Consider the following 72,089-nt stretch of genomic DNA (forward strand, 5'->3'; position numbering starts at 1 on the left):
GAGGTACTGTATTAAGTTTTTGAAGTAAAATATTCCACCTAAATAAATAAGGACCACCCTAATATATATATATATATATATATATATATATATACAGGGAGTGGACAAAATAATATGAACACCTGATATATACGCAATTTATTATATTTATATATTGATTTATAAGTAAGGTGTTGGGCCATCGTTTGCTTTTAAAGTAGCTTCAATCCTTCGCGGAACAGATTCATAAAGAACATGAATAGTTTCCAACGGAATTTTATCCCATTCTTTTAGCAAAATATCCGCCGATTGCTTCAGTGATGTTGGAGATATAGTACAAATAATTTGTAATTATATTGCATGGTGTTCATATTATTTTGTTCGCCCTCTGTGTATATATAATGGAGGTAAGATAACCACCCCAAATAATTGGGAGAAAGGCGAAAGAGTAGTAGAGAAAAAGAAGACGATTTGTTAAAATAAATGTATATTAAATAAAAATGTAAATAATAATATTTTTTACCTCTATTTAAATCGAATTATTTATTTTTTCCTCTGGATTATTTGAACACGCTATAAATCTCGAATTTTTAGCTCAGTCCCTTGAATTTCAAATTGTCTTATGACCAGGGACGGCATGAGGGGGTGGCCAATAGGGACAGTTGCCCAAGGCCCCGCGGTTCTGATTTAACTAACTTAAAATATTTTATTAATATGAATTATAAGACTCAACATTTATTTTTCCCATGGCCTCGCAAATTCTTGCACCGTCACTGCTTGTAACTACTGTATTATTATTTCGCTAATGTTCTTTATTTATTATTATTTTTTACAATATAAACAAAACATTTCAGTAAATGAAAAATCATTTTCTAGTTAGTATCCGTTAGGAATAATAATACTTCGATTTTTGACTTAATCTGCATGATTTAAACGTTACTCTAACAATAATGTAGATTGATAAACATTCTAAATATTCTAAAGTTCTGAGATTTATATTTTAAATTATATTATTTTACAGAACGGTTTGGCACAATGTTTGGAACCTTTGAAAAATGTTGAGTCAAATTTGATGTTTCCGAGGTGTCATTACATTCGATGTCTTGCGGACTATAATGAATTTCTTGAAGACTACATAATAACAGCATTGGTGGGTACACTGAAAATCATCGTACAATCGATTGAAGAAAACAGAAGAATATTCTCTGAAAGAGGCAATGTATGTAATTACTTATATTATAATAGTTATGAGAAAAATATTTGTTCTCCAGATACCATATGAAATAATCAAATTTGCACATCGCTGTGTGCTCAAATTTCTGGACTCACGACAAAGTGGATCAACGGAATCAGATATGTGGAAATTCAATAGTCAAAAAGACATATGGGACGAGTTCTTTAATCACTATACACAACTGATTAATAATGATAACGCTACAATTCATATCGAATATAGCTACCACTTAGAAGTAACTCAATCGATATAATATATACTAATTATTTATTTATCTAACGGATCATTTTCAACGTGAAATTCAATTAAAGAAACTGTGATAAATTAAATAAAAATATCGTAATGAACATAAAATTTAATTTAAAAAAAATTAAAATTAAAACAATTTATATAAATATATTAATTATACAGATGAATGTTCATTATTCATCGAGTTTCTAACTTTCCAACTGATAATAAATTAATAAGTGACCTTGTGTATTATATGTAATTCCTGTTTATACAATTGAAGCATATTCTTATGTTATAATTTTTTAATTTGTATATGATAGAAATGCTGTCTCATAAAATTTTGATCACCTGGTATATATTTTGTAATTAATTGTAATATTAAATTCGTATAATTGTAGAAAAATGTATACGCGAAATGTAAATATCTATTGGAAAACGTGAAAGTCTACTGTCCACAACACTTCATTGACGGGAATACAAACACGTGGATAATAAAACCAACGTCCAACTGTTCGGGGCATGGAATTATAATGTCTAGAGACATAAACACGATAAAAGAAAAAATCTTTGTATCAGAAGGACTTAGAAGCAATTATATTTTACAGAAATATATAGGTTCATAAAACTTATAACATTTAATACCAGATGATAATTTTAAAACAATGTTTATTTGTAGAAAAACCTCTTTTGGTTTATACTTGCAAAATCGACTTGCGACAATGGTTTCTAGTAACTAATATGACTCCGATTGTTGTATGGATGTACAAGTCAGTATGCAACTTATCTATACTCAGGCTGTATATAGCTGTGTTGACGGGAAAATGTTTCTTATCGAACCACACATTTGAAAACTATGTGAAATATTATTTATCTTAAAATATTGCATTATTTTAACATTTTATCTTATGTTATCTGTCTATTAAATAAAAGTAATAAATATCAACGAATTAACGATCCCAGTCTACGGCTTTGTATCGTTTGGTTTTATGATATCAAATTATGAAAAATATAATTTAATTAAATTAAACATTTAATCAATTTCCAAATATTTTTAATTGGTTAGAACACCACGAGATACTTATACAAAAGAAAGTTATTAGCAAAATAATAAAATTTCATTTGACGACCAAATTGTGTTACAGGGAAGGTTATGTGAGATTTTGTGCAAACAGTTTTTCCATGAAACATATGCACGAGTCCATTCATCTCAGCAACGTCAGATTGCAAATGAGATATAGAAATGTTCGAAAAATGAACGTACCAGAGGAATGTATGTGGGACTATGAAGAATTGCGAAATTATTTAACGTAAGATGTAGTATTAGGTCTTTGTAGGGCTGTTTTAATTAGAAATTGGAACCTTAATGAATTTTACGATTCTAGTTCCGATTAAATTTTTAGAAAAAAAAATTGGTTTCGGTTTCGGCATCGGTTCTTAAAAAAAACTAAAATTTCAGTTTTGGTTTCTTTTCGATTTAAAAAAAAAAATATTAGGTTTCTGTTTCAAGTAATGGTTTAACATTTGTGTAAGAAAATATTTATTCTAGTTCGGTTCTTTAAATAATTTAATAAAATATTTGTAGTGTTAAATGGTGTCAGTTATGGCGGTTAATGCCAATTTTCGACTAGATATTCTTCTAATAGTCTAAGACTAAATAAATAAAAAAAATTACTCATTACTGTTGCTTAATGCAAAACCCTGTTTCAAATAACTTTTTTTGGCTTTTAATAGTTTATTCATTGATTGTTTATTGTTTATAATTTTCGAATCACCACTTTTTAGGTACATCAGTATTCTGTATTTAATTACTTAAAATATACGTTAATTTATTTTTTTATTACGGTATACTATATTTGTTTAAGAATATACTTGCGTTCAAGAGTTTCAATAGATAGTACATAGGAAAGTTTGTTCAACTTTCACAGAACTTTATACCAATCACTTTACCTCATAGGTATATAATAGTTATAAATATGTGCTTTACCTTAAAAAAATCTGTGATATATGAATATTAAAACATTTTAGAATACTTAACAATAGTGCAAACTGTTAAAAATCTCTTAATATTTATTGATGACTTATTCGAGAAATCAATATAATTAAAAAAATATTTATAATTAAATAATAATTACTAAATAATAATATACCGACTGCTATGGGAATTACGTTTTAGTGTTCTATTCGTTTCAGTGCTATTGGTCAAGAACACGCATGGGACGAGTTGATATTCCCAGGGATGAGTGAGAGCGTATACGCCGTGATGCAGGCTGCTCGGGACACGATGAGTTACCGAGAAAACACTTTCCAACTTTTCGGAGCCGATTTCGTGATAACCGAAAACTTCGTTCCTTATCTGATCGAGATTAACTCCATTCCAGGTCTCAATCCGTCGACATGCGTTATAGCCAACCTGGCACCTATGCTTCTCGGAGATATACTGAAAGGTAAGCACAAAGTTTGATGATACTAGTGTTAAAAATAATTATAAATTTGTTATCAACTTAAAACGAATATATCAGAATTTATTGTGTATATTATAGCATTAAAAAAGGAAATACTTAATAATTTTACATGTGAAACATGTTCATTTTGTCGAAAAAATAAATGTTTACAATATTATTTTCTATCATTTCCAACTGCAGATACGTACACTTCTTGGATAAAATATTGTATCTATCAAAACATTTTCATAACAAATCTAACCGCGTCAACTGATAATATTATGAAACGCATTTATGAAATTTTTAAATGTTAAGTGCGTTCGATCAGACCAACCATAAAGGTCTTCGCTATGAGACTATAATAATTAGTGTGTCCCCAGTACGTGTCAGTGACACCACGCAGATACAAAAAAACTTCCAGGATCAATAACTATCACTTATAACCAAACCCAGTTTAGAATATTCTTCTCAGATGAAAAAATCATTTGTTTCGTATGCAAATTAATAGGACACACATCATCATCAAGCAAAAACAAAAATCCTGACAACTCAACAAGCACCCAACATGATACAGTCAGCCACACCCACAGCTCAAATGAGGAAATTGCTGATATATTATTAGAAAACGTACAACCTCCCTTCAACCCTCTCGAAGACAAAACCTTACATACAGGCAACAATGACTGGCATGAAGAATATGTAAACCACTCAAACGATAATACACATATAGCTAAACAAATACAAAAAAATACACCTACACCAACTACCCCCACTGCACAAACAAAAATACCTGACGCATCTACCCCCAAAGTGCTCACGACACCTACCTCTTCAAACGACGAAACCTCCTTCCACAGCCAGATAAAAAGAAAATCAAATTTCAACTCAGGACCAACTCAGTAAACAGCACAGAGGACAACAAAACAGATAACGCCCTAAAGCCGGCCGAAGATATTTTCTCCGACAGTAAATCATCTCCAGAAAACTTCGGGAACCGATCAATTAATATATATATATACTATGCAACAAAATAAATTCAGACATACCCAGTATAATAAATTTATTTGAGAAAGTCCGCCCAAATATCTCAGATCGATGGATGAAAACCAAGCTTACAAAAATGGCGAATCGCTTATTCCAAATGATTCCTCCACAGGATCATAAACCTCCAAACTAATCCAAAAGCCCACCAAGACCCCTACTTCAATTAAGTCAAATCATACCCTTCATACTCCAATCCTTACAAGAAAACCACTATCAACACTATTAGTACTCATATAATCTTAACATCATGAATAAAATTATAAAATGGAATATAGATAGCTTTTATAAGCGAAGCATAGACATGCAACGCATCCTTTATGACTTTCAACCACAAATACTATGCTTCCAAGAATCCAACTTTAAAATAGAACCAAACAGTCATCTCAAAAACTACTCCGGATAATTATAAAACCGTATAAATCCTGCAAGAGCCAGCGAAGATGTAGCAACGTTTATAAAAAATAACATCCAAAGCCACCAAGTAAATTTACATACATACTTAGAAGCTATTGCAATAATAGTTAACTTTCAAACTCAAATATGCGTATGCATCATTTACCTCCCTGATAGCCACAACTTCACCTTACAAGATCTCACCGACATTTTATCCCAACTTCCCAAACCTTTCATAATAGTTGGTGACTTTAACAGCCGAAATCCACAATGGGGATCTGCATATACAGATAGAAAAGGCAAAATAGTAAAAACATTTTTAAAAAATTCAAAATTAATGCTCTTAAATGATAGTAGTCCTACTAGATACAATCCAGTCAACGGAAACCTATCTGCCATTAACCTATCCTTAGCAAACTCAGTAATTTCCTCTCAAATTGAATGGAACACCCTTCCCGAATACAACAGCAGTGATAATTGGCTTATTATGATTCAATTATTTCACCAATCACTCATTAAAGAACCGATAAATAAATGAAAGCTAAATTCCCCAAATTGGAATACATTCTCCAACCTCATTGGCTAATACCTAATGGAGAACCAGTTAGACAATCTTAATTTCATACCACAAATCCCTAATCAATCATGCATTGATGAAATTATTAAAAATTTCACAAATCTTATTATAGAAGCAGCCAAACTCACAATAAGAAAATTCAATCGTTCCAAAAATAAAAAAAACCGTCCCATGGTAGAATGACGACTGCAAATATTTAATTAGAAAATATAAAATAGCTCTTAATCGCTTCAAAAAAATCAAACTACTATCTGACCACATACTGACCACATATTACTTAAAAAACATAGAGCAGAATCCAGATATATCATAAAAAAAAGTAAAACTGAATATTGGCATAACTATACGTCAACAATCAACAGCAATGTTCAATCTACAACTCTCTGAAATAAAATCAGAGCACCAAAGGATCCAAATATCAATCTATATCCAATAATATGTCATATAATAATGACAATCTAGTATCAGACCAAGAAATTGCTCAAGCCTTTGCTAAAACCTTTCAAGCTAACAGCAACAACACTAATTATGATGATAACTTCCTCATATACAAAAATTAAATAGAAAACAACTTGTCAGAAGAAGTCAACACAAATACCCAAACAGATAATCATGAATACAACCTCCCTTTCAATCTAAACGAACTTAAAGCAACATTAAGAAACTGCAAAAGCAAAAGCCCGGGACCTGATGATATACCTTACATATTCATAAAGAAACTCTCAGAAAAAGCCCTTAATACACTACTTAACATCTGAAACTTAATATGGAATAACGGAATTTTTCCCAGTCAATGGAGACAAGCAGTTGTGGTACCGATCCTAAAACCAGATAAAGACAAATTCAATATAAATAGTTACCGACCCATCTCCCTTATTAGCAACCTCAGCAAACTATTAGAAAAAATGATCAACAAACACCTAACTTGGTATTTGGTATTTAGAAATAACAAAGAAAATAACAAAATATCGATGTGGATTCCACCAAAACCACTCAACCCTAGATGTCCTCGTCACCTTACATACAGATATAACTGACGCCATTACTAAAAATCAACATCTAATCTTGATAGCCCTGGACATTGAAAAGGACTATGACATGGTATGGAGAAAAAACGTCCTATCCACGCTCATTAAATATAAAATATCCGGAAATATGCTCACTTTCATACACAACTTCCTTCAGAACCGTAAAATCCAAGTAAAATAGGAAACACTCTCTCAAATCACTTAAACACCGAAAACGGGTTACCTCAGGGCTCATCAATAAGTGTAACCGTATTTCTCATAGCCATAAACGATATTTTTAACAACCTTAAAAATCCCATAAAATACTCACTGTTTGCCGATGACTGCAACATTTATTGCAGCGGAGCAAATATTAAAACTACTATAGAACTCCTACAGACGGCAATAGATTCTTTATTAAATTGGTCATCATTAACAGGCTTCAAATTATCACCCAAAAAAACCCAATGCATAATATTCAATAAGAAAAAAACGACTCACTACATCATATATACCTAAATAATAATATTAAAGTTAACTACACTAACAATATACGTATACTTGGAATCATTTCGATAACAATTTTACCTGGGCCACACACATCAAAAAACTTAAGGTAGAATGCAAAAACAGAATGAAAATAATAAAAACGCGCTCCCACCACTTTTGGGGAGCAAATAAAAACCGTCCTTAACCTTATACAAATCACTTATATTATGCAAAATAAATTACGGATCCATAATGTACAATTTAGCCAAGTCCAATGTCACCAAAATTATTGATCCGATACACAATAAAGGATTTAGACTCTCCATCGACGCATTTCGCACCAACCCAGTTAATAGCACTCTCTGTATAGCAGGCAAACCCTCTTTACAAGTCAGAAGGAACAAGGAAATCCTCAAATACATACAACATCACATCACATTCAGAATACTTACATCTGACACTAGACCCAACAAACCAAGCCAACATAAAAAAATCATTGATACATATAAAATACTAAGCGATAACTTCACATTCTATATCGAACCTTTGTCTCCTTTTATTATAGTTCCCTCTTGGAAAAGACACCTCAATATAAACACTCAACTTCTGCTATTTAATAAGAACAGCAAAATTCAGCGAAATTGTAAATACAGAATATCCAGTTTATACCCAAATATACACCGACGCGTCCGAAAATTCCAATGACGTGGGATTCGCCTTCACAACAAGTACATCATTCAAACTATATAAACTTCCTCCCGAAGCTAGCATATTCACTGCAGAATCTCAAGCCATCAGAGAGGCCCTGACGTACCCAAATACAATTACTACCAACAAAATACTACTAATTAACGATTCCCTCAGTGCCCTCATAGCTCTAAAATCACCAAACTCCTCAAATGAAATCATACAACAAATACACAACATTTTAGCTAAATCAAAGAAAACCATCCAATTCATGTGATTACCGTCTCACACAGGCATTATGGGAAACTAAACAGTCGATATATTAGTAAATGAGGCAATCACATCAACCACAGCAACAATTATAAACACACTTACCTACCAAGACATTCTAAAAAAAATAAATACATATTCAATTGAAACATGGTAAATAATTTGGGACTCAGTTCCACATTCAAACAAATTAAAAAATTCGTTGGTAAGTGGCATACCCCCTCTAATTTATCCCGCCGAGAAGACATCACAACCACCAGAGTAAGAATCGGACACACCAGCCTCTCGCACATTCATTTAATCAAGCACGAAGAAATACCCAAGTGTACCCCCCAATGCACTGAACAACTTACAATTAAACATATCATACTTCACTGCCCAAAATTCTCACAGTCAAGATACATCCTAAATCGTCCAACCTCAATGGAAGAAGCTCTCTGGGAACACAACTCAAATCAAATCCATCTCTTCTTTAAAGCCATCGGATATATCTCTAAAATTTAAAATAACGTTATCATTAATTTTATAAGTAATTTTTAATCAATTAAACATTGTTAAATAATGTAACATTGTAAACACAGGCTAATGACCCAGTAGTTGAAGCTTTATTCTCGAATAAAAAAAAAAAATAGTGTGTCGTATATAGTGAGATATTTTATCAGCATATTGTTTAAAATAATGTTTTTCTTTTTTTCCGTAAGTGATGATAGACCACCAACAAAACCCAAACGCTGACACGGGATTGTTCGTGAAAGTCATACCGGAAAAATTGAAACCGATCGATCAGCTGACCTCGAAGTATCGTACATTTGCCCCTCCGAAAATGACGCCCAGCCAACGTCATCAACAACGGATGGACGATCTGAAAAACAGACTGATGGCAATACAGTTCCAGGTGAAACCCGAGGAAAAGTTTTCCGAGCGATACTTGGGAATCAACCGCGACAACCTTTTGTTGACCACCATCATGTCGCCAGACCCGAAAATCAATTCCACGAAAACCGTGGCAACCGCCAGCGAGACCATAATGAACGACTTGCAATCGTCGGCCGCCGAAAAGATCACGAAGCTCAAGAACTTGTACAATCTCAAATCAAACAACTGCGGTCCAGGCACAGGTTCGTCGGCACAGCCAGACTGCGATCGGCAGAGAGGACGGTGATGGACGCATCTGATTTAGACACTTTTGGTCACTTGTTAAATTATACTCCGTCTCGTGGAAACATTCGACTGTATCCCCTGTAAGGTTACTGAATATGCAACGTAAAACGAAAATATAAACGACCTTTGTTTCAAATTTATAAGATTGTACTTTCACTGTGTTCCAAAACAACTGACACCTGTAATAATGGGTAATATGCGCACAATTCGAAAAACGAATTCATAACATGATCCGTGGAAATTTATTTTGTTTTCATAGTTTATGCGCTATTAAAAAAATCATAATATTTTGATTTATCAGATATTTAAGCGTAAACGATGGTTGACTTAGTGACCGGGTGCACACTAGATCTCAGAAACACTCAGTCTACGGTTTAATTATTAACAAAATAAATAAAAACACATCTAATTTTTATTTTATTGAATTAAACATATAACAACAAAATAAAATGTAAAAATTTATTTATTTTTTTATTTATTTATTTAATTTGTGTTTTTGTGTATTTTTAAAATGAATAAATAAAAATTTGTAAATTCTTGTTATTGCAGACCCTTCGTATAATATTGTAATACATAAAAAAATATAAATTAAAAATATATTCCATATATTGATTTTTAAATTGAATGAAGCATTGAAGCATTGAATGAAGAACGTATAAAAAAAGTATTGACTTAAAATGTAATCATTAACAGGTATATCTAATAAATCAAATTAAATAACATACCTTAGTTATAGTCGATAGGTTACATAGAATTTAAAAAAAACATAAGTACTCTTATATATTTTCGCTACAGGGCTATTGACCAAATGGATAGTGGTGCCTTTGACGAAAGGAGTACAACAGTGAATAAATATAAATTGGTAGTGGGCTGTATAATAAAGTAAAAAAAAAAATAATAATAATTGTTGCCAATTAGGTACACTAAAAAAGAAATAATATAAATGTTGCTGGTTGCCTGGTTGGCACAATAACTAAAATGATAAAATGCTATCCCTTTAATAGCGTAGGTACAAAGTTACAATAATTAATAAATAACACTATGTGACCCTACAGCGACACAACTACAAAATTATAATAATTAATAACTTGCCTTTGATGACTAGGCTCATCAGCCCTTACACTAATAAACGAATATGGTCGACCAATACTCACAAAATGTGACTGCATCAAAGGGCGGGTTTCATCCTACACAACCACAACGAGGAATGTGCTTATGGAATAAACTAAATAATACAAAGTTATAAAGCGCAGCCCTTATTGCGTGCGACCACCCAAGAACAGTCACAGACGAACACGTGTCTGCAATTAAAACTTAACACAAAACAACGTGGTTTTCACAATAAATCGACTGCAGACGAGGACAAACCGAAACCTGATGTGCATACTTAGAAGACACAACGACGAGAGCGAAATGGTGCCGACAACATTCATCAAGAACGCTATGGCCGCCGGACACCACAAAAAGAATAAAAATGTCTCAGTACCACCTCACTAAAACTAAAACAAGAGGACTTAATGAAACTTTGTGGCACTGAGAGCATAAATAAACAATAAATGAAAAACATAACCGACAACTATTCGAAAACGTGGAATAACGATTATTTACGCACGATGATAACAATGCGATTACCATAGACCATCGTTTCTCAACCTTTTTAGTGTCGCGACCCCCAAAATAGGTATAAAATATAGTCAATAACTTCGCGACCCCCCTCCATCTAGGTTAGGTAAAAATTTAAACAGTAAAAATATCCTATCATTAACCAAATGAAATATAACATTTTAAATACCAATTTATAAATACCATATCTAGTAACTTTAGCTTATTAAGTTTGAAAGTTATGTATTGGTCGTTGGGAATTTCCATTAGTGGAGTAGTGCCCGTTTTATTGATAAGATATCTACATTTAATCGACTGCTTATTATTGTTATTTTTAATATTATTTTTATGTGTTATGAAACGATTACAGTCGCGCGTCGTTCGTGTTATAAAACTCATGTGATATTGCGTTTATTAAGTTGGTTTTTAGTGAGTCTTTTTAGTTTTGTGTAATTTGAATTAATGATTATGGATAAATATATAACAAAACGTAATGCTCCGTCTACTGATGAACCAGCGAAAAAAAATTCAGGCCATATAACAATGAGTATTTGAAATATGGGTTTATTTCACTTGATAATAAGCCGCAATGTGTTGTTTGCTTTCAAGTTCTATCTCAAGAAAGTATGAAACCTTCAAAATTAATTCGACAACTGGAAACAAATCACCCACTTTTAGTAAAAAAACCAATTGATTTTTTTGAGCGTAAATCCCTTTTTTTAAAAAATCAACAAACGTGTATTCTTAAATCAAGTCAGAATAACACCGCAATACTTGAAGCATCATATTTAGTAGCACTTAGAGTAGCTAGGGAATCAAAGCCGCACACGATTGCTGAGAACCTCATTCTACCCGCTGCTATTGATATGGTCAATATTATGATAGGTGCAAAAGAAGCAAACAAATTAAAAACTATTCCACTTTCAAATGACACAATATCAAGACGAATTAATGAAATGTCAACTGATGTGCACAATCAAATAGTACAAAATCTAAAATCAAGAGTATTTTTCTATTCAGTTTGACGAATCAACAGACGTAACAAACTTGGCACAATTTTTATGTTTTGTTCGCTACGAATGTGACGGGACAATTAAAGAAAATATACTTTTTTGCAAATCAATACTAGGTCATGCTACTGGACAAGGTCTTTTTGAATTATTTATTGAAACAACAAAAAATGAAAATTTGGACTGGAACAAATGAATTTCAGTGTGTTCTGATGGCGCAAGAGCAATAATAGGGAAAAATAGTGGTTTAATAGTAAAATTAAAAGAATTAATGCCACATATTGAATGGACACATTTTTTTCTTCACAGGCATGCACTTGCCGCAAAAAAAAGGCCAGATAATTTAAAAAATGTGTTGTTTGAAGCTATAAAAATAGTAAATTATATTAAAAGTCAACCGCTGCAGTGCAGATTGTTTTCCGCACTATGTGAAGAAATGGGCTCCAAGCGCAAGTCACTGCTTTTCTATATCAAAGTTAGGTGGTTCTTACGAGGAAAAGTGTTAACACGGATTTTTGAGTTGCGAAATAAATAATATAATAATAATAATAATATTAATAATATTTTTTAAAAATCGAAATAGCACATTTTTAACTTTTTTCCAAGATAATGAGACATTACTATTTTTGGCTTATTTGAGTGATATATTTTCACATTTGAATGACTTGAATATAAGCTTACAAGGCCGTGAAAAGAACATTCTAATAATGTCAGATAAATTTAATGCTTTTATCAAAAAACTTGGAATTTGGATCATTCGTCTCGAAAAACGAAATTTTGATGCATTTGATTTAACATCAAATTACATTGAAAAAAATGTAAACTTAAAAAGTCCTATTCTTGATCGTGTTTTTGATACTATGAAAACACATTTAAGAGAATTGAAAATTCAATTACTCGAATATTTCTCGTGTAACGACAATGACTTCTCAAATAGATGGGTTCTTAATCCATTTGATGAATATATTGTTGCAGTTGCCAAATTACCAGTTAAGACTCACAACCAACTGATAAGAAATTACAGCTACAATTTGGATTTCAAGATTTAAATAAGGTTTGGATTGCCCGGAAAAATGAATATGGAAGTTTGGTAATAGATGCATTGAAAATTTTGATTCCGTTCGCTACTTCTTATTTATGCGAAAAAGGATTCTCATCCATGGTGGCAATAAAAACAAAGTACAGAATTCGTTTGTTATCACTAGAAAATAACTTACTTTTGTGTTTCAGATGTTGAACCACAAATTAAGCAACTTTTAAATGTAAAACAAATTCAAAGATCACACTAATTATTTGTTTAAAATTATTTAAAAAATCTTAAATATTTAAATAAAAAGGTGCATTTTGTAAATCAGCATTTTATTATTTTTGACCTGCGCGACCCCGAGTCAAGGTGTTCGCGACCCCCTGGTTGAGAAACGCTACCATAGACATATTAAGATCTTATATGTCTATGGCGATTACGTACTCGGCCGGTCGCACACGGAGACTTATCGCTGCCACCGATAATAGCCACGGATACGCAACTCATTGCTATGCATCGCACGAAAATGATAACATGAAACACATCATAGACGTGTTTAGCGCGAACAATATATTTTATTCATTTTTTTTTTTTTTTTTAGTTTTATCTTAATATTATATAAAGAGACAGTTATTCACAGACAAGTGTTCGCAAAAATCTTTAAAACTACTGGACGGATTTCAAAAATTTTTTCACCATTAGAATGCTATATTATCCCTGACAGGGCTTATTCTAAAGCGCAGTTAGGCTTATTTTGCGTATTTGGAAAAGGTAGATACGCACTTGATAGTAAACTTTTGCGTCATTGATTTTTAATTCAATGTTGTTTAGTATTATTTTATACATTACATTATGATTTATAAACAAAGTAAAAAGGAAATTTTTTAAAAAATATTAAAAAAAATACTTTGAACACTAATGTAAATTGTTTTATATCTTTTAAATACATTACATTTTAAATTACTTCACATAGAAGCTACACATTTTATCATTTTTAACTATAATTTGACGGTATATTTTGAGATCATAGTTCTATTTTGATAGGCTTGTTTAAACAAAATGCGTAGTTGATAAAAATCCTTAGAATAATTCCTGATCCCTGAGTAACATAATTTATTATTAGAAAAAATTAGAAATTCCTTCTAAAACTTCAATAATAAAAGTAGAAATTTGATAAATATGATTATAGATTCCAGTGTCTCAAATTCGAACCAAGATCGTGGTGGCCTAACTTTTTATATTCTTTTTACATTTTTTTTGTCTTCTTTTTACTTACCTACAACTTTTATAATTGATCGCGTTTCGAGGAAGGTTGTAATAATACGCATTGGAAAATTGATTGGATATCCGTAAATCAGCGTTTCTTAAACTGTGTTCCGTGGAACCCCGGGGTTCCGCGAAGATCACTTCAGGGTTCCGCGAAGCTTAAGTAATTTTTTTCAACATCTTCAAGAAAATTACTTATATTAAATAATAATGTATATGTCATATGGAATAGTCTATCACTATACTCTAACAGTCTAACCTCTATACTTCTATAATATATTGTGTTCTTATACTGCTTATACAGTTATACAGTTTATATACAGAAATAATATTTGAACGTCGTTGATAAAAATACTAATTGGTTATGACCGTCCGCGATAGCGTGAACTTAAGAGAAACGACCGTCGATAACGATAAGCATATGAGTAACATAGGTACTAGTACTATTCATAAATAATATTTGTGTGTCGTTAATAAAAATACTGATTGGTCACGGCCGTCCGCGATAGCTTGAATTTCTGAAAAACAGATAAACGAATAAAATAACGTTTCAACGTTTCAATACAACGCGACAGTCCACCGCGTGTCTTGTGACCTGTGCGTTATATTCGAATGTGTTGTGTTATAATTTTATTGTTTATCTCAAAGTTGGTTTTGTTATTTTATTTGCAATATGGAGAGATGGTTTAAAAAAGGAACTCTAAAACGTTCCTCTCAAGAACCTGAATATTTTGCGGTGAACTCAAGTCATATTGATAACCATAGTAATAATGAGAATGATACAAATGAAATCACCCCAAAAAAAAAATGTAGAAAGTATGATGAAAGTTACATATCATTAGGATTTATGAATAATAATGATAATCCTCAGTGCGTTATTTGCAGCAAAGTTCTCCCAAATAGCTCTATGGCTCCAGCTAAAATGCGTCGTCATTTAGAATCTGTTCACGATGAACTTAAAGAAAAAAATGTAGAATTCTTTATTCGAAAGCGTGACGAACTATTAAAATCAATAAACTGTATGGTTCAAACCACAAAAACTGTGAATGAAAAAACAACCGAAGCTTCTTATTTAGTTAGCTATCAGATAGCTCAACGCGGTGAAGCTTACACAATTGCCGAAAGTCTTATAAAACCTTGTGCTATGGAGATGGTAAAATGTATGTTAGATGAAAAATCTGCAAAAGAAATATCTAAAATCCAACTATCGAATGACACGGTAGCTAATCGTATCAATGATTTAGCAGCCGATATACAGAATGAACTTATTTTTCGTCTCAAATCGTGCAAATTTGCATTAAAAATGGATGAATATCCTCAATTGTCACAAAAGGCCGTGTTGGCACTTTTACCATTTGCAACCACGTATATGTGTGAAACGGGGTTCTCTACCTACGTATCGACCAAAACAAAATACCGCAACAGACTTGATGCCGAACCTAATATGTTATTAAAACTTTCATCAATAAAGCCCAATATTAAGAATATTTGTAATAATAAAAAGCAATTTCACGCATCTTATTAAGTAATTATTGTTAAAGTAAAATTATATACAATTTTTATTATTTTTATTATTTTTTTTAACATATTTTTTAATTAAGTACCTTTAACACAATATAAGTATATGAAATAATTATATTTTTTTTTTGCAAATAATCCTAACAAAAAGCTTAAAAGCTAGAAAACAAAGTAAGGGTTCCACGATAAAAGTGGACGACAAAAAGGGTTCCACGGATAAAAAAGTTTAAGAAACGCTGCCGTAAATAATAATAATAGACAATTTGTATTTTCGTTACGCTGTCGTCGAACACGTTACAGTAACGATGGGAGTACAGCGGAGGAGAAATTGCCTTAATACCCCGTGTACTTATGAATCCTACTGATTTACCTTTACAGTTTAAAATATTTGAATTCCCCATTAAAGTTTCTTTCGCTATTACAATTAATAAGGCTCAAGGTCAAACATTTCAATATGTTGTTATTGATTTTCGCTCCGATTGTTTCTCACTTGGACAGTTATATGTGAGATTATCAAGAACAGGTAAACCAAAAATCAGATTATTATATTAACAGTTGGTTTTCTAAACAAAAAAATGTTATTTACTCTGAAGAATTTCATTGAATTAAATAAACAAATAAATTTAAATAGTATTTAATTTCATTTAAGAAAATATTTAAAAAATTACATATTGCATGCACATTACATGATACATAAAGTAGGTAATTATTACCTAATGAGATTACTATATTATTTAAAAAAATGTATAAAATAAAAAAAATAATTAAAACAGAAGAATCTAGTGCAACGATTTTTAAGTGCTACGATGTGCATGGGGGGGGGGGCAGCTATATATATGTTATGGGCAAAGTATACAATTTGGGCATTTTATACATTGTTCGGACAGTATATAAAATGCCCTTCGTATATTGGGCAGTATAGATAACGAATGATATGATTTAATGAAATATGATAAATCGTAAAACATAGTTAAAATAAAGTCAAATTATTATCTGTAACTAATTTATTTGTTCTTATCGTATTTTTACAATGGGGATGTCCGCTTGTCCACATATATACGCGTGTACGTGACATAATATATTATTACCATGTTTACTGATTTATAAGTATATTATATGAAATTGTAGTGATTATCGTGCAGTTGGCTTTTTACCTATTCTCAAAAATGAACTATTTAGTAATCGTAAATCGTTTGTAGAAGGCAAGTTAATTCATTCAGTGCGTACCTTATTACTTATTCGAATATGGAAAAATTTAATGAAGATTTAAACAATTTGTTAAAAAAAAAAAGTTCAAATAATTCATTTTTTACCAAGTTAAAATTTGATCAATTATTTTTACATGAAAATCAATTAATTAATCAATTGATACCAATATTTGTTGTGATTTTTTATCGTTGTTCCTTTTAGTCTCGCATGGTGCGAACTACTTGGATTTGTATTTATGAATTGAATAATTATAATATATTTGTTTGCGCCGAGAGCATAAATAATATTACGCGCGCCCGGACGCTGAATTGTCGTGTACGCCGCCCTTTACGTACAATCGCGGCCGTACACCGTGTGTATGGTGTATACGTGTGTATAGACCGGATAGTAGTGGTTGGGATCACCGCGCAAGCACCGTCCGACTATGTGGTGTGGTGGTGTGTGTAAGGTGTGTATACTTGTGTGTGTGTAACTTAAATTCTAAGATAAAAAATAAAAGGAACTAAAACAAATGAAATAAATGGTACACAAGGATGGTAACTACTGCTGCTGTTTATTATAAAATAAAAATAATAATAAGAATCGGCCTTCTGGCCCAACAATAATAATATAAATAATAATAATAATCAATAAATGTGGCCCTTTTGGCACGACATCAAATATTAATAATTAATATTAAATAATAGCCCATATGGCACACAGTAAATAAATAAGTAATTTTAATGATTAATAATAAATAAATAAATGATAATTTTAAAACTCACAATTTATCGATGTACAGCTGGCCAGCTGCAACTACCTAAAATCTGTAATTTAATTCACAATAATAATAACAAAATAGTGGCGATTAGCGCACGTATAAATAACAATAAATATAACGAATAATTGGCGATTTGCGCCTACAATAAAGTAATAATATATGAGGCAATTTGTGCGCACGTTTTTAAATAACTAAAAAATCACAATTTGCGGCGATTAGCGCCTATAACAATAATAATAAAAAACTTGCGAAGAACTTCTCGCACACGTATTCAATATGGCGGTTGAAAACAGACAGCCGGACGGGTAGAATATTATAATTCACACACGACAATTTTAAATAATTTTACAATATAATTCACGATAACAGATAGTGTGTGTGTTATGTAATGTGTGCGTGTGGCCGACCGCGGTGATACGCTCGGGTCGTCGACTGGCCGCTATGTTACAGCGGCAATAATATTGTTTTACGCCATTGTGGCTATTAATTACTACAATATTTCTATATTACACCATTGCGGCTAATACTTGTTAAATTGATATTTTTATTCTCATGTCATTGCGGCTCTTTTTTGTCAACTAAATTATTGCTGCAAGGTTTTGATTATAAATTTATTTACTATTATTTATTGTTAATCGGCTCTAATAGTCAATATTTAAATTTAGTCTTGTATTGTTTATTTTTTAGGATTATTATTATTATTTAATTTAGCTCAGGTAGCAGCTGGCCAGCGGTGCTCCACAAAATTGTGAGTTTTTCATATATATTATTATTTTATTTATTTATTGTTGATAGTTCTATTTTAAATTATTATATTTGTGTGCCACCGGCGATTTATTATACAAATTTAGTTATTTATTTTATTTATTTTTTTTTTTTAATATATATATCATCTACCAAATCTCACCATCAGTTACCACATTCTTCTCAACTATTATTTATTTTATGTTGTTGTGAGTTTTAAATCTCCGTTTACTATAGTTAACCCGAAACACCAGAGATATGATTATGCTATACTTTAATAGTTGCGAATCATGTAAAAGAAAAGGAAGCACAGCCAAGAAAGGATTGGTGGTGCAATCAATTATATCTACTGAGATGAATTAATCAATAATATAAATACATGGTCATTATTCATTGATTTATCATATTTCATTAAATCATATCATCTGTTATCTATATTGCCCAATATACGAAGGGCATTTTATATACTGACCGGACAATGTATAAAATGCCCGAATTGTATACTTTGCCCGTAACATATAAAAGAAGGATAAATTATAGTTGATACAAGATTCACCAGGTCAAATAAACCTCTGAAAAATTTAGCCATAGCAAATTGTTGCCGGGGCAGCTATATAATAAACAATTAATAAAATAAATCCTAAACACTCAGTACTAAGAACCATACAAGATAATGACAAGTTAAAATGTTTGACGCCCAACTAGGCTCCGGTCAGCTTATTAAAATATAGTAAGATAATTTACAGAAATCTAAAATGCTTTATTATACAACAATAAACATTCATGATTTCAGAACAAAAACAAAATTAAATTCTGATGACATTTAAATTACATCATTAAAATACGAATATTATAAATTTAATTTTAATCCTTAAAATTTGTTTCTATTAAAATTGATTTCTAACAATATGTTTTGTTTTTCGTGAATTGAATGTAATAAACATAGAATTTATATAATGTATTATATTTCTGTATTGTAGCAATATTATCATAAACACAAATAGGGGGAAGTTAGGTGGCTTAGTAACCTCCCTTAAATGATTTATAAGTCCCCTTCCAAAAAAAAAAAAAAAACAAATTAATTATACTCTTTAGCTGTAAAAATAAAAAATTTAAAACCAACACAATGAAAATAAATTATATTCACACCAATAGTACAAGGTTTTCCATATTACAAAAAAAAAAATTAATTTTGAGTTTAAAACTTAAAACGATATGGTTAAATACTTATATATATCTATATATATTTATTTATATTTTAACTTAAATTCGGGGCAAAACTATTAATCATAATAAATATAAAATATACTATAATAGTAATTATATTGTATTATATTATAATAACTATATACTATAATATTTAAAATAATAAATATAAATATGTTTTTATTTTTTATTCGTTATTTTGATTTATTTTTACCCAATTCTAACTGCAATGAAAACAATATGAGTTTTTATGAGTTAATTTTAAAATTAAATGCTGTACATGATTTGGTAAAATATATAATTATAAATCTCTATGTGTATATGTGTTTAAAAAAATTGATTATAATTTTTAAAAGCAAGTTCCACAGTTACACTATATTTTAAATTTTATTTTATTTTTAACTGTATTTATAAACTATAATCTGTTTTAAACAGTACAATATATCAATTCCAGGCATTTTCATATAATACTTACTACTTGCCTAATGCCGTACTACATGGATACATTTAATTGTTCAATGATTATGGTCTTAGTATTAGTTACTTATTTTTCTTTTCATTGAGATATATATATATATATTACTGCAATGTTACTCAATTATTTAAATTATTACAGTACTGAGAAATTCCAATCACTTAATTCTATTGGACGAGTGAACTCGGATTTAGTAATTAAACCCATAAGTTATTAATATTACTCTCAAAAAAATATAATTACCCGAGTGACAGTTGCTTCATAAATTATGTGTTTTATTATAATTTTTTTAACTAACTTAAACGTAATATTAATTATAATTATTACATGTTTTATCAAGATGTAGTTATAATTTTAGGTAACTATACGAAAATATTTATATTTATATAAATTTATATTATAATTTCTTATATATTTATATGAAAGGGTTAATCGTGTGTTTAATTATAGATTAAACTATACAATTATTGTGTACAAATGACACTCGGATGAAATCAATTTATTTGATTAATAAATTATAACACATCGAGTTAATGCTGAATGTAGATGGGTTTAGAAAATTAAAGAAGTTGAGTGTGCAAAGTCATATGAACTACTGTAACTTAGCAACTTATTAACGTTATATTACATCATATTCGTTTTTAATTAGTTTAAAAGGTTTTTTGTAACGAAAAATAATATTTTTCCAAGGTCCAATTTCATGATTAAAAAGTATGTTGCACGACAATTCTCGGTGCAGACATTTCACTACCGATCCAAAAATTCGATGAATGGAAAATCGCTAAAAAGTTTTCCTTATTGAAATACGTGCACATATGCTGAATTGGCGGATCGAGTAACTATCCCTTGCGTTCAATCTCACCCCTGCTCGTGTACCCGTACAACTGTATATTATCATATCAATATACGCTACAGTATTTCTTCAAAAGATTGATCTCAACGTAAGACATTCAGTGCAGCAATGTACAACCTCTAAATGTAACTATACCGTGTGTATTTGATTTTTTTCTAGTTTAACCATCACTATAGCACTATAATACTTGGCTAGAACAAAAAAATAATTCTATATATATAACACGTGCAAAATTGTGGTTGACTACAGGACGGAACGATACCGAATTCGATAAAGTTTTTCGCAACATCAGCCAGATACACAAAGAGGAAACGGCCGACATGCTGGTGTTCATTTTGTTCATAAACTTTTCGCCCGTGAAACCGACTGACGTCACCGACAACGGTACAAACACATGAATATTGCAAACGCTAAAGACGTATCATAGTATACTCAGTACTAAATATCTGCTAGTATCTGACTAGAACTGACCGGCAACGGAAGCCTAGCCTAACCGATATTTGTTTAAAATTCAAAGTTGTAACTTGTAATGTTTAAGAAAAAAAAATCGTTTCTTAATGACACATTTCAACGGTAGGTACTTAGCATGTACAATTATTGCGTGCACATTTCATAGTCCTTTAGTGAGTTCGCATCTGTAGCCGTAATTCATTTTAACTTAAGACTCGGTTGCTTTGGCGCCTTTCAAAAAGTGCAGTGGTAACACGGGCATCCTAGGCTGCCGCCGTAGACACGCCCATGTGTAGCCACGGACTAGTGTTGGGCACTACGCTCGGGAGCGTTTTGTACCATACTGTATACGCAGGGGCGTATTTACTTACTTCTAGGGGGAGGGAATTCAAATTTTTTTCTTTAATTCAGGCTTAAATTTAAAAGTAAAATGTTTGGTAATATTTAAATCTGGTGAATCCTTAATATTTTTGGTTATTTTTTAATCTAGTGCCAGATCTACTTAGAATCGACATTTGTGTAGTTATTTTTTAACACCTGTCTGTGTTTTGAAAGTTACGCTTGTATTTTATTTGATTTTGCACCAAATATGGACCCGACAAAAAGCCCAATTCAGTATTCATAGCCACGCGTAATTTGATTTCATTATAAAATGATTCACTTTAAATAAATTTGAAATGTGTATCTCACATATAATCGATTCCTTAAATATGGATTCAAGGAGGGGGCGATCGCTATTTCGCCCCCCCTAAAATACGCCCTTGTATATACGCGTGTTAGTTGCCTAAATTGCGTGTTGTTGTTTGTCGGCCTCACAGGTACGCACCGGACGAAAGACCGAAACGTGTGCATCGAATCCGTGTTCCCCGATTTCGAGCCACGAGCCAACTGCAGTAGTTCCAGATACCGGTCCGCGGCGTATGGTATAGTCGCGATGTTGCCATGCGCGTTTTAACGTCTGTAAATAGGTATCCGTTCGTTTCAGTCGTCAGCGGCAGACAGGAGTCGGACAGCTACTCGTCGGACGATCCAATGGACAACGAGAAACAGGACAATTATCCGTGGCTGGAACATGCTAACACGTGCCAGGACGAGCATAAGGACAAGAAGCTGATGTACAGGAGTCCGGAATATCTTTGGGGTAATTTTTTATTAATGGAAACAAAATGTAGTCGAGGCGGCACGCTATACCTACCTAATCGATTGCAATCAACGAATTCAAACGTTACACGCATTGCATCGATCGCGTAACGAGTACTTATACATGACTTGTGGGGACATGCATAAAAATTTTGCTCGAAAATCGATTTTTAGCATCTAACGAGTTTTTCTAAATTCATTATTTTTCCTCGGTATTGTTCCATACCATAGGCGATACTAGACCCTCTTGGCAGGGGGGAGGGCAAGAAATACTAAGTGGATGTCACTGGTTTCCGCCAAAAATTAGCTTTCCGTTTTCCGCCAATACTGTTTTCCACCAAATTAAAAAAAAACGTCATTCCTTTATCCGCCAATTATAAATTATAGAATTTTAAAATTTAGGAATCCCTTAAAGTAAGTATTTAATGATACTCTTTTACCAATTAAAAAAATAACCAATACTAATATATTATATTATTATGATTTTATGAATTAGCAATCTCACAAATATTTTTACAACATCAATTTGCATTAGTTAATAACATCGCATATCCTCAATACATATATATATATATATATATATTAGGGTGATTCTTAGTTATAGAGGTTAAAAAAAAAATTGAAAAATTTATACTCATGGGCTCGAAATTTTGTTTGGTATATTGACAAGATAATTTTGGTAAAATTTGAATTTGATAAGTCAACCCCTTCACGTTCCTCAAAGGGATTGAAGTTGTATGATAAGGGGGTGAATTATACATTTTCACCTGTAATATCTTACATTCTAAATTTAGACCATACACGTATAGGACTATTTTTATAGTAATGAATATTTACTACAAAAAAGGTATCTTGTAAATTTTTTTTAAAATTAATACCTTTTCGTAAAATTAAGGAAAACCAGTCAAAGTCAATATTTTTGGAAAATGGTTCGTTTTTTAGTTATTTATCTGTATTTCCTTAAATTTTATAGCTACACAAAAATTGTAAATTAGCAATATTATTCCACACAATATTATCTATAAAAAAGAAGTTTTCATTTTTTTTGGTACATTAACTCTTTTGTAAATAATCAAGAAAAACCTTAAGAATATAGGTTTTTACAACTTTTTATTTATTAAAATATGTTAATTTTTTTAAATATTGTATTCATGTTACACAATATATTAATTAAATTTAATTTTAAGTTTATTCATTAAATATTAAAAAATAATATTAATGATGTATTATTAATAGGCATAAGTTTTCTTTAAAATCTCACGGCTAAACCCTGGATATTGTTGGCGATATTCTTGAACAACCTAAAAAAGTTACATGTATTTATATTATTTGATATAGGTAAAATATCACAAGATTATATAAATATTTCATACTTGTAAAATAAATTGTTTTTGATCTTCATTTTTAGTGAATTTTTCATTATATTCCTCCATCAATTTTACTCCACGTTCAGCTGTATCGTTAACGACTTTTAGTGCAGATAATATTTCTTTAGCTTGTATATACTCATCCAAGGCTTCCATGTGCTTGGATCTTCTCGTAAAAAGTTAAAAGATATTTTAAATCATTGAAATAATTTCCATGATTTATTATTAAGCAGGGCAAATGGAAGATCTTGATTAACAAAATTTGATACGAGTACATCGTCAAATTGTACGTTAATTTTTTTATTTGAACCTTCATTTTCTTCTTCGTTTATATTTTATTCGTATCCTTGCAAAATTTTATTTTCCATTCGATGTTTAGTATTGTAGTCAACTCGGTCATCAAATAATGAAAACACAGCACATTCTTCATTCAAATACCACAAGTGGTTTATAAATTTTATATATTATACATATATATATATATAGAATGTTCATAGTAGGTACTACATTTTGCACAGTGGGTATAATTTTATCGTCACACTTAGTTTTCTTACTGATAATAGTATTTTATATTATAGTACGTTTTTACCCACATCTTTATATCTACATTGATAATATCTAACCTTATAGGTACTGCAATTTGTTCGATTGTCGGTAATAATATAATATTAAATAGTGACCACCGATTAGTGTGTGATGTGCGTTAACCAAGACAAGTTACAGTCATGTCCATAAAAATAATTATTAGTAAACGTGACAATCCACAAATTATAATTAATAACTTTAAATTTCACAAAGCATACAAAGGAGTAAATAAAGTACGTTGGAGGTGTATTAATAAATCATGTAAGGTAAAAGTATTCACAAAAAAAAATGTTTATACTGAAATATTGAACACGAAAAATTAACACAATCATAAAGCTGTAAATAAAAATACCATAAATCGGCTAATTTTTAATACTTCATGCAAAAGAAAAGCACTAGAAGATGTAAGTGTACGACCAAAAAAAATAATTTTACAATAATTAATACATAATGAGTATGCTAAAGAAATAACTGTAAATGATATTAATAGAATTAGGAAAAATATGTATGAAAACAAACGCAAAATCCTCCCAGCAAATCTAAAATCCATTGCTGAAGTACACCAAGCTTTGAATTCTATGAATATTGAAACAAAAAAAAAAGAAAATTTCTTACTATTAAATAATGAAAATGAAAATATAATTATTTTTTCGTGTAACACAAATTTAAAATTTTTGTCATCGGTAGATACTATTTATATGGATGCAACATTTGATTATTATACACGCTTTTTTATGCAAATGTTTACCATTCATGGATTCCAAAATGGCCACTATGTTCCACTCGTATTTTGTTTATTACCAAATAAACTAAAATATTCCTATGTTTTTGCTCTTCAATCTATTTTTCAAAAATGCAGATATTAATTTGATTATTTCCCCGGCAAATGTGACTATTGATTACGAAAAAGCTATTATAAATGCAGTTAATGAAATTTGGCCGGAAAGTGACATAATTGGTTGTAGATTTCATTTGACTAATTCATGGTGGAGGAAAATACAATCTCTTGGTTTATCAAACGAATATAAAGATACAAATTCCGAAATTGACAAATGGTTACGACATACTTTTGGTCTTTTGTTTCTTAATGCGCAGGAAGTATCAGATTATTTTTCATATATGATTTGATGAGTGATTGTCCTGATAATGACTTATTAAATAAATACTCTGACTTGGTAGATAATTACATAGGAAATGATTGTAAGTATCCTCCATCACTATGGGTTGCATTATCAGCAAGTTTGACTCGGACAACGAACGCGTGTGAATCTTTTCATTCTTTATTCAAAGACAATTTTTATACACGAACACCACATATAATACCATGGATAACTGTACTTATTATATATTATTAATGAATGTAAAACACCGAGAAAAAATATTATTGATAATCGTAAACGAATTGAAGAATTAATTTTAAAATACCATAAAGATGAAATAAGTAGATACGAGTTCGTAAAACTGATATCAAACCATTATGCTAAATGAAGTTTAAATTAAAAATGCTGGCAATGAATCAAAGTACAATGACATGTTGTTATTAAAACAATGCAAATATATGTTTTATATTCATTATTTATTATATTTAGTAATTAATATTGAGTAATATAAATTTTTCTACAATAAACTCATTTTGTGGTATTCTTTCATAAGTTTATAATAATATATTTGTATTGGCTATTTTTTGAATTGGTAAAAGAATATATATACTTACTTTAAGGGGTTCCCAAAATTTAAAATTCTATAATTTATAATTGGCAGAAAAAGGAAAAACGTTTTTTTTTAATTTGATGAAAACGGTATTGGCGGAAAACGGAAAGCTAATTTTTGGTGGAAGCCGGTGACACCCCTTAAGTAAAATATTAATACTATTTTGTCTAAATCTTTAGACTAGCAATACTATAAAAAAAATATTTTATTAATAACTATTTTAACTTATTTCAAATAAGATTATTTTGTAAAATGAATAATACACTTACGAATACCTACATTTATATTATTTTATCTTATAAAATTTTAATATAATAACATACCATAATTTACCTGTGATGGTTCTCATAGGCAGACCCAGAGTGATACATTTAAGTGTGTCCTGTCATTTTTTGGTTATTTTTTCAAAATATAAAGGGAAGACTATAAACGCGTACGTGTAGACCGTGTTATGATTTAAATTCTAAAAATAAAGGCTTCGTTAATAAAATTATGTAAAATAACAATTAGTAAAATATACCTACACGTAATTATTATTTCAGACTTATTTTAAACACTTGCAATATTACTTACAAAAAACTAAAATTTAATTAATATGTATGCACATATATTCTCAATTGTAATTATTCAATTTTTTTATTCGTATTATTCACATTAGGGTGTCCCAAGGCATACCCGGTAGCATATTAACATACTATGCATTGCTATACGACCAGTCATAATATTGTAGTAATATTATAGTCACAGTTATTATCACAACAGTTATAATAATAGGAATATTATATTTATATTATAATTGTAAATATTTTTTATTTAATTAACATTTATATTAATTACAGTACTTACATTATACTCTTTTTATTTTTTTAAAAACATGTAAAATAATTAGGTTAACCTACCTCGGTACCCCTATATAAATATATATATATATAAATAAAAATATATTTTAAATGTATTAATGACCACACCCATGGGATTTGCATTTGGTTAGTTAGCATTTACATTAGTGCCAAGATTTTTTTTTTCCTTTTTCTCAAACTAGATGCACATTTAGCTGGTCGACCTGATGGTAATCTTTTACTTCCTCTTGTGATATTTGGTGACCGCCTAGCAATAGAAGTCGGTTGGACAGACATTTTTGTACCAGATATCTTTCGTAATGAATAATATAAATAAATTTCCAGCTGTATGCAAAAATGTTTCCCATTGTCCTTCACTCGTAATTTTTTTTTAATCGTGCTTCAAGTTTTTGTATTCCAGTAGAAGATGAACCATACTTTTTGTCATTAAATTGCATTAAATTTAGTATAAACCCTACCAACATTCATTGTATAACACTTATATATACACTTATGTGTACTAATAAATATTAACAAAATGTTTAGTTTGGAAATATAGCATAATAATATATTAGTTTTTAAAATATTTTTATATTGAAACTAGAAAACATTTACGTTATATTTAATATAATGCTTTTATACTTTTTATAGATACTTAAAATAAATAATTTAATATACATTTTAATACTATGTCATAATAATAAATACTTGTACCACTGATTATAAATACATAAAATAGTATTTATAATCAATGCTTGTAGTGATAAATTTATAGGTAAGTACTAACAAACAAGTAATTTTTTTCCATTTGGTGTAGATGATCGTGAGTTCCATTTTAAATGGTTAATTTTTCCAAATTCAGCAACCCTTATACTAGTATAAGGTCTATGTATAAATATAATATTCCTATTATAATAGCGCGTTATTTGAAATGAGCCAATCAGAAACGACCGGTCGTGTAGCAATGTATGGAATGTTAATATGCAACCCGGCACACCTCGTAGAGCCGCCTATGATGGTTCTTGTATGAAAAAGTCGTATAAAGTTTTTATTTTTTTACTTAGGTTTGTGTTCATAATTTTTATTATAATTAATTTATCCAAAAAACTCAAGAATACTAAATAAAATACACACTTCAAATCAAAGTATAAAAACATACAAAACGTTTGTGATACAAATAATAATAAAGTAATAATATTGGTTCATGATTTGTCAATGATAAAAATAAATTATAATAATATTGAATATGTTGACATAAAAAATCTTATCAGTATATTTACATGAATGGCTCCCACGGTTGTAGATAATAATATTATTACTTACAACCATGCAGACTCTAAATAAGCATGTTATATGAGGGGTTACCAACCAATATTTGAAATGTATTGGGAGAATAAGAACTCGCAGAGGGGGCAGCCGCCTACCATGCCCTTCCAACAGTACCGCCTATGTTCCATACTGTTTTTTATGATTATAAATGATAGTAATCGTTATGGCACACTTTGAAAGAATTTTAAGAAGGACGTCTACCTTAGATATGTATCTAATTGTAAGACATGCTCAAACGGAAAAGTATTGATGGAAATCAGTTGGAACCCAAAATGTTCTACTTTTTAAGGAAAGTTGGTATTACTTGCTGCGAAATAAGAGCGTTCAAAGTACACGTTTGACATTTCTTCCCTCCTACCAAACAACATAAGAATTAAAAAGATTAAGAAAAAATTGTCAACAGATCGGTATATTAAAATGCAATGGGTACAGTGTCCTTTATTCCTATGATCAATAACCATAAATGATAAGTCCAAAAATCCACTACAAATATAAGTAAAACTAATACTGGCTGTAGTGCATTTGCTTGTCATTACCAAACGGTAAACTCGGTCAACGACAATTGTTCTGAAACTCTTTTAGAAAAATTTGGTTTTAACGATTGGTCCCGAGTCCTAAGTCAAACTAGTTAATAATAGTTATTATAGTTATTCATTAGTCGCCAAAGATCGTACCTACATAGTTTGCGCAACGAATTAGCATTGGTAAAACGTAACTATATGTAATGTACAACAAACGTTTCAAATTCAATCAGGCAAAGATTTCAATAATTCCATTGGCAAAACTGTGTGCGAAGCTTGTGTTTCTGCGCGGGGCAATAAGATAGAAGCGATCCGGTTCTCGAGAAGGGGCCTGAACACGTGTTCGAAAGTGTGCAACAAGCAAGATCAGAATATATTGCGCGTGGCACCTTCGACGGTCGTGCTGAAGGATTTTTATTGCACGAAGAGAAGACTGGTGACAGCAAGTTGTGTGTGTGTTTTCAAAGTAACATGCCGAGAGAACAGACACTTCGTATTTATTCAGTTTATTCCCAATCGAAATGGCGATGTGGCCATGTTGTATTTCGAAGCCGGACATCCGATGTAAAACCCGTCGTAATGTAGATAATAGTGCATGACATATCCCGATTAAGAACGGTGATAAATTACACCATGGCAATAGCTATTACTTGTAAATATCATTCGAAAACCTCCTAACATTGACTGTGCCTACCTACCGGTTGTTTGTTTGTATCATATTTTAGCCTTTAGCTGTGTGTCACGTAGACAGTATCGCTACAATTGAAATATTTACTTTTTTATAGCACCTATAGATTTTCTGTAATGAACCAAATTAAAAATTGTAACACTGCAGTTATGCATTTTCTATAACTGATAATTGTGTTCAAGGTTGTTCATAATTAACGTGTTATCTTATCTTATTACTATAGTACCAAAATAAATGTGCTGGAGTTTAAGTGGCAACTTTGTATTTTATAGAATTATCAATATAACATATAGATTGTCTTTAATACATCGTTATTGTATGTTTATGCTTTATTCGGGGTGACATTGATATTTGTACCAATACTTTAATTTTATACTTAACTGTGATAAAATAATATAGGTACCTAACTAGAACATTAACGAATTATATTAACATTAAAAATTAACAAAAAAAAATAAAAATATTAACGAAGTGATTGGTGACGATTTCATTACATTATTTTTAATAATTTCCTTGTTATTAATTTTTACATATGCTTTTAAATTAATTTGCTTTTGTTAAATTATTTAGTATTATTTTGTGAATAAAATTATAATTGTAAGTACAAATATCAATATTTAAATAAAAACTTTATAAATATTTAAAAATATTTAGTTTTGTGACTAGTGAAGAGGGGTATTAAATAAAAAAACTTAAAATGTTACTCTATTTATTGAACAATTTTAATATAATAAACTAATATGTTTAGATAATGCATTATAAGATATTTAAATAGACTTTTGAAAATTAATTTGAAATATAAAACAATCAAATCAATATATATTTTTTTCAAAGTAATTCTTAAAATATAAAAGATAAGTAGTAGGTACATTATTGTTGTAGAAAGCTACATATTTGGTAATATGATGTGATCAATCACAAACTTATTTTTAATAATCATACACTAGTATATGTTTTGAAATGTAGTGATAAATTATTTTTCGAAAAATAATATGATATATTAATAGAACAGTATTATTAGGATTATAATTTTTTAATAATACTAAAATTGTAAATACTGAACAAAAAGAAATACATTTAGATTTTAAAGATACGAGTAAAACATAAACCGCAAATATATAATTTTGAACAGAAAAGGTTGACTAGGTACACTACAATAATTAATATACATAATATAAAAAACTCAGTAGATTACAATTTAACGTTGTTATTTAATCATCAAGTTGTCGTATGCATATTTTTAAAAATAAAATCAGTTCGTGTTTGGCGTTCGTAGCTTACACACTAAATTGTTGCGCTCTATCATTCAGTATATAACCTTACCTTATTTTCTATATATACATTTGCGCCCAAATGGTTTCAAATTAATGCCCAAAATAATGTTAAAATACCAGCATTGATTATAGATAGTTAGCTATTTCAGTTAGCTGTTTCCAATACCATCACATCGTAATCGTAATCAATCGTAATATATTTTGTATTATAATTTATTTAGTTTAATAGAAATAAGTAATTATAGTATTTATAAAGTATATGCTCGGTACTTACCTCCGTCTTTTTGTAATACTTATTATTCTTTGTTATATTTAATTTAATTGATTACTGATAATTACAGTTTTTAAAGTGAATTTTTTTTGTATTATCGTATTCTAAAATCACTTATTAGTCAGTTTAAGAACATATTTTTTCGTAAATTTGAATTTCATATAATTTTACACCTGGTGTACATAAGTAAATGTGATCTAAATAAAAACAAATTAAGCATGACTTCAATTAACTTATTGTTATACAAAAATTATTGATTTACGATTTTTAAAATATTTTAGAAAATAATTATATTATTAAATCAATGTAGAAAATCAAAACATACAATATTGGTAATTTTAACATAGTTAGATATTTATTTACTGATGTTAAAATATTCTTAATTTTGGTATTCTTTTAGTTTTAGTCGAGATTTCGGGTCATTTGGATTATTATATTGATTTTTTTCAAAATGTTCTGAGCATATACATTTTTTTCGTAAAGCTTCAGTACTTAATGAATCCAATTCGATATTTCCTAATTGGCGATTATTAATAGTGTTAAGCAAGCAGAAATTTAATACACATTTTAACTTGGAAATAAATTATACTTAGTAAATAGTTATATAAATATATAATATTTTAACTACTGTTTGTTAAGGCCCGGTTTTTCAATCACATTTACTCGTCAGATAACTTGAGTTATTTGGCAGATAAGAAAAAATTGATAAATTTCAGTTTTTCAATGTCGGGGATAGACCTTATTCGATGGATATTGTTACGGATAAGTTATCCGTTACTTTTTGTATCAAATAAATCTTATTCGACGGATAATTAACAGCTGATAACATAAAAATGGTTAGTTATCATAATTTTTCATATTATTTTAAATATATATGTGTATATATACACAATTTCAATTTCAATATACATGTATGATATTTATTTGAAGAGGATGATTATGAAACAATTAAATATTTGAACTATTGGCGTCGTCTGTACTCTGTATACGAAAGCATAAAACATATGCTGGCGTGAGATAACCATGACTTAAGGATGAGATTCAGACTTGGAAAAAATGTTGTTCGTAATTTATTAGTTAACACTTTATTTTCTAATGCGTGACGGTTTTGTAGATCATTTTTCAATAAAAGTTCTTTTTCATAAAATGTGAAATTTGTTTGTTTTTTGGATATGTTTTTTTGAGATATGTTGAAAAAAGAAGTGAATATAACTTATATCGAGCGAGAGTCAACACTCAACACGCAACAAAATTAATAATTATTGATTAGTAATTACATACAGTATTACAATAAATAATGTGTCAATATCACTGAACGATTCCTTATCAATTTCATCATTGACCAATCATAATCAAATAAATGTGTGTAACTTGTTCCATAATGAACAGTAACTACCTTCTATTAGTATAATTTTACTGCCGAAAACTTTATCTGTCAGATAGCTATCTGGAGAATAAAATTACATTGAAAAACCGGAATTACTTTATTTGAAAGATTATCCGCCAGATAAATTTATCCGACAGATACGTATCTAGCGAATATTGGATGAATGAAAAACCGGGCCTAAATAGTAAAAATTATATTTTACCATTTTTCTTACTAATAAAAATATTAAGTAACATTTAATACATGCGTAGGTACTTACCAGAATGAATAATACACTTTTTTGATAATTCTGTATCTGAAGGAAATGCATGAAAACGTTTACAAGATGTTCTTTTAACATTATTAAAAATTTTGAAAGGAACATTTTCTTCCAGACATTTTCAAAAAGTATTAAATTAATTTTTAGTTCAATTAAACTATCGTTAAATAATAATTGAAAATAATATTTGAATTCATAAATGGTTATTCACGTCACAGTTACACACTAAATACATTAATCGTATATAATCATATATATTCTAAGTATAAAGGAAAGTGTACTTTTAAATATATGGCAAAACAACGTTTGCCGGGTCAGCTAGTATATAATACACTGCAATATCAGCGCAAACACAAAATTATTTTTCATAAAAATTTTTTATAAAATTAGATAATATTAAAGGTCCTCACACACTGCCGCGGTGACGGTGGCGATTTTTATCCAGTATAAACATAATATATTTATATATAACCATTGATTATAAATATTTATAATCAATGATATTACATACAATAATTGTGTATCCCACTACAATACGTGTGTACAAATTTAACGCCACCGCCACCGCGGCAGTGTGTGGGGACCTTAAATCTTGTACACTACGTACAAAGATAAAAACCAGTTTACAATAATCAAATACAGATCTAGTGAGTTTCTTCTAAAAATAAACGACTGAAGATAATTAATTTCCCATATTGCGCCGTCGCTAATCAACGCGACTATAACGATTATAACGATGCCGACCACAACTAACTTGCGCCCGCAGCGCCACATAACGTTACCGACCAAATAGTACGCCACCGAAAAACCATCCAGTGAACTATCTATAATATCCATAATCAATGATACCAGTTATATATTATTCATATAAAGTTTCTTTTTGTTTCGACATGTACATTTTTTCTGAATAAGCTTAAGGTATATACAGTTTCATTATTAAATACGTGTATATATAAATATTGTTGCAGTGCCGTATTTTCCTGTAAACACTATAAGCTAGAGCTTAAGGCCCCTGCAAACCCTATTAATTTTTCATCAAAACGACCTTAGCGACTGACAAAAATTAAAGTACTTCTAGTGGTTCGATTTAAAAAATGTAAAGATGTTTGAATTGGTCAACAAGTCTACTTTGCATCGGTCGGAGCATATTTTTTATATTTTAGATATTTTTTAATATATTCAATATTAAAAATGTAAAAATTTTTTAAAATGTAAAATATTTATTCTCGTCAAGCATTTGTTAAAATTGAAAAAGTGCTCCGACCGATGCAAAGTAAACTTGTTTACCAACTCAAACATCTTTACATTTTTTAAATCGAACCAATAGAAGTACCTTAATTGTTGTCAGTGCGACAGCTATTTCACGTTCATAAATTGGTTTTGAATATTTTAATCTAATAGCTTTAAGTGACATGTGCATGTGCGTGCGTGCGGCGTGCCGCGTGCGTAATATATTTAGCCGACCGGCGGGCGGCGACCATTACACTAATCGTTTTCGTTATCGGTATTTCTACGAATGACGATAAATTATTGACAAAAATACTAAATAGGTTGGTAGATTACGGATTATACGATGAGCGTAAACATTATTTTGTTTTATTTTATGATCGTTGCCCTGAGTATACGGGAATGTTGTAATTTTCAGTTGCTCTTAGGAATAGCATATACTTCACCTTAATTTTTAATACAAGACTCCTGATATATTTTAACAATAGTAGTTGAAAATATTAAAAATACATAGACACAATTTTTTTTTTATAAGCATTCAAAGTTCGAATTTTGACCAATTTTATCAAATTTATAATTTAAAAATTATTTTGTAGTTAAACATTTATAAAATGTTCAACTTTCATACCTAAGGATTGAAATTTAAGAATAAGGTACCACGTAAGTAGGTTATTCTGTAACCAAAAAATACAACTTACCGGGAACCGTATTTTATAATATGTAATAACAATACCTATATAAATATAATATAAAATATCCACCTTACAAACCGTCTCTTTTTCGTATACAATGATATTATATCATCTTACCCACCTTTTTAACAATATTAGTTGTACTGTAGTGGATGTGTTGAATTTGAAAACGATAATTAAATTATATATTCAATCATTGAATACGAGTAATCCTGATCGAAGTCATTTGGTAAGCCATATTATAATATTTTTAAATTAGCTACCCATAAAAAAACTGATATTGTTTTTCTCCTGACAAGTAACAATATGTTTTGTTTTATGTAGGAACGAAATAATTGCCTAAACACAACTCCTTAAAAATGACACATTTGCAGGGGCCTTAAGGCGGCAATTTTTCAAGGGCGGCAAATAATTTTTAATATTACATTTTTATTATATACTTATGTAACTAGAACTAAAATAAATGCAACTAATTATAGATTATTTTATTTTATTAAAGCCGATGGGTACTAAGCACTAACTATTTAATTTTAAATATTATTTAAAAATAAACTTTAGCATTTTTTGTTGCCATGTTTTTATCATTAAGTTTTTCATATTAATGCATACTATACATTTTTATAACAGCTGTATATTTTTATTTTACATCATTAAAATTATAAGTCATAAAAAAAACAACTATAATGCTTAAATAACATTTTTTAGACCAGAAAAATATTTATATTAAAAGGTGGCAATTTGTTTAGTGCTTAAGGCGGCACTATAGTTAAATCCGGCACTGCATAATTGCTAGTTTTTCTACGTTAACGCTCAGGGCACTGCTGTCGTCGTCGCAATCGCGCACCGAGGGCGGCGGTCGGGACTTTGAACCTTACTGCAATGTCACAATCAACCACACTCGCAATCGAGAACAAAAACAAAAAAAATAAATTTCATTTAATTACTACAAAGTTATATAACGACCAGTTAAGCATTTAATGGACGAATAAAATGTTCAAAAATAATTCGATCTCTGTAAACAGCATTTACGTTACCGACAAAATGGATACTTCAAATAATGATAAATCCTCGGAAGTCGGATGGTCTTTAGCTACGACGTCTAAAACTAAAATATTTCATTCGAGTTCTTCCAAACATAGCTTACCACAAACACTATTGCAAATTATCGACCGATCGCTTGAAAATAATGACATCAAACCTTGACTTTTACAAAGCTTTGGTCCACTTTTTGAGAGACAAGAAAGCTGAATTTCATACTTTTTCAACTTAAGAAAGATAAACCAATACGAGTAATGATTCGGAATCTTCACCCAACCACTCCAATTGAATTAATCAAATCTGAACTTGAAATCCGTCTATTTGAAGTTAGGCAAGTTTCAAGTGTTCTCCATAAGATAAATGAAATTCCACTAGGTACCTCTATTTTTTATTACTTAAAGATTTTTATTTTTGGTGCTTTAGATGTTCTATTTTCCAATGGAAATAACTCGACTTATGAGATTCGCTTTTCTCGTGTTCAGGAATTCTTGTATGAAGTTTTCTTCAATTATGTGTTGCAATCTAACCATAATCCCTCTGCTGAAGCCAGAATTGAAAGCTTAGTCATATGTGGCTGAATATTTTACATGACAGACAGAGCAAAGTCGCTTTTTCCTTACTCCAGACTAACCAGTCTCTTTCTACACATTCTCCATTTGCTAGTTTCTTCTTAAAAATGGTGTTTGGCATGGAAAACCTTTGGGAGTCCTCAGGAAAAATGGCTGGTAGTTTTTCATGTGATTTTTTAATGTCAATATCAATATTAAAGTTAATTGATCCCCTGTCGAAATATTTACTCGTATTAGATGACACCACCAATTATTTTTATTTTCAATAGATGAAGATGACAGTTCGAACTGTCTAGATTCAGCAGTCTCGAATTTAGAAGATGACATTATGTTCAAAGGACACGGGCAAAGTTACTGCTGTCTCATTAACTGAGGAAGCAACTGATTGAAGGGTTGAGTTATAGTTCAATAATGGATCTTATATTATCCAATTCTAATTTTCATTTTATACCCTTAAATAAGAATGCTAAAGTTCCCGTAGATAATTATAATCCTCATATTAATGTCAATTACTTTCAGTTCTACTCACCTTCTCCGCTATCTTTTTCCGAAGAAACCTATGACTGGTATAAGGGCGAATATAATAATATATTATCTTTCCTTGGTTCAATAAACTGGACTGAATTTTTCAAAATTAGTAATGATATTAAAACCATTATTGATGAATTATATTATATATATGAATTTTATTTACAAAAAGCACTAACTAACAGCTAGCAATTTTGGAGCTATTTTAACAAGTATAACAAAAAATAGTATACCAAAATCTCTATTAAAATCATTAAATAATGAGTATAGAAATCTTACAAACGTCTATGCGATAGAGTGGGGTCTGGCAAATGAACCAACTGCAGTAAATATTTTACAACAAACAAAATATAGTTCAACTTGGACTATGGTTACAGCTATGTGGGTTTATTGGAGCTTTACCATACGGTATCATAGATAAAGATGATATTGTTGAAATAAAGTGCCCATATAGGTATAGAAAATGTAAATTATCTTATTCTGAAGATCAATCATACATTATTTACAAAATTAACAATGAAGTATTTGTTAACGAACACCATAATTACTGGCATCAAATACAAGGACAACTCTATATGACCAAAAGAAGTAGGTGCTTTTTGGTTGTATGGACTCCTAAAGAATCTATCATAGCTCAAATATTTAAGGATACAAATTAGTCAAAAAACATAACTATATTAAAAAAGTTTTACTTAGAACATTATATTTCATACATTTTAGGGGAAAAAAAATAATCAAATACAGTTAATAAGTAATAGATGAAAACAAAGGTTAATTTCATAATTTATACATACAATTACACTTATTACACTAACAAATAAACTATTATGTTATATTTTTATTTTAATGAACATGAATCATTTATATTTTATCTTGAACTTCTTTGATCAAGAGAAATTATAAATTTGTGAGAGCAGAAACTACTTTAAAAATACAATCAATATGAGACAATAATAATGTAATGTTGGGACATGATTTAAAATCCTATAACATTTGATCCTACCAATGGCACGTTTAACGTGTATTCGAGCTCTAGCAATAGTTTCGGTTAAATAAATCTGTTCTTTGGTAAGTTGTGGTGTATCAAGAAATAGAGGTATATTTAAGTGAACGCCAGTAGGCAAAATGTCTCTGACCAAAAACTCTTTATCTCTTTATCATCTAAAATCAAATCTCTTTTTTCTAGTTGAGCTAATAAACCACTAATAAAGTGATCATTTTATCAGATGTTGAGCCTGGGAATAGATTGCTACAAAATGTTACAACACCATTTGGTGAAACTCTTATGAAAGCTTTTAAGGTATGATAATGTTTATAATTACTATAAGTAAATTTCTGAGCAATCATCGATTTTCTAGTTACATCCGTAGAGAAAATTCTGTATAGTCTATAATAATCCTACAATTAGTAAATGAACTGAAAGCATTTGGCAAGCACAATTTATTTTTATTTCTAGAAGGTATTTTATTCATACATTTTAAGAATAAAGTTTTATAGAGAGCATGGACCCAAGTAATAAATATGTTAGTAACTGTAGCTCGACTATAATTAAAACGTTGGGATAAATCTAAATTAGGTAAGTTTAATCTTAGTTTCATAAATGTTAATAATAATTGATCACGAGGACTAAAAGTATTTAATTTTCACTTCAAAAAGTAATTCAAATTTATATATTCAAATATCTCATAAAGAAAATTAAAAACTATTGAATTTGGTTAACCAGTATAAACATTAACCAACTCATCGTTGTTACATATAGTTTCATATGAAAATACAACTGACAGTTTATATATTTTACTTTTTTATTTTTCATTTTCTTGCTTTAGAAAATAATTTTCAGCTTCTAATACTATTGCACTTGGAGTTGATGGTGAAGTTTGAACAGAAACAAATCTAAAAAAAATATTTAAGTATAATATAATGATAACATGATATACATAATTGTACTTTTTTATTCATTGTAAATTGTTATTCATTTGAAAATTGCAAAAAAATGTAAAGCATTAGTAATAATATTATATAATAAAATATAATACCTCCATTTAAAATGGTTATAAAACAATTTTAAATCTTAAAAAGAGTCATCGTTTCTTTAAAACTGAATACACTCATCATTTGGTGAGTTTTTTTTTAATTAAACCCTCATATCAATTTAATTAAATAAACAGACAATACAAATACTAACTTTTTAGTTTAAGTTTAGATCCATGTTCTCCAATATTTTAATTTTTGAACCATCATTCACTTTAGATTTGATATCTCTAAAAAATAATAAATATCATATTAAAAAACTGACAATTATTCTTTTTAAAAATAATACTTCTAGCATACTTTTCCAACTTTAGTGCATTTTGTTGCAAAAAAATCATCTCATTTGATGCCATATTTGTAGCCATTGATTCAGCTGCTTTTTTTTGATTTCTTTGCCTTTTCTCAGGCGATGCAAAGTTATATGTGACATTTTTTTTCAGATGCTCTAGCAACTCTGGGCCATTAAAACGAAGTCCATTTTTAAAATGACAACTACATACAACACATCCACGACCAGGTTGAACACTTCGCCTAAATATTTTCAATTTCAAATACAATAATATGGAATTTATATTATAAATTGTAGTATAAATGAAGTAATACTCACCTAAGTAATTTAATCCACCTGTTACGAGATTTAGGATCTTTAGGAAAAGTAAAAAATGTACAAGTCTCTCTTTGGTTGTGATGATTACAACCAACAGCCCAATAGTAACTCATATTTAAATAAAAATATAATAGTTATACCTAAATGTATACTACTTTTATAACGAACTTATAACATGAACGATGAGTAATAAAAAAAATTAGATATTAAACATTTAAAACATTATGAACGACATAAACATTTAATGAAAACAAAAGTCACTGATAAGACTCATTTTGGCGCGCATTTTTATTTTGAATTAAATTTAAAAACTATTTTACTGTTTTATAATTACAATTGTATAATATCATGACTGAGATCAGCATTTTTAACTAAAAAAATGTAATTTAAAAGATATCTCTGTGTATTTCTTATGGGAATAAAATTTGTTTAGCCTTTGTTTACTTATGAAGTCCTTGGATTACGTCACACTCACCTCCCGTGTTCTGTGTTTAGACACTCCTTACAGCAACGGCCGCGTGTATGTTCTACCCCGCGTCTCCCGCGTCGTGCGTTCCTCCGTGCCATCGTGTTCCGTAAACGGTCAACGGACATTCAGCGGCCATATTCCGTCTAGCGCACCGCGTCCTCCGCTATTCGCACCGTCACCGTATCGGCCGAAAGTGTACGCTCGTACTGTATGTCGCCTGAGACGACCATTGCCTGGCTACATGTCGAACAAGATGTCTATGTCCTCTGCGCGGCCCCCGCCGTACCCGGGGATCGTCAGCACCAGCAAAAGCGTCATGTTGCCCCAGCCTCCCGACGACTCCGTCTCGTCGATGGCGTTTAGCCCGTCCGAGGCCACGCAGAACCTCATCGTCGCCGGTAGCTGGGACAACACGGTGAGCGTCTTGTTCCGGCCGGCAAACACCCTGTGTGTGCCGTTCGTAATTTCCGGACGATGGTGACCAATGTGGTGGTAAATGTTTTCCAGGTGCGGTGCTGGGAACTCAAACCCAGCGGCCATGGCGTACCCAGGGCCTTGCAGTCCATGACCATGCCGATATTGGACGTGTGTTGGAACGACCAGGGCAATCATGTTTTCATGGCGTCCTGCAACAAACAAGTGCATTGCTGGGACTTGATGAGCAATCAGACGGTACAAGTGGCGGCTCATGACGCGCCCGTCAAGACTTGTCATTGGATCAAGGCTCAGATGTACAACTGCCTTATGACCGGCTCGTGGGACAAAACATTAAAAGTATCTACTCTACACACATTGTATTTCACTGTAACCTAACATTGCTTGTACTACTAACCCGATTCATTTGTTGTAGTTTGCCTTATAACTTTTGTGTACCTTTTCTACAATTTTCTTGCATTAATTTGTTTAATGTACTGCTGTAGTCGGCTGATGTTAGGATATGTTGATTTAATTGATTGTTGTAATCGTATACCATATCATTCCTATTCTATATTGCATGTGATACTGATTATAAAAATCTAAAGCATAGTTTTCAAGTCGAACAACAAACCATTTAAACATAACATGTTTAATTTATTAATGTTTGTATTACAAAATTTATCTTCGTATGTATCCTTTAATATTGTATTCTACATATTTATTTTTTTTTTACACTAAACCCTTCTTATCTTGGGTTATAAAATTGTTTAACATCATTTAATACTTAGTCTTATAAAAGAGAACATTGTTGATTTGTGTACAATTATTTTTCTATATAAACATATTTCTCATTATCGATATTCATAAATATATAATTATAATAATACATTTAAACTTAATTCTATGTATTCATATGCATATAAATATTTTATGAAATAAAACCTTTTTAAAATAAATTTTAAATTAAAATTTAATACATTTTGAGTTATAAATATCTTTTTATAACTTATTTTTATAATTAGGAGTATGATTTTTATTCAAAATAGGTACAATTTAAGCTTTTTCAATTGTTTATACATAATGTACTAATTTTTCATATTTCTTTGATATAAGTTTTTTATTTAAATATTTTATTATGCACATATTTAGGACTAAATTCTTATTAAAAATGTTTAAAATGTGTATTAGAAAATGTTACTTTATAAGAATATAGAACTAGTAGTATTTCATTTACTAAAAAAAATTATTGTAGTTATAATATCATTGTCATATACTAATTTTATTTCATATCTATATGCAGGGTTGGGTAATGTCTTCAATAGAAGTATCTGTAATACATATCTTAGATAAAATAGTATCTTGTATTTCGATACTAATAATAATAAACAAGTATTTCATATAGATGTTATGAAAAAAAGTTACTCAATAAATTAAAAATATACTTTAAAAAAAACGTTTTCATAATATTTTTAATTTAAAAATATTTTCAATAATTATTATCAGAAAAATTATTTTTCTAATAAAAATATCTAAGTACCATTAATTTTATACTACTTTAAAATCAATACTTATACAATAGATATACATTTTATACTTATCTAAATTTTTTTTAGTGAAGGTATGCGTCTGTATTTTATATTTTATTTTGGGGTAAGAAATTGTTTATAATTTAAGTTTAGTAATTTATCATCCTAGCAATCTGAGTGACTGAAAGATAAAGCTTAAAACCATAGATACAGATGGTTGGCACTTGGCACAGTAATTGCGATTAATATTATTTTTGTAAATGTTGAAAATCTGAATCAGTCATTGCCGCATTGCGCATTAAGTAAACATTTTTGGTTTATTCATACCCATATTTTTGTTAGTGTAATTTTTTACCAGTCTATGTTCTTATATGTTTGAAATAAAAAATCAAAATAATTTGTCCAACCCATTAATTTGAATATAAATTAACTTTAATTAACCTGAAAAACTGAAAATGATAATATTAAAACTGAATGTGTTCTTTGTAATTACAAAAAATGAATATAGTGGTACATTAAGATGGACATCCAAATTTCACATACATATAAAGGTTAGTTTCTTTACTTTAAATAATATAACAAATTAAAATTGGTATGATAATAGGTAAATTTATAAATATATATTATTTTTTATTTTTGTATATGTTTTATTTTTTTTATATTTAATATATTATAAGTTATAATATAGGTATTAAAATATGTAATTTTGAATTTAAGAGATTATACTATCATGTTTGAAAAATTTGAAAATTATGTTAAAACTAGAATGACGTCGTGGTAGAAAAAGAAAATTAAATTATTCAAACTTGATGTTCATACAACAAAAATTAAATTTTTTTCAATGCCATCAATTAATGAATCAAAACAAAATCAATTGAAAAAAAATGTTTTAAATTATATAGTATGTAGCATGAAACCATTATCAACATTAACAGTACATTTTTTAACACACTACTAAGTAATCATAATTTATAAATTGTTATTTATATAAATAATTGTAATTTGTGATTTTCAGATTGATGAAAATACATTAATTCGGTCAAGTTGTGTATTAGTTTGTAGACGATTTCTTGGTTGTTATATGCATAATAAAATTGCTGAATTGCTACATGAAATAAAATGTGAATATTCTATTGAATGAGATCAGTTAGTTTCAACTATAACTGATAATGGTGCTAATTTTGTAAAGGCACTCAAAGAATTTGGTTGTGAATTTAATTGGAATTTACTCACTAATGATTTAAATCTGATGGTGTGGAATATAAAATATAAATATGTCTATGATTATGTTTTAATTAAATTTTTTAATGTTTAGAGCAAATACATATGAACTAGCAGATGAAAAAGAAAATACCAATAAACCTTTATTTGAGTTAATCAAAATAGATAATACACTAAGACAAGCAACTACAATTTTTTACCTCATAATTTATGCTGTGCGAGTCATACATTGAGCCTTATTGCTACTACAGATTTTATCAACATTCTAAAAGGGACACCAGCCATAAGACTCAACCATTCTGTAATTGATAAATTTACTACACTGTGGAATTTGTCACGAAGACCAAAGTCTTCAGAAATTATACATACTATATTTGATGTTCATTAAAATGTCCATGTCCTACTCAGTGGAATTCTTGTAGTATAACTTAACTTTTAAAATACAAATATAAATTAAATTTAGTTATAAATTATAGCTTTAAGGATATAGATTTTAAGTTTTTAGAAGAATTAGCTGCATTATTAAAACCCATTGCTGGGGACCTAAAATTAATTTTATTGTATTAAGTATTGTATATTGAGTATCTAATATTTAAATACTTAAAATTTTTAAATTTATGTATCAATTAACTTGTATTTCAAATATTTATATAAGAATTATCTAGTTTCTTGTATCTAGATACCAATAATCAATGTATCGAGTACTTAATTATTTATATTAAAGTATGTTGCCCATCCCTGTCTGTATGTTTATAAAAAAATCTAAAATCTAATATATTTTAATGATATTATCATTATATTATTTGCTTTTCTAATAGAATTATATTATTTGTGTTGATTTTCTCATGATTCTATTTTACAACTAATGGTTATGGTTATTTTTTTATTGTTTTTGGGGTAGTTCTTACATACCTTGAACAATTATGTGTAATTCTTAACATTTTCAAAAACTTTCTAATACTTATATGATGTTTATTAGTATGTTTTAATTGTTTTTGACATTTCTCTGCTTCTGTATTTATACATTTATCTATTGAGTATGTATTTTGTTTTTAATTCTTAAAAGACACTCCATTATTCTTAATTATTTTTCTATTGAAATCTGTCAACCAAGTTAACAATTACTTCATTTGAAATTTCTACAATAACAAATTTCCCACATTTGATAATTCTGTTCTATTCACTAAATCTTTCATTTTAACTTTTCCTGTTTTTTTGACTAAAGAATAACAAATATTACTTAAATAGAGAGAATTTCTTTTGTAGTCCATATTTATTCAGATATGTGTCTATGTCCATAACCTATTGCCTTAAGGATTATGTTTGTAAATTGATTTAAACAAAAATGACTATACTTCTTTTAGTAATAAGTAATATTTTACTAAATACATAATATACACATAAGTAATATTATAATGTTGTGCCTACAGTATGCAAAAAATTGGTCTTATATACGAGTGGCCTATTGACCCTGTTATTGTAATACATAACATGATTTACATATTTACAGATAAACAACTATGTTGTTTTTATTGCACAATATGATGTTACTTTTTATACAATATTAAATTATATTCAAAATTTTGTAATGACTATTTTTTGTTTGAAAACTGAAGTTTTTGTTATGATAACTGTGTTATCTAACCATAATTGTATTTTTTAAGTAGTAATTATGTATTATTTTTTCTTCAATTTGTTTTGGAATGTGTAATAGTTTAATAATTGTGTTGGTTAGTAAATGGATATGAGTAAATGAAAATTAAGATGATGAGATATACTGTTATAAAGTGAAGATTTTGTATTGACATTTGTGGCTATTTGGAGTTTTTCTAGGTGTTGTGAAAATTGATAATGGTGATTTACAAATTGGTGTTATTTTTTTTTAGAAATTGAAGGCAAATAACGTTTCATATCCTTTGTTACGGACATACACAAATGTATGTCCTGACAATTACCAATATATAGGGGGACCACATAAATCACAAATAGTATAAATCGAGTGAACGATATAGAAAGAAATAATTAAGACCCGAGGGTAACACAAACACATACTATATATGAACTGTAAGGCTACATTTCAAAGTATGAATGCAATTAATAATAGCGCATAACAAAATATGGGATATGAGCGAATAGTAATATTATCGAGGTCAACCATTAAAATAACAAATTTAGTAATTCTTTTTACAGTAATTGGAAATAACTTATTCCATAGAGATGCGCGACTGATTCTACGAAACTTGAGTAATTAGCACCTCAGGGTAGTGACAATAATTGGAAATAGCCTTGTTCCATAGTTTTGCGCGGCCAATTCTCACGAGACCTGAGTATATAAGGAGTTGGGAATAGACCAATATTCAGATGTGTTTAAGACGTGTTAATACACGTTAGCGAGCATCTCCACGCCAGTTTATTTGTTAATTTAATTAAATAATTTGTACTTAGAAATATTTCAATAAACAGTTTAACTTAGTTTGAGTATTTTATTTGGAATATTCCTAAAGACATCATCACTTTTACGGTTGAACTGACGGCACGCAACACCTTCTTATGATACAACTTTTTTGGTGAACTCGCATGTAAAAGATCAACAATTTCATAAGGTACATGTATTGCGATTTGCTTAAAAAGTATTTTAGATTTATTGTTATGGTCATCAACCAAAAATTAATGAGAACTAATTTACTTCTTTTTTAAATCATCAATTTTCAGGTAAACAAGATAAATGTTACTTATATTATATTTATTATATATTTTGAATAATAATGAAGAGAAAATGATTTGTTTCTTTATTTTATCATTATAATATTCTGAAACATATATATTTATACTGTTATTCTATAACATAAAGCAGCAAAGAGCAATTTTATAGAGTGATGTTGTTTCTTTTGGTAATAATAACAAATTATTTTTGTAAACATTCATTTTTGAAGTTGACTGGTTTTTTTGATAACTATGTTATTATATACTTAGGTTTACTAACAGTTAATTGATTAACCTTGTCGACTAAAATTCTTTTTTAGTTATTTTATAATCAATATATGAAATTTAACTGCTAAAATATATAATAGAATAAACGGGCCTGAATTGGTAATTTTTTTTTTAGATCTTTAGAGAAACCTAATGAATGTAAATTTGAACTATTTTTTAAAATCTTAATATAAATAGTATAAACATTTATTTCCACGAAACAATAATATTCACTGTTTGTTCATTAAATTAATAAAAAATAAAATATTTATTTAATATTTCATATTTTTATTATAAAAAATGAATTGTAACAAAGAGTTTAATACTTATAGTTATAAATAAATAAGTTATTAATTAAGCAATTTTGGTACTTGCATTTTTCTTTACTTAAAATTAAGCTTATAATAATTTTGTAAAATTTAATTTATGAAATAATGAAGCCTATTTAACATTTATGAATAAATACAATCAAATACAATTTTGAAAATAATAATTCTGAAAACAATCTCAAATTTTAAGAATCCAAAAATTATTTGTTAGTTTTAGTTATTAGTAGGGAAGAGGATTTACAGTATTTGTATATTTGTTTTTCACAATCACAAAAATAGTAGAGTATAAAACAAATACGTTTCATGCTTTCACAAAGCTAGCCTTAACATTTTATTTTGGATATAAACGCATATTTCTTATATTTTATATTTTTAGATGTAGGTATATTTTAAATGATTTATAATTTTATCAATACGTTTCCTTTGACATTTTTATTTTAACTAATATACGACTAGAATATTGTTGAATTAAAATAATTTTATTTTTTGATCATATTGTTGTTGAATGTTCATAGATTCATATTTTTTCTAGGAACACGTCTCGAGGGTCGCCGATTACATTAATTTTATTTATAAACAGTAAATACATTGTTCACAATATACAATTCACGATAAAGCTTAATATACATTAAACATATTTTGTATTTCTATCAGATATAATTACCAGTCTCGAAATAACAAATATTGCACTATGTCGTGCGATTGAAGTACCGGTTATGCAAAATGTCAATTTAAAATTTTAAGTTAAGTTACTGGTCCAACAAGAAAAAATAGCTGATGTTTTAAAAATAATATCTAATTTTAAAATTTAATTAAAATTATTAAAATCTTAAATGGCGAGGAAACTTTAATGAATGATCTACCTGGAAACTTAAGAGTAATTGATTTAGTCTATTTTTAAATACACCACAAGTAATTCAGTCGATGTAATGTGATTGTTTTCAATGTTTGAAGTATTATTCGCTGGCAACAGGCAATCTACTGGTTTAAGGAATTTTTTCTTAAATACCTACTAGGAATTTTTATTTTTTAGGATCAGAAGAAAAATTTTCAAGAAATTAAATTTTATAACCTATTTTTTTAAAAATGATTTACATATTATTTAAAATAAAATATAAGAGTGGTATTTTTAATGCATATTATAGTGTTTTTAAGTGCATAAGTGCTTGCATATTTAATACTTTTTTAGAGCTACAAATCCTCTGCCTTATTTATTAGATACAGAATTTCTAGATAATATATATTATTCAATTTTATATCGGTATAATTTCATTACTTTGTAAAAAAAATTACAATAGTAATAATATTAAATAATATTATTATGAAAAATTCTGTAATTATAGCCTCTATTTATATTGGTTATTTTATTTTTAGTTTTGGGATTTAAGAAGTTCAAATCCAATAATGACCATTAACCTGAATGAAAAAGTTTATTGTGCTGATGTGGTAAGTTATATTAATTTTGAAAAACATTATTTTCATTATTATAATTTATATTATAACTACAAGTAATTTATCTTACGCAAAATATTTATATATATATATATATATATATATATGTATATTTACATATAATTGTAATATTCTATATTATTTAGGACTACCCGTTTGCAGTTGTTGGTACTGCCTCTAAGGGTCTGTTTCTTTATAAATTGGAAGGACAACAACCTATATTTGTAAAATCTATAAAATCACCACTTAAAAGTCAACACAGTTGCCTAAAAATTTTTAGAAATGTGAAAACACAAACTCCTGTTGGTTAGTTAGGTATAAAACAATAATATTTATTTCAATTAATCAATGGTTTTTAATTTTCAGGTTTTGGTATAGGAAGTACAGAAGGCCGGGTAGCTATTGAGTATGTGGTGCAAAATGCTTCAAAAGTAAATTTTACTCTTGAATGTCATCGACGACCAATAGGGACTAAACCTGAGGTTATTGATATATATGCTGTATGTATTCATAAACTCAAATAATATCAAAGTTATTTAATAAAAATATTTGCAGGTGAATGATATTAATTTTCATCCAGTTCATGGTACATTAGTGACTGCAGGTTCTGATTCGGTGTATACTTATTGGGACATAGATGTCCATGCAAAATTGAAAAGTTCCGATCAACATGACCAAGCTATTACTAAATGTTGTTTCAACTTGAATGGGCAAATATTTGCTTATAGTATTGGATATGATTGGTCAAAGGTTAGTATATTATAAGTTCATCTTAATAAATGATTAGTAATAATTGTATGTGATTGATGACTACCAGTTACATTGGTATAGTCCGTTCCAAAAGAGAAGACTCGAAGTGGTGACGGGTTTTCGTTCGGCGGTGCGCATTCCTCACCCACGACTATTGTGTGTCGCATTTTAATTATGGTGTATACATCATTGGCAATGATCGGAAATAGACTTAAGTAACGTAAAACAAAACCAGGTGGAAAGGGAAAAATTCGCAGAAACCGTGTCTTCTCTTTTGGAACGAATTATAGTTAGATTTAATTAAAATATTTTATTATCAGTTTCAAAGTAATGTTATTTGTTATTTTATTGTATAAAATTAATTTAATAATAGTTTGACATAATTTTATATTTTCTCTAAACATGTAACATTTGTAAATCCTTATAATTACATAACATCTACTGTGAATTATTTTGACAGTAAATATTTGATTTTTACTCCTACAAAACATATTAGTATTAAATATTAAGTTAATAATTTTCAAAAAAATATAATAGAATAGTTAGTGTTGTGCCCTGTGTATGTACATTTGTCGGCTGACGCGACGGCCTACGTGACTGTAGGAATCGCGTTGGACAGCAAATTCGGGCTCTAACTGGCGAACGGCTACCACGGTCAGCGCGAGCGAATCAGTCGACGTACGGCCTAAAGTGTGATAGAACCTCTATAGCGTTTTTGATAATTAGTTAAGTAGTTTAGTGAAATAAACTAATATTTACAGTATATAAATTAACAGTGTTTTTCCTTTATTTCTACATGGAATTTCCAAAAGTATAATAGCGCTCAAGCACACATTTGGTGACAGCGGTACAGGCATACAATTATTTAATTGTGCATCGTCGTGTTTTTTTTTTACCGTGGCCGCCGTTGTACGCCACCGCCACAATCGTTCGCGTTGTGTACAATAAAATCCCACTAGCACGCATAAAAGTGCATTTACATTAGAGCCCGCATACGAACGAAGACATTCGTTTGAGTGCGGTCGTGATCGACTGAAGAGCGGTAAGATTAAATAAACCGTCCATTCAATATGAACGGCATTCGGCCCGTATGTGTTGTTTGCGTCGTATTTTATGTTAAATATTTTATTTAGACTCAATTGTGAAGAGAACGGACGATGAATGTTCACATCTTATAAATTTATATAAATCAAGACCAATTCTATGGGATCCTGAACATCCCCATTATAAAATGGGCAAAAAAAAAATTGACTTCTGATTGGAAATAGCTAATGAATTGACACGAGATTTGAACGAAACGAAGGAAAAATGGAGTCTACTAGGATCTTCTAGAAATTTTTGAGTTTTTAAATTAAACACACGTTATTTTGGCAACACGACTTCACTCGACAACGGTTTGATCGGTACTAAATAAGTATACTAGGTGTATCTGAAGGCAAACCTTGAGCGCACGAACGAACGGACTAATATAAACGATATAGCGATTCTTCGTGCGGGGTAGCGTTTGTGCGCCATTCGCTCGTATGCGGGTTCTAATGCAATTGGTAGTATCATATCTCAAGGTGTTCCAGGGCAAGACTGTCCAATTGCCTACGCTTTTCGGATACTCAATAAAGCAGAGCAAGCATTCAGCACTACCGCCAAAGAATTGTTGAGTATTATTTGCGCTGGAAATGTTTTCCATCCATATCTATTGGGATGCAAATTCAAAATTTTCATAGACCATCAGCCACTGCCGAGGTTATTTAACGTTTAGGATCCCGGATCTCGTCTGATGAGATGGAAGCTTAAATTGGCCGAATACAGTTATAAGGTAGTATATAAGCCCGGAGTATCCAACACAAATGCGGATGTACTGCATCGAAGAAGTAATGATCGTAAGAACCAGATCCCAAACATCACAGCAGAATAAGAATATGACTTAACTAAATTTTTGGTTGCTGCGCCAATGGCCAATAAAGAATTAAATACAGTGACATACCATTTCGTTACTTTCTTTGTATGCATTCATGGAATGCTTCAGAATATCGTAAGTGATCAAGGAACTGCATTTCTAAGTCGGGTTTTCATTGAACCATGCAAGTTGATTGGCATAAAGCATAATACTACATCACCTTACAACTCTCAGGCTAATGGAGCATTCGAAAGAAGTCACAGAACTATGGGAGAATACCTTCGACAATACGTAGACGTTAACCAATAAAACTGGGACATTTACATTCTGTATGCTATGTGTGTATAACTCCTCAGAACATAGCTCTACGGGTAAGCAACCTTATGAGTTATTATATAGCAAGACACTGTTAGTACCTACTTCACTAACGAACGCTCCAGAAGCGCTTTATAACTATGATGATTACCAAACAGAACTAAAACAGAAGTTAAAAGAATCCCGCCATATCGCGCCAGAACATCTAATCCAAAAGAAACAAAGAACTAAGATAAAGTATGACCAAAGCGGTCATTCCATTGATATTCACGAAGGAGATAAAGTTTTAAACCAAGATAAAGTAAGAAAAGGCAAATTAAGTGCCAAATGGCTTGGTACTTACGAAGTTTTAGAACTAAATTACAATGAAAATGTTACAATCCGTAAATGTAAAAAGAAGGCAAAGATACATACAAATCTTATAAAACCTTTCATAGAATAATAAGAATTACTAACATTTGTAAATATTTGTATAACAATTGGGCTTAACATACAAAAAAAAAAAAAAAAACTATTACAGATCAATACTCTTCATTCTATTTAACATCGTATTTGGGAAAACAGGATACATTATAGAACTAGTACCTCAATCAAGAATCTTGTATCAACTGATTGGTACCATACATCCAGTGGGCAACGAATTTAAATTAGTCACGTTTATGAATATTTCTGCTTCAGACATCAATCATAATAGTATCGTGGTTTTTCATAAAAAATTAGAAACATATTGCAGAAAAATGTAATTAGGAGCACCCATCGACATCTATTCGTTCAAGTTGCGAATGGATGAAAACCAGCATAACATTTATTTTTCATCAAATTGAACAAGTTAAAGGAGAAATTCTAGGTTCTAAAATAAACTAATATTTACAGTATATAAATTAACAGTGTTTTTCCTTTATTTCTACATCGAATTTCCAAAAGCATAATAGCGCTCACGCACACATCAATTGTTATATTTTTTTAAATACTGTAAGATAAATTAACATCCTGGTGTAATGATTAAATATTTTATTTGATATAATTTGAATACATCTTGAATCTCAGTTATAAAAATGTTAACATAATTTTGATAATTTTGAAATAATTTTATATAAATTTTTAAATCAACAAACAATAGACATATTTAATTAATTATTTAAATTTTAGATTTCACTTGGCCTATTATATTATTAAATATAATTTAATTAAATACATTTAAATGGTATAAATAACGGGTTTTGATTAACCAGTATTAATAAATAATTAAAAGTTATCATAATTACATAGAAATAGAAGTAATTTAAATAATAATTAATTTTACATTGATGTTGATTTTCTTTAATTTCAACTGTTAATAGTATTTAGAGTGTTCAAATCTAACATTCTCAGAAATATGCAATGGAGGCGGTTACTTTATCATTTATTTAATTTTTAATTGTAACACAACAATGATTAATAATAATATTACAATACAAAATGAATGTAATAAAAATAAATAATTTAATTTACTTATGATTCTTCAATTTTTGATTGCATCAAATATATATTTGTTAACCAGGAGATTGAATGCATAAAAAAAAGCATTATAAAATAATTAGAATAATTATTTTACAGTTATTTGAAAAAGTTATTTTAGATAATATTGTGAGAATGGATGATGTATATCATAAGTTAACGGATAACTAACTGCATTTAAAGTTATGTACTTATTTTATGTGTTTTAATTGATTTTCAGGGGCACGAGTATAACAATCCATCTAAAAAACCACAGATAATCTTAAAACCTTGTTTTGAAGATTCAAAACCTGAGATTCAATAATTAAATTGTACATTTATTTTTAAAATTTGTATTTTTATTAAAAATTAAATAAAGTAAAAAGTATATTTTATGTATTTATATTTTGTGTAAGCAAAAAAGTTTATTATTATAATTACATTTTTTAATATTGTTAATATAAAATTAAGTTTAGAAATTTATCGTTAATAATGATTATAATATTTCACACACTTATATCAAAACAGTAACGACTCAAAAAATTAGTATTTTTAGTTAAACCTATAATCAGATTCTGCAAACAAAATTACATAAATCAACAAAACAGGTTTATCTTTATTATTCTCCGTCAGATGACAGTGTCAGTACATTTTGTTGAATGAATAATAAGGATGTACCACCAATAATACGGTGGTTATTTTAGTTACTGTTTAGACATTAAGCAGATACCACGTAAGTTAATTAAACAAAAATGTTTTATTTTGAATTATAACAGTCTTGTTGAAAAAATTTGTTTAGTTTTCAAGTTTTATTTTAAATTGATACGTTGTTGATGACTATAATTGCTTTAATCTACGATTATTCATTGCTGGATTTCGAGTTGCGACAGTGTTAGTTATTTGGGTAAGTGAAAATATTTATGTTTATTTTGACTTCTTTCAGTTTTATAGAAAAAATAATCATATTATTAATTACATCATTTTTGATGAAAAGATTTGTTTTTCTTATTAATTCCTATTTCTTTGAGAATTATAAACGTAAAATAAAGTGAAATAATGCTTTTTTAGAGTTTAAAGATCTTTGTTGTTAGAGATCTTTGAAAATACTTAAGTACAAATATTGGTAGTTGAGTTCGTAATTGTTTATTTTTGAGTTGGCACACTGTTGATGGTTTTCAAGAGTATATTATAGAAAAATATAATAATATCTATGTTTTAGAAATATGAGTAAACGTGTGAAATTATTAGTCAGTCTGGCAAGAGAAAAATATGAGGGAAAAGTCATGCTTAATATTTCATCGCAATGCAAGGAGTTTCAGCCAACTACATCAAGTTCTAGTTCCCTTAAAATATCTATAATAGAAAATGAACAAACGGATTACTTTATTTCATCGATTCAAAGTAGCGAAAGTGACTATGATGATTCTGATAAGGATTCGAATTTTGAGTTACCTCCTAATAAAACAAAAACATTATTTCCTTTTATTATTCCTTCGTCCGCTTCATCTTCAACTAGCAGTAGCTCTAGCGCATCAATTAATGACAGCAGTAGTTCTAGTTCTGATACTGAAGATGAAAATGTAGATGTTTGTCAAAATCCTGCTATATCTGAAGTTCATGAGCAAGAGCCTATCACAAAAGAGAAAAAGGGAAAAAAGAGAGTCAGAAAACCTTCGATGTGGAAAATAAACGTTACAAAAGTATTAATAAATTCAGGCAAAGCCTACCATTTTTCTCTAAATCAAAGAAATAAGTTTCAGAAAGAAAAATTCGTTCACCCCGTGAAAACAATTGTCGCCTGAATTATAAAAACAATTTCGATGAACCTGTAAGGTGTTACGGACATATATAAATATGGGTCCTTACAATTTTTACAACATGGGCGGGACCACATAAATCTTAATTAGAAAGATCGGGAAATGATTATGAATAATAAAGTATTCACAATAATAGAAAGGAACTATTAATCTAATTAGAGGGTGATACGATGTTTCAGACATACATAAAATTAGATCCTTACAATTACAAATAAACAATTGAAATCAGTGAACAATGTTGAAAGGAATAATTAAGACCCCAAGGTATCACGAACATGGCTACATTTTTAATAAAAACGCATATGAGAGATGTGCGAATAGTTATATTAACAAGGTCACTAAAGTGATAAATCTTATATTTATAATAATCGAAAACAACTTTCGCACAGCGCGGCACGATTAATTCCCACAAGACCTAAGTATATAAGGGGGTTGGGAATAGACCAATATTTAGATGTAGTTTATACGAGTAGTCGCAAGGCATCTCTTCGCCAGATCATCTTTTAAATTAATCATTTGTACTTAGAAAATTTTTAAATAAACAGTTTAACTATATTGAGTATCTTTAATTGGAATATTTTCCTAAATCTTCAACATCTTTACGATTTGAGGACGGCACGCAACAAAGGCTTCAAATTTTTAATGCATACTGGAAACTAGCTGATCTTCAAAGACAAAGAGAATTTATTGTACAACACGTACAAGAAATAAAACCAAAATACAGGTATTCCAGTATACAAAATTTGAGAGCTGTAAATACCTCGTTTCATTTTGAAAATTAATGGGTCAAAAATTAGAGTTTGCAAGACATTTTTCAAATCCACTCTTGACTTGAATAATAAAGTTATTAAAACGGCCCTTTCTAAAAAATCAGAGTTCGGAGAAATAGAAGGGGAATTAAGAGGCAAACATGACAATTAGCCAACTATTGATCCACAAATTAAACAAAGCGTTTTAGATTTTATACATTTTATTCCACGGATTGAATCACACTACTTGAGAGCTCAAACAACAAGAGAATTCATCAGTTGTGATAAATGTCTAACGGATTTATACTGGAATTATAAATCAGTACGTGAAAACAACGGTTTGCTTTTTGCTACGGTATCAACATTTAATAGGATATTCAATACAGATTTTAATATTTCATTTTTTGTTCCAAAAATTAAATTTAAATATTACAAAAAATATTACATTACAATATTAAATATTATATAAAGTATATAAGTGTAGTATATTTTTTTGTCTACAACTTTGCCAATATTATATTATAAATATATGCTTTTGGAATATTGACTAAAACATAACTTCCAACTCATAAACTGTATTAATACCGTATTTATAAAATCATATCAATCGTGTACATTTAAAATTTTTGGTATTTACCTACATAGTAGATTAAATTAGTACATTACAACCGGCTATTTTAAGGATTTAGATACGGATTGACGACGTATACTTAATAATTGATAGAATCTACAAGATAATAACTAATCAGTAGATTAGATTAGAACTTTTCACCGTACATATTTTTGTCGGAATACTGTAGGTAGGTGGATACTATACGTTAGTAAACCGTGTATATTTCAACGTACTTATTCGTACAGCCATTGTACACTTTGGTATTGATCTAACAAGAACTAACAGATTTGTAAAATTCCTTCGTAGATGTTTTTGGACATTATTAGTGTTAAGTCAGTGGTTCTCAACCGGAGTGTCGTGGCATGTTACTGTGCCGCGAGATCAACTAGATGTGCAGTGAAAAAAGTCTGATTTTTGAAAATACCAATTGATGAAACTATGACAGCTAAATGTCAATTAATTGTGTAGATAAGACGATACATATATAGGTAAACTGTACGATTCTAACCCAACTGGATATCTTAGCGTGTAGCTAAAGTATTTGTTGTTGTCAAGTGCATGAATGTGCCGCAAAAACTTATAATGTATAATGATGTGCCGTGAACAAAAAAAAGGTTGAGAACCATTGGTGTTAAGTATTTCTTGTCGTGATCAATGGTGTATTGGTAAATATATTTGCGGATATAGGTAGGTAAGCACTAAAAAAATATGGATATTAATGCTAAAATAAATTTTCTTGCTTTGCTCGACAATTTTTTTTTTTCTATATGTTCAAAAAATGTAATTAATCCTTTTTACCTACATGTTTATAACTTCTAATAAAATTAAAAAATAAAACACTACAAGATAGGTATACATTTTCCGCACTTTATAAATTGCATGATGTAGATTTATGAACCATGGGCTGACACTACGTATTATTTTATTCAATGTTATTAACTACATTTAACAAAACACAGCATACACTGTAATCTTCAACAGATAAATATTTCATTCAATTTCATAGTTCATAAAAATTATTTCCAATGAACTATTAAATTATTATTTTTTTTTTTTGTTTTCGAGTTATTTTTGAAGCCTAACCTAAACTGTAGAATAATATTTTACATTGGGTATACAATGAAAATCGAAAATCTGCTGATGGGTATACTCACGTATACGCACCTACCAATACACCCCTGGTCGTAGAAAAAAAAAATCAATTGTCTCTTCGACGACGCTCAATAATTTTTGTTTGTTCAATCATCGAACTGATTTGCAAGAGAGTATACGTGAAAAATGACGCGCCACAACTTGGAACATCGATATGCAATCGAACGAAACACCACCGTTCGCCACACTCTCAATAACCGTAAATATATTATACGGCAGCAACACCCAAAATATCGCTTAACTCTTGAACATATATTATTGGACGTAGATCATAGGCGTGCGCACGGGGTATGCAGGGTATGCCGCTGCATAGTCTGCGGCTTCATGTGAGGGGCCCAGTGGCGTAGCCAAGGGGGGGTGGCTAAGGGGGCTATAGCCCCCCCCATGGGCTGTGTTTATATATATAATGTATCTTGACTATTTAATAGAATCAATGGATGCTCGTTTTAATCAAAGGCTTATTGATGTTATGCCACTTGAAGGACTTATTCCGGCCAATTTAAATATGTATGACGATAAAAATATTATAAAAACTACTAAAATATATGTCCAAGATCTCCATGATGATACCTCATCTATAATCAGAGCTAACCTGTTCATATGGAGGCAACAATGGAGTCAAAATACTATTCCAAAACCGAATTCTGCTCTTGATTCACTCTCTCATCACACCAATCTTCGACCTAACATTAAAGTACTTTTACAATTATTCGCCACGTTACCAGTTACCTCTTTCACTCCGGAAAGAACGTTTTCAGCACTTAATCGCTTAAAAATTTTTTTAAGAAGCACCATGTCGGAAAACAGACCGAATGGATTAGCTATGGCTAATATAAATAAAAAAGAGCAATTCCATGAAAGTGAAATAATAACTGAATTTGCCAGAAATTCGCCTAAGAGGATGCAGCTGTCAGAGTGGAGCAAGGGACTGAACACTAAAACCAAAATTATTATTATTATTATAAATTATATATTAATAAATATTTTTAAAACTATACTAAAATGCTTGAATTAAGTTTAGAAACTTGATGGTAGATGGTGAGGGGGGGGTAAGGCTGAATTCTCATATCCTCTCTTACCTTACTTATCCAAAAAAGTAGTTAGCCCCCCCCCCACCACCATTTAAAAATCCTGGCTACGCCACTGGAGGGGCCCATATTTATTATTAAGTTAAGAAACTTTAAATTTAATTACCGCCACAGGAAATTTAAATCAATTAAAGCTTGATAGTAATGATATTTCAATATTGAAGGAAAAATTTAATTTGAATACTACATTTGAGTCTGAAATTAAGCTCATTACAAATATGTCTGATAGAACTTCTATTAGAGGGTTATCAACTAAAACAATTGTAGTATGGCTGAATTGGTTATCAGAAAACGACCGGAAAACAATATTTTCAAACTTCAATAAAGCTTTAACACAATTTGCAACAATACCTGTGACAAGCTGCTCGTGTGAGAGGGATTTTTCTAAATTGTCTATTGTAAAGTCTAAACTTAGAAACACTATGTTACAAGAACGTCTTGATTCACTGATGTTAATATTTATTGAGCAAAAGATGGCATCAGAAATCAATATTGAAGATGTAATAGATGAATTCAAAGCATGTGTGCCGATAAAAAGAAGACTTGAACTTTAGATTTTAAGTACTCTCCATAAAATAACAACATTATAAATATGTTAAAATTATTCAAAAGCATTCAATATAGTACATACTTGATCTTAAATAAATAATAAATTTTTTTTTAATAAATATAAATCAAATTTCAAACTACTTATTTCTACAGTGCATTGTTTAATATTCTACTGTAAAATTATGTGTAATTTTAGATTCTAAGGGAAGTAAAGAAGCTACGTAGTATATATGCAAAAACTTAGATTGAGACTTGAATCTTATATGCGTTAAAAGAAAATGCAAATAAATTAAGGGAAGATTAGAAAATTTATTTGTGAGGGGCCCTATATTTCTTATTGCATAACCTTCGAATAAAGTCTGCGCACGCCTATGACATAGATAATGATTGAAAATAATATTTATTCAATAAAAATGTCGTATACATTTGGTAATAAAAAAAAAATTATACAGATTAAGATGCTGATAGATTTTGGAATTCATTGTACATTTTGTAGTTAAAAAATTAAACGCAGACGGCTTAGATAGATTTTAGGAATATACAATATCCACTCAAAATTAAATTATGATTAAATACGCACTTAAAAATAAAAAAATTTATCAAAATAAGATTTTGGGAAAACGCTTGCGAACCAACCAAATTTTCATATACCGTTCAAATATTTGATAAGTTTATTCAATTATCTGTACTTCAAAATTTCCATTTTTTATTAAACATTGTAAGACCATATGAGTATTTCCGTTATTTGCTACCAAACTCATATGGTAGTCCATATATCTCCTGAAGTCAGGATTTAAATTATTACATTAATTAGAGTGGTACGCCAAATAAATTATAGTAAATTCTTTTTTTTTTTTTTTTTAATAATATTTTAAATTATTATACTTAGAAATATAACAACGCAATATTTTGTAAGCTCAGTAAAGGCAAAATATTTTTTTAATATTATTAATAGTTATAAAATCGTAAAACAATATAAACCTCGACAGTAGTTTTTTAAAGGAATTGAGAATAAATAAAAAAGACAATTTATGATTGACAAAACCTTTTTTTAAAAAATATGTATATATAATTACATATTATTTTCATCTGTATATATATATATATATATATATATATATTTATATAAATATATACGTATATAAAAATTCTAAATTTTATTTTAAATTAGTGCTTGTTATCGAAAATTGCGATTTGCTGCGCCAGATGAGTTTAAAATTATATCCATTTATGTTTTATACGTCCTTATTTCCGTAAAAAAAAAATAATATAAAATGTATATAGGTACAATAAAAAAAAATATTACTATACAAGTAAAAAACGTTTCTTTTTATAACAAATATTTCCAATTGTTAAATTTTTATTAATAATTATTTAGCGTACCAAGCTAATCCGCGCTACCCAGAAACCAGATACTGCGGTACTTTTGATAGGGGAGTAAGAACTTAAATCTGTTTTCGCGATATATAAATTACTGCGGATTGAATAGTAAATACCAAAAAAAATTTCAAAGTGATCTAATTAAATTGATTGGTAAAAATATAAGTTAAATAGTGAAATATTTTTAACAACTTTTAAAAATAATGAGAATTCTTCAAAATAATTGAATAACAAAAACAAAACGCTTAATAATAAAACACAATTTTTGATTAAGACAACTTTTTTTAAAACCAATTCAGTTGATACTATTTATTTTTAATAGTTCTAATACTTATTATGTTATAGGTAATATTCTAATTTGACTAAGGAATATTATTAATCAGAAATTATGTATACCAAATTTGTCTTCAATCTATAATATAATTATAGATTTTTTTTGCATACATAGACAGTAAAAATCAAGCTAATTTCCGCATACATAATTTTAAACGTACCCACATTTCGTAGTCAATTTTTTTATACATATAACAAAATAATTATAAAAAAAATTGTTGAATAAAAATTTAAAAAACTGAATCGTAATTGAAAAAAGCACGCTAAATCATGTATTACGTTATCTACGCCAGATTAGTATAAAATCGTTTTTTTCATTTATATTTCTTATGTCATCATTTTGGTCAGAAATATTTGTATCAAATTTAAATCTAATAAAACAGAAATCGAGAATTAAGTTTTTCAAATGTATAAGTTCGAATAATATGTTGGATAATTTATATTCTAAAATTTAAATTAAAAACCTGATAACTAAATCTTTTTTTTTTTGAGCATACGTATTGTAAATCACAATTATTAATTCTGAACATTTTTTGAAGATTGGTTTTATTAATTAAGTCTCTCTCTCTAAGTTACTTTTATTTGTTTTCTTGTAACGTTTATCATTGACTATAAAGTATAATTTCAATAATGATAATTATTCATATTCTTTTTCACAGATTGTAAATAGTAATTTTCATATCGATGAATTGAGATTTGTTACCAATACTAATACAATTAAGTACCATATACATAAACATCTAAAAATGAAGTTAAATTTTATAGTCAATTTTGAAGATTTCAACCTGTCGATAGTAACGATAGGGTCAAAGTGGCCGCACTTTTTTTACATATTTAATAAAAAAATTTATATTTTATATTTTAATCATTGTTACTTATATAATATACTTAATATAATATATACTTAATACTTATATAATCATTGTTACTTATATAATATGAGTCAACAATATACAATCAATAACGTTTTCAAAATGTTTTACGAGTATCAATTATTGAAATATAAAATGTAAATGTTTTATTAAAGATGTAAAAATTTTGACCGTAGCGTGACTAATGCCGGATTAAGGATAAAAAGTCTAAGGCTATCCAGTGGGTAATATGAAAAAAATGTAATCAATAACCGTTTTTTACTGCGCCAGATAATAAAGATTCAGCTATAGGGTTTTAATTTTTTTTTTCTCAAGATAAATTCTAATGAATGGTAGTTGTTGAAATTATTTCATAATGACATGTTTACTCGGCAAATCTTGATTATAAAGATATGCGATTGAGGCATCATTCCTACCACAATAATTTAACAATAATTGAAATATTAAATTATTCAACCTCCCATGCATGTTCTCTGTCGCTCACTATCTCCTCGTTCGGACGTAGTTCCTAGAAGATTATTGTCCATTGATTATATTTTATTTTTCTTCGTCAGATTTTCCCTTTTCGTTGATTTCACCGCTAATTAGATGATCACGGTTCTTTTTCTCCGAGTCAATCACATATGCTGGGTTCGGATCACCGCTCTTCCAATCTTTTGTAGAATCGTGGTAGACGCCATGGGTCCTAATACACTTTCGATTAGACTTGAACTTCCGGACACCGACCATTCTTCTATTGCTATCATTTCTAGATATTTAAATCTGTCCATTCCTGGAAGTTCGTATTCTTAAGCAGTCACGTTGCGAGTGGATTAGGTTACATGCAGTAACATATTTTAAATTTCTATCACTACACCAGCGTTTTCATTCGATATTTGTTTCATTTTACTCGTATTTCCGTTCGCATTTGACTTTTTATTTTTTATCTTGTGAACTTTTAAAATATTAATCGCGATTATTTGCGAAACATTGTTTTGTATTCATATTAAATATTTTTTTAGTGGATTTTTCCGTGTCCACTTTGAATGGATTGTATTAAATGAATAAACAAATTCACCGTTGGGTACTGCCAATTTATTTTAATTAAAATCATATAGGAAATATCTATATTTTATTTTTAACCAGGTACCTAAGTATTAAAATGTTTTTGAAAATATTTATTTGTTTAATAATCTCGTTTTTTCAAACTTTGTCGTTGGATTGACGTCGAATTAATTGTGTCATTAAGAATAATTTTCCGGAAGTCATATAGATCATAGAGCTGATTGACATTTTATTTTTAACTAGCGTGTTAACATTGCAATTTACCTACTTATATAACAGGTTTAATTGTTGAATTATAGATTATAACATTATGGGTGTTTATTTCCATTTATATAGTGTTCATTACAGACCAATGTTTAAAACAACGGTATCAATATTTTACAAACATTTATTATACATATTTCATGTTGTATATTGTCCTTATTGAAGCACAGTTGTGTTTATTTTATATTTATTTTAAAAACGATAAAAGTGACTTATATTCTTATATAGACTCTTATATTTATATTATAGCTCTTTCCTGGGTCTCCATTTTCCACAAAAAAGAGATTATTCTAAAGAGTTAACTTTTCAGAAGTTGACTAATGGTTCTATCTCCAAAAGTATACCTAAGTGAATGTATACCTACCACCATGGGCATAGCTAAGATTTGAATCGGGGGGGGGGCATAAAGCGATTAGTATTAAACTCGTAATTCAAATAATCTACAGATAGACCATTGGATAACACATAAAACGTTAAAATGATTACACGTGTAGATAACACTCGGTCCCACTAAATTATTTTTAGACTTATCTTATTTAATTTTTGATTTTAAGGGGATTCGATCCGTGTAGTTTTTAAGGGGTTGAATATAGGCAATTTGTCACACGAGTGCGTGAACGCCATGAGAGTGTGTGTGAAGTGAATGATCACTAGTGTGTGTAATTACCCCGCTCTATACCCTCTTTCAATATGCCATGCCGGGCCATATTAATCTCGTGTTGCTAATCACCAATGCATCGGCGCGGCGACAGAACCAGTTTTCCAATAAAAGTTCGTATTTTACTACTAATACTATTGCCGACGTAATCGAAATTTTATCATAAATAAAGTCATCAATAATAAAATTAAAAATTAGATTATCATTTATGTTTTAAAATTTAATTAAATGTATATAAGATTATAAATATAAGTTATAAGCCTGTTGTGAATGGAAGTCCTCGGTCAAGCCACAAATAGATAGATAATATGAGTATATGTGTATAGCGACATACTACGAAAATAAGCTAATAAAACATTATATTATATATATATATATTAATATCTCATAAAAAGTAGACATCTTTTGAATTATACATTCTATTGCAAATGGGTGATATAAGCTATCAATAAAAATTTCAAATTTTCATTTAAAGTGTACATAAGAATTGATCTTATAATTAAATACATTATAGGTTATAAATTTTAACCTAGACATAGGAGAAAATTTCGGGAGGCAGTTACAAACCCTTGAACTCCCCCCCTTACATTTTCAAATTATTTTATCAATTTTATATTATTTACATTATAAATTTATTATTATTTTAGATTTTAAAATTAATTTTTTAAGGGTATAAAAATAATAAATCAAAAAAGTAAAAAAATCGTTTTCAAGTCAACTTCATGGCGAATTCAAATATGTTTGTATGAGTCTTATCCGATCATTGGGCAGTTCAGTACAATTGACAGAATATAGGTATATTTTGATAGAAAACGTAATCCGGATCGAATCCCCTTAATGTAAAACTTATACGTTTGGTATAAACAAATAGAATTCAGTATGAGGCGCAAGGGGGCAAGTGCCCCCTCTGTCCCACCCTCGCTACGCCCATGCCTACCACAAATAGTAAAATATTATATGCTCATGACAAGGCTAGCCCTCTCCACGTCGGTAAGTTTATAACAAATAAAAAACTAAGAATTTTCTTTCCGTTAAAGTTCCGTCATAGAAATGGGGCTCTAGTAATTTCCCATCAATCAAACCAACCTATACATTTGTATCCAGAGCCGGATTTAACCATTATGCCGCTTTAAGCACTAAACAAATTGCCGCCTTTTAATATAAATATTTTTCTAGTTTAATAAATTATATTAAAGCATACAATTATAATTGATTCCTATATTTGTCAGTTCTTTTATTTCCTGTAATGCCAGTGTGGGAAAGGACCCACATAAATTATATATTTTTTTTTGTTTCGATTAATTTTGTTTGGATATTTATGGTTATTTCGTTTTTGGTGGATGCGTTTTTAAGAGCTAGTAAGGTGCTAAAAGAGTCGCAGATTATAATTACATATATCATTTGATTCTAGCGTGTTTGCTAGTCTTATCCCTTCGTAGACGGCATAGTTTTCGGTAGAGAAAATACTGGTTATTATTGGAGGCTTATGTTGAATAATTGTGTCATCTTTTATTACGGAAAAACTTACTCCATGCTAAAATTTTGATACTTCGATGTATATTTTTGTAAAGTTGAAAAATGAGTGCTGAATCGTATTTTTGAAAAGATAGGTGATTATTGTAATATTTTTTGCGTTTTTATTGAGGTCGAGAAGTTCCGCGTTTAATTTCAGTTTCCATTTCCAAGGTGGTGTGACTTGAAACGTAATTTTATTTCTGACTGAGGTGTGAATATTCATTAATTGTTGTAATGTGTTAAATATGTCTCGTATCTTGGATGATTTATTCTGTTCTGTATTTACTGGTGATGTGATTTGGTTGTTGAAAATGGTCTTGTGTCCAATGTGGTTGTGTGTGCTTTTCTTTTTAATGATATATTTTATTGTGTCTTGGTCTCTTTGGATTTGTTTGTAGAGGGAATTGTGCTGCGTAAGTTTTTACTATAATTATTATTACCTTTAAGTCAATATTATGTATTGTAATTTTAGTTTAGGATATTATATAATTATATTATTTATATTTAAGTGGCAGTGAGAAAAGTTCCCTTATATCAGAATACTTCCGACAGTGAAATCGAAAAAACATTTTAAAACGTTTATGGTACAAGCATCAGCTAAATCAAAATTAAAATTAATAAAAAAAAAAAAAAAAAACAAAATATATATAGAGAAAAAATGTTTACTGATATTATAGACAGTTATGAATATTATATAATTTATAAGTTTGTATAATATTTGTTTAATACAATAATATAGGTACTTTACAAAATACTGTTACAGATAAAATTAAATTTTTTTTTAAATATTTACACTAACAATTTTTATTATTTTGCTTTTGAATAGAAAATGTATTATATAGTTTGTAACACAATTTTAAAACTAAATTCTTAAGTTTAAAATGTAATTATTTTATTTATGTATTGTTTTTTTTTTTATCTAAATGGATACTATATATAATTGTAATTGAGATTATATATACATCAATATATCAAGTACTTCATATAAACTTTATTATTTAATATTACATTATTATACTATTGATATTATCAATAATTTGTCTAAATGTTTGAATGTTATTATTATCTTTACAAATATTGTCCAAGTATACAAGAAAATAGTGTAAAATTATCTTGAATTAAACATTTTGAAAATATATAACTCCGATGTTCTTTAGATGTATTACATTGAATGATTCAAAAATATTTACTGCAATATTTTGAAAATAAATAGGTTAACACTTTAAAAACATTAGTACTTCTGCCAAAATATATTTTTGGAATATCTTAATATTTTACTTGAATGATCGAAACATATTTTGAGTAAATAAAAAATTCTATTGTATGTATTTCGTCTTAAAATTATAATAAAATATCAAATATTATAATATAAAAATAAATAAAATAAAGCAAAATAAAAAAAATTAAATATTAAATCATATTATATATACGACTATATTTTATGTCTTAAAAATATTAATTTGCTATGTGGGATGTTGCCAACGCATTTTATGCCACCTTCCTTCGACCACGGTTCTTATTTTTTTCTTTTATTTGCTCCCAACTCGTTTTTTTGTGGCTGATTCTAACATCAATTTCTCAGCGGCTGTTTTGGAACGTGTTTGATAATGTCTGATAAAATGGTAACGTCTGTTTGAATGGGACATAGATAAATAAACAACATTTTTTTGATTAAAAATGAATTGATACTCTTAGGTAAGGTAAAGATTTTTTATCATTTATTTACTTGGCTACAGTCAATAAATCCTTAAAATCTGCTAACTCTGCAAATTTAGTAGATTCAGCTGTACTATGTTCAGTGGATCTAGAACGACTTCTAGATCGGTCGGGTGACGATGTAGGTGTTAAAGTGAGATCAATAGAGCCCAGTGACTCTTGGGTTTCTGAACCAAATGGTGACAATGAACGATTTCTATGACGCTCGCTAAAAGAACAAAATATATTGATATTTAATTGTAAAAAAATGGGAAACTTTTTAACACACAGGAGAACTAAAACGAGATATAGATCATTTATTTCAATTAAAAGCAAGAAAAAAAATTCATGACATATTCATGTGATTAACAAAATAAATCGAACAAAAATTAATTAATAATTTGAGTTCTGTGAAGATTTAATTTTTTTAATTTACCAAGCATAAATCACTAAATCCTCATAAGCTGCCGAATACCCTGCTTTCTTGTGGCAGGTACTTGAAATGTCATTAGCATTCCCATGAGAACTAAAGAAAGATATATACAAGAATAAAATAATAAAATAAAACAAAAATTAGTAAATAGTTAATATTGACAGAAAATATTCAAAAACATTAACTTAATAATAAACAATAATAAATTCATTACAAACGAAATACAAAATATTATTCAGTCAATAAATTTAATTATTAATCAAAACTAATTACAATATAATAATAAATTGTATTCGCAAAAAGAAGGATTAGTAGCTATTGGGTAGACATTTAAGTGCTCTTTATCAACAATGTACATGCAAAATTATCAAAAAAATAATAATATTAACAATAAAATATACAGTCCATGTATAAAAGCATATTATTGATGTGATAATTTTATTCTCTATCATTATATTTTTAGGTTCAAATAGACCAGAAGAAATTTTAGGTTAGGTCATCACTCATCAGTTTTTACTTTGACTAATTAAAATTTTATGATAATAATAATGCTAATAAATGTAATTTATTAGATATAACAGTTTCCATAGTAAATAAAAAAAAATTGAATTTACTATGTACAAGAAACATACATAAACTGATGTTACTGATGTTATCACATGATTCTAATCACCTTTATTCTCATAAAATATAATTTATTAGTTTAATATTTTATAGACTTCAACGTATTCCATTATATATTTATAGTAATCAACACGAGCTCAATATTATCTATAATATAGCCCATGGAAATAATTTCAATTTAAATATTATTAAAAAATTTCAAAAATGTTTTTAACATAAGATAAAACACAGATTACAAAATAAAATTATTAACCAAGGGAGGATTTAGGTATGTGGTTGCTCCGGGTCGTAATGCATTGGGGGGGGGGGGGGGCTCTTTATATATAAACAAGTAAATACATTTTTGTATTTATTAATGACATTTAATATCATTTTTAGTATAGTAACATTTAACTACTTATTTAATAATAAATAATTATAAAAACAATAAAAAAAGTCTAAGTAATTTCATCGTAATATAAGTCTTTGCTTTATATAAATATGAATCGCTTAAACAGTATAAGTATAAGTAATTCAATAATGAACAATAAAAATGATAATGTCAAATAATTACAATTAAATGCAATGAACTTTTCTCTAGATTCTAAAACACCGTTCATTGTCATTACGTGTAAATACATATATTATTATTATTAAAATTTCAAACGTCTATATAAAGTTCAATATTATTCAATTAAATATGTAAAAACATAAATAATATAAATATAATAAAAAAAATTAAATATTTTCTGTATTCTTACTAAAATATCATACATTTGTGAAAGTACCGAATTTGTGAGGGCCCTTGAGTTGTAGCCCACTTAGTCCTCCCCTAAATCCGGTTCAGTTGTTAACTATTGTAGTATAAAATATCAAAAATACATATAACTCGCAAATTACAATCAATAACTAGTTTTAAATTATATCTCTAGTTAAAATTAATTATTTCTATGTAAAACGATAAATTTCTCTCAATGTATTCCTTCGTTTATTTTTTGATATTTAGTTGCGATTTTTTGACTTTGTTAATTGCCAGTCAAGGAATTTTTAATTTAAAACCGGTCGTAAAATACATACATCTTAATAGCCCAGAATACACATTTTATTTATTTTTTTCTACATATAAATTATTAATTTATAAACTTGAGACATATGCATACTTTCTAAAAATAATGCATTTTAAAATTTATCATAAATTAATTATGATCATTAAATACTATTCAATTAAAATTACTTAATAATCTTAAATACAATTGCAGTTATCATCGTTGGCGGGAGATTTGGTTGGACTCGCGGCAGATTATTTTATAGGAAAATTATTTTTCCCTGGAACCGAACATTTTTTTTGTTGACGCTTAGTACTCGTTTGGGTGGAACACGATTCCGTACGGTCCTTATCAGCGTACGGAATCGTACACATTTTAAAGTATACAATTCCGTACGTTTTGTACCTAAGATTTTAGTGTAACGTTGTCAGATTTCTAAATAAGTTAAAAAATTATGTAATTATAAATGTAATCTATTAATTTGTATAACACATATACGTATTATACGTTGTAGATATTATACAGTATCGGTCGACATCGAAATCGTCTCAAAGTAAATCGCAATAACGCTATTAGATTTGATATGGTTATTAATCATTACAAAATAGTTTATCAGTAACAAAAGAATATATTCGTGTATGTAGGTACATCAAAACCAAAACTACTGATAATCTACATAATATCTTAATAATAAATTAAGATAGTTATCAATGTTTATTTTCCCTAGTCGTCGCATGCCAGTCGATAACCACATCGTTTTACGTAAAGTGCGGTGCTTTATAAAAATATAAAAAATAGTGAACATGGAAAATGAAGTTAAATTTATAACTTCGGAAAAAGGAAAACCACTGGTATTATTTAATTTCCATAAATATTGGCTTATACGAACACGAAAAGATGGTTTAAAAAAATGGTTATGTATACAAAAATTGTGTTATGCTAGGCATTGTGACAAATGGAAATTTAATTCATCAAACATCAAATGAACATAATCACTGTGAAAATCCAGTCCAAAGTGTCGAAAGACATGTACTGAGAGAAAACTGTAAACGCAAGGCAAGTGGATCTATTTCTATCCGACCTATTAAAATAATTCGGACAGAACTCTTAAAAAGCGTAAATTCAGAAGAAATTGAACATAGCGATATACGGTCAATCAGAAAAGCCATGTATGACAAACGACGACAAATATACCTGGCTTTTCCAAAATCTTTAATTGATCAATTGAACAACTCAAAAGTATGCACAATAATGATGCAGTTAAATTTAAAGGTGAACAATTTATTTTTGTACCTAATAACAAATTATTCGTTTGTATAACTACAGAACAAAATCTAAGATGTATGATTAATTCATCAGATTTTTTTGCCGATGGTACTTTTAATTACGCGCCAAAACATTATATTCAGCTCTATACAATTAATTGTTTACAAAATGGATTTTATATACCCGTGGTTTATTTTTTCTTGCCTCATAAATCTAAACAAACCTACATTGACATATGGTTATTTCTTCAAGAATTAAGTGAAAAATTAATTTTCAAAAGACTTTTTATTCAAAAGTTACATTTAGACTTTGAGATAAGTGCTCATGAAGAATGTAGAGAGGTGTTCCCAAATGTAGAAATTCAAGCATGTCGATTTCATTTAGGGCAGTGTTGGTGGCGAAAAGTAAATATGCTTAAAATGTATTATTTCTTTATAAAATCGTAATATTCGACGTTACAGATTATTAACTTTACAGATAAATTCTGAACAGCGACTCCGAACAGCATATACAAATGACGACAAGTTAGGAAAATGGTTAAAGCTATTTTTCGAGTTGCCATTTCTATCACCACATGAAATCGAAAATGCATTCATTGAACTTGTATTTATATGTCCTAACCTAGATATAGGATTTTTATTTTCTGATTATATGTTGAAAATATACGTAAAAGATCACTGTTTATTTCCACCGAAAATTTGGGCTCAAGAGCCATCGGAAAATCCTCGGTATGTATAATAATATATAACTATATATGACTTTCTTGGAAAATGTTTTCTTATTATTAAATAATTATAATTATTAAGAAACATACTTGCTTAAAGTGTATATAAACATACATAAAGTATTTTAAACTAGAATAAAAGATAAAAAATATACAGATAATTCGTATCGCCAATTTGTTCATAACCACCACGATTAATTTTTGTGCGCGTGGCTTAAAAATAAATTCTAACATGATCGACTCTGTAATCGTCTGCGATATACCGGTCGACCAGTTTTATCATATAACTATATTAATCTTATATAAACGTTTTGTTTTTATTTATTTATTTGTTTTACTTTATATTTTAAAGTACAACAAATGGATATGAGAGTTTCCATAGAACATATAATGCCCAGTTTCATAGTCCACACCCTTCAGTTCATTTGGTTATAGCAGTTCTAAAGGAAACATAAGAAAAGAATTGCACGAAAATAAGATCTGTGTCTAAAGGACGTTTGAATCAAATGGCCTTAGCCGACAAACAGCGATTATATTACACAATAACCGAACATAACAAATTTTTAAATCATAGAAATATAATAAAATATTTATCAAGTATTTGTATTAATTACCAAGGTATCAAATTATAATTATTAAACCATTTAGAAATTATATATTTTAAATATTTATATTTTTTTATTTTTAAATGACAAAAATTAATTGATAATAATAAATAATAAATGGCAACGTTGCATGGAAAATCGTACGGAATCGTGTTGTTTTTGGGATCATTTCATAATCCATTGTTTGTTAGAAATCGTACGGAATCGTGTACCCAAAAATGGTAAAACGTACGGAATCGTGCTTTACCGACTCGTTTGACATATTTTTCTATTTTAACTTATTTATACACATTTTTCCCTGTTATAAATACTAAATTTTAGTATCGAATTGTCAACAATATTTTATTGTTTATTAATTTATTATTATTTTATTAGTTATACAGCAATATAAGCAGGACCGTGGAGTGAGAAACCCGGAGCCGGGGGATATATCTTAATTTTTTTTTGCAGTATTCATTCAATTATTATCATTAATTTTGTGTAATTTTTAATAATTTTTTAGTTCCTAATTTCCAGGCCCTCTCAAAAGTTCTGCGCCCATGGGGTATTATCCCTTTCGTGCCCTCTTCTCATCAGGTCTGAATATAGGTACCTACTAAATATAATGTTGAAATTAAAGATTAAAATAGGTACCATATACATTTTCACATGATAGGGGGCAACTTGCCGGTGTAGACATTTGCGGGGTCCCACATATATTTATTTTATTTTATTTATTTTTATATTATTTTATAAGCTTTAAGTTCTTTGGTACAGTCGTTGATAATAACAATAAATAACCCATTTCCGGTAACAATATAGATATCAGATTATTTTTGGATAAAGTGATATTTATAATACTTAATGTGAAGGACCCGGTTCGACCACACTGTCAACCCCCCCCCCCCCCCATTGAGCCTACACTAAAGATTGTGTATTATAAACTTACTGGGCTTCAGATTTTACTAATTTTTTATCAAATTCTGACAACGGAGGTTGCAGGGTTGAGGTTTGATCTTCTACATCGTGGATATACTTAGATCGACTAGATTTGACGGATACTCTGGGTGTCACAACAGCATCTGATCCTGATGGGTATTCTATTTTAATACCACTACTTGAACTAAAACATTCTAATACACGTTAAGTTTAGTAATGTAAAGTTGTATTGCAAATTGTTTATCTGATCCGTA

General features: G+C 28.9%; 6 protein-coding genes across 6 annotated transcripts in view; 4 read left to right on the forward strand and 2 right to left on the reverse strand.

The window, feature by feature from the left end:
* The window catches only part of LOC112692332, a 21,947-nt gene extending 12,267 nt beyond the window's left edge, over window positions 1–9,680 (forward strand). Inside the window, exons 9-15 of the mRNA XM_025566974.1 lie at window positions 1,001–1,198; window positions 1,251–1,448; window positions 1,843–2,059; window positions 2,121–2,211; window positions 2,587–2,751; window positions 3,635–3,888; window positions 9,054–9,680. Of these exons, the coding sequence (XP_025422759.1) occupies window positions 1,001–1,198; window positions 1,251–1,448; window positions 1,843–2,059; window positions 2,121–2,211; window positions 2,587–2,751; window positions 3,635–3,888; window positions 9,054–9,514 (1,584 nt within the window). The 3' untranslated portion in view covers window positions 9,515–9,680. The remainder of the gene's footprint in view (window positions 1–1,000; window positions 1,199–1,250; window positions 1,449–1,842; window positions 2,060–2,120; window positions 2,212–2,586; window positions 2,752–3,634; window positions 3,889–9,053) is intronic.
* Window positions 9,681–15,088: 5,408 nt separating this feature from the next.
* Window positions 15,089–15,940, forward strand: LOC112692341 (zinc finger BED domain-containing protein 5-like). Its single transcript, XM_025566987.1, has one exon. It carries the CDS (start codon window positions 15,089–15,091, stop codon window positions 15,938–15,940), a length of 852 nt encoding a protein of 283 aa, XP_025422772.1.
* Window positions 15,941–38,802: 22,862 nt separating this feature from the next.
* Window positions 38,803–39,854, reverse strand: LOC112692658 (THAP domain-containing protein 2-like). Its single transcript, XM_025567396.1, has 4 exons — window positions 39,693–39,854; window positions 39,386–39,616; window positions 39,240–39,315; window positions 38,803–38,947 (listed from the first exon to the last, which is right to left on the reverse strand). Exons 1-3 carry the CDS (start codon window positions 39,803–39,805, stop codon window positions 39,243–39,245), a joined length of 417 nt encoding a protein of 138 aa, XP_025423181.1. The 5' UTR covers window positions 39,806–39,854; the 3' UTR covers window positions 38,803–38,947; window positions 39,240–39,242.
* Window positions 39,855–40,195: 341 nt separating this feature from the next.
* On the forward strand, window positions 40,196–52,836 carry LOC112692349 (mRNA export factor-like). Its single transcript, XM_025566997.1, has 7 exons — window positions 40,196–40,576; window positions 40,669–40,935; window positions 47,999–48,070; window positions 48,223–48,382; window positions 48,443–48,576; window positions 48,632–48,826; window positions 52,753–52,836. The coding sequence occupies exons 1-7, from the start codon at window positions 40,403–40,405 to the stop codon at window positions 52,834–52,836; spliced, it is 1,086 nt and encodes a 361-aa protein (XP_025422782.1). The 5' UTR covers window positions 40,196–40,402.
* An 898-nt stretch (window positions 52,837–53,734) lies between these two features.
* LOC112692356 (zinc finger CCHC domain-containing protein 10-like) lies at window positions 53,735–54,313 on the forward strand. The gene has a single exon (XM_025567010.1). It carries the CDS (start codon window positions 53,735–53,737, stop codon window positions 54,311–54,313), a length of 579 nt encoding a protein of 192 aa, XP_025422795.1.
* Window positions 54,314–66,027: 11,714 nt separating this feature from the next.
* The window catches only part of LOC112692591, a 13,359-nt gene continuing 7,297 nt past the window's right edge, over window positions 66,028–72,089 (reverse strand). Inside the window, exons 5-8 of the mRNA XM_025567319.1 lie at window positions 71,846–72,029; window positions 66,677–66,766; window positions 66,272–66,469; window positions 66,028–66,174 (exon numbers count right to left, since the gene is read on the reverse strand). Of these exons, the coding sequence (XP_025423104.1) occupies window positions 66,075–66,174; window positions 66,272–66,469; window positions 66,677–66,766; window positions 71,846–72,029 (572 nt within the window). The 3' untranslated portion in view covers window positions 66,028–66,074. The remainder of the gene's footprint in view (window positions 66,175–66,271; window positions 66,470–66,676; window positions 66,767–71,845; window positions 72,030–72,089) is intronic.

The sequence above is a fragment of the Sipha flava genome, unplaced genomic scaffold, assembly GCF_003268045.1.
Source record: "Sipha flava isolate LNK unplaced genomic scaffold, YSA_version1 116_pilon_pilon, whole genome shotgun sequence".
Classification (NCBI taxonomy): Eukaryota; Metazoa; Arthropoda; class Insecta; order Hemiptera; family Aphididae; genus Sipha; species Sipha flava.

Excerpts from the sequence above, each read along its gene's own strand:
- LOC112692341 (XM_025566987.1), top strand. The coding sequence starts at position 15,089 with ATGGAGAGATGGTTTAAAAAAGGAACTCTAAAACGTTCCTCTCAAGAA.
- LOC112692658 (XM_025567396.1), bottom strand. The coding sequence starts at position 39,805 with ATGAGTTACTATTGGGCTGTTGGTTGTAATCATCACAACCAAAGAGAG. Across the intron at positions 39,617-39,692 it reads AGGTGGATTAAATTACTTAG|GCGAAGTGTTCAACCTGGTC; the intron begins GTGAGTATTACT and ends GAAAATATTTAG. Across the intron at positions 39,316-39,385 it reads AATGCACTAAAGTTGGAAAA|AGATATCAAATCTAAAGTGA; the intron begins GTATGCTAGAAG and ends ATTATTTTTTAG.
- LOC112692349 (XM_025566997.1), top strand. The coding sequence starts at position 40,403 with ATGTCGAACAAGATGTCTATGTCCTCTGCGCGGCCCCCGCCGTACCCG. Across the intron at positions 40,577-40,668 it reads CCGGTAGCTGGGACAACACG|GTGCGGTGCTGGGAACTCAA; the intron begins GTGAGCGTCTTG and ends AATGTTTTCCAG. Across the intron at positions 40,936-47,998 it reads CGTGGGACAAAACATTAAAA|TTTTGGGATTTAAGAAGTTC; the intron begins GTATCTACTCTA and ends TTTTATTTTTAG.
- LOC112692356 (XM_025567010.1), top strand. The coding sequence starts at position 53,735 with ATGAGTAAACGTGTGAAATTATTAGTCAGTCTGGCAAGAGAAAAATAT.